Here is a 72,089-nt window from a genome sequence, read left to right as displayed (position 1 = left end):
TTAATAACAACAAAATTATAATAGATATTTTCAAAACAATTTATCAAATATATATTATAAAATACGCGAGATATGTCATTTAGAAAAACATATTATATATGATCTAGGTGGATGTTGGTGGCCACCCACCTATCCCACTTGGACCCCCACAACTATCTCTTTTAGTTTTTCAGTTTCTGTAATTGTAGCACAATTTACTATTTTAGCAGTTTTTCAGGTCCTGAACCTCCGAAGCTATTTTGAGGCCCTAAACAATGTTTTTTGGGATATCTGGGAGCAACATGGGTCCATGGACCGATGTTGCTCTTCCCAAAATTGTAGTGCTCGGATAGATCTTTCTAACAAGCTATTGTACGCGTCAAATGAAGATCGGGTGCCAAAGTTACGACCCCGAGAAGTTGATGTACCAACTTACCCAAAATGGGGCCCACAATTTGGCATTTCATCTTCTAGGGTTAGGTTTTGGGATGTTAATGGTTTTCCATTGTTTCTCAACAATAAATAGGTCTTCGAGCTTCATTTTAACACAGTTCAGAGGCATGTAGCCGCCACATCTCTTCTCAGTATTTTACATTAATGAAATGAAGTATTATTTCCACTGCATCTCTATGTTTATGGTTATCTATGTAATTTGTTGCGTTCCTATTTAAATCTGGATCAGTGGTATCAGAGCGGTTTGTTTTTTATTTGTAATTCTTTGCATGTCCCCAGCGAGGTCGGGATATAAGGAGTTAGGGCTTGAACTGGTCGAACCTTTGCAAGACCAGCCTCGCAAATCCTGACGACCTCCCATGGCGGATGAAAAGAAAGATGAGGGGGTAGGACATCCTATCAAAATCTTGCTCGAAGAAGCCCTCGAGCGACAAAGGAATGCGATGATGGACAGCTTTGCCCAGATCCTTCAGCGGCTACCCAGAGGCGACGCATAAGCTTCCAACAGCTACTCTGGAAACGCCACACCATTTAAGGTACAAGTTAATTTTGGAATACCCATATTCGAGGGTTAGATAGATGCATATGTCATAGATAAATGGTTAAATCTACTAGAAGGGTATTTTTCTATTCATGAATTTTCGATTCGTGAAAAGATTGTTTTCACTCTTCTCAAAGCAGCCCCCCACGTCAAGGACTAGTGGGAAACCTACTGCAAGCAGAAGGATGAAAGTACGGACTCACTGTTCTCAGCCACACCCACTTGGAATTCCTTCTGGGATGCCATCAAGGAGCAGTACTACCCTGTCAAAAGCTATGAGGACAAATACATAAAGTGGACCATGCTACGGCAGGGACGGGACCAAGATGTGCTGGAGTTCACAAACATTTTTCATACCCTTCACACACAGTTGGGTATCAAATATTCTGAGCTACATTTGGTACTCAAATACCGCGGCTGCCTACACAGATACATCCAGGAAGAGATGGAGTTCCTGAACATCTCCTCGCTCAGCACGACGTACCGATACACTGTCAAAATCAAGCAGAAGTTCAAACAAAAGAAGCGAGACTTTGGATCTGCGAATCCGAAGACCAAAGGACAAAGCCAAGGCAGGGTGACCCAAGACAACCCGTCGAAGCCGCAAGAAAAGAAAAACACCACGAAGTCAAAGAAGGACACAGGAAAGTGGTGCGAGTTCCATAAGAGCCCCACTCACAACACAAGTGAGTGTCAGACCAAGCAGTCGTTGGTGGCCGAGTTGAAGGCTTCTGAATCAGATGCATGTTCTGACCCTGAGTCAGAACCCAACAAGGGGAATGAAAAAGGGAAGTAGATCATTGACGCAGAGCCCATCGCGATTGTTGCCACCGCCAAGATCCAGAGGAATGAGCCCGAAGATCCAAAGGAGGGGGAACGTCTTTTCCACTCACAGATGTGGGTGAAGGGTTCGCTGTTACGATTCATTGTCAATAGTGGTAGCCAAAAGAACCTCATTTCAATAGAGGTCGTGAAGCGGTTGGGCCTACCGACTACACCACACCCGCAACCGTACAGTATCAGGTGGCTTCACCAAGGACGAGATCTTCGAGTTCACCAGCAGTGTTGCCTTCCCTGTAGCATCAAACCATTCACAGACGAGGTATTGTGTGATGTTACACCTCTGGATGTTTGTGAGGTATTATTAGGCTAGCTATACTTGTGGAGGCGACATGCTGTGTATGAGTCAAGGCCTCGCGTTGTTATTATTTCTTTGGCTAATTCATTATACAGGATACCAGAGGTAGCCCCACCTGTCGCCACCTCTTTGATCACTACTAAGAAAGGCAGCAAGCTCATCTCCCAGACTAGGAAATTCATTTTCTGTCTAGTTTGCTCCCAAAGTAAGGGGAAGATTGTCACCACATCCATGACCCCCGCAAAGGGTTCCTCCACGCAGCAGCAACAACAGCAGATGGATACGGTCATGAAAACAGATAGGAACATCTTCTCCTCACCCACAAGGGTACCACACAAGTTTCAGGTGGGAAACAAAGTCTAGTTGCATCTGCAGAAAGAAATGCCTTACAAGAGCCCATCAGAAGCTCCGACCACTCCGACATGGTCCTTACACTAGTGCCAAGGCTACGGGGAATAATGCTTTGGAGCACATCATTCCTCCATTCCTTCGTCTGCACCAAGTGTTCAATGTGTACTACCCTCGACCATGCTTCCCACCATTACTGGACATATCCAAGATTGCAGAACAACTCACCAGGGACCAAGTTCAGCGGATGGAGGAACTCAACGCAATGGAGACCATTGCTTCCTAGGGGGGAGGAATGATCCAAGTGGATGTTGGTGGCCACCCACCTATCCCACTTGGACCCCCACAACTTTCTCTTTCAGTTTTTCAGTTTCCGTAATTGTAGCACAATTTACTATTTTTAGCAGTTTTTCAGGTCCTGAACTTTCGAAGCCGTTTTGAGGCCTTAAACGACGTTTTTTGGGAAATCTGGGAGCAGCATGGGTCCATGGACCGATGTTGCTCTTCCCAAAGTTGTAGTGATTGGATAGATCTTTTTAACGAGCTATTGTACGCGTCAAACGAAGATTGGGTGCCAAAGTTACGACCCCGAGAAGTTGATGTACCAACTTACCCAAAACGGGGCCCACAATTTGGCGTTTCATCTTCTAGGGTTAGGTTTTGGGATGTTAAGGGTTTTCCATTGTTTCTCAACAATAAATAGGCCTTTGAGCCTCATTGTAACAGAGTTCAGAGGCATGTAGCCGCCACATCTCTTCTCAGAGATAATCTACCATCGCCCTAGCTGGTTTATTTCCATTGTTGTTTGTAAGCATATTTCATTATTTTACATTAATGAAATTAAGTATTATTTCCGCAGCATCTTTGTGTTTATGGTTATCTCTATAATTTGTTGCGTTCCTGTTTAAATTCGGATCAATATATTATCTAAACACTACATAAATATAAAATTCTTGAAAGAAAAAATAAACGTCATAGATCCACTTTAAACCATATCTATTAAGCATCAAGAGGGATCAAATTTCTTAATATCTATTTTTTTTTTATCATTTAATTCCATGTCATGTATTAATTTTGTCATATTAAAAAAATACATATTAGCAAATTTGATACCTCTCAATGCTTGAGAGATCAAGATTTCAGATAGCTTTAAGCTAGTTTATTTTTTTTATTTGATAGTGAAATCCATGTGCATGAGTGTATCCTTTGTTCCATAAATACGAGGGTCTAATATAAAATTTGGTGTCTAGAATGGCAATAACCACCTTATTATTATTATGCAATTATTTTTTTTTACTAATTTAATTTAGTGTTTTTAAAAATAAGCTCATATATATATATATATATATATATATATATATATATATATATATATATATATATATATATATAATGATATAATGTGACATTATTGTACCAAAAGGTGCTCTACAACCTAATATGATAGAAATGTTGTCAAATGACGATACATTTAAAACACTAAAATATTATTGACATTAACAAATTAAAAAAAAAATACTAATAACAAAAAAAAATCAATGTTGGTTATAATTAAAATACCCCAATTTCCACTTTATATTTACATCAAACTTTATATATAGAGAATGTAATTGAAAGTTAAAAAAATTAAAGAGATAAAATAATTGAAAGTAAAAAATTAATAATAATAATAATTTTTAATATGAGGGAGATATGTAACTTCTTCACTATTTAATATGGAGTTGGAAAATGACATGTATAAATACTATTATTGATACTACATGATGTGCAATTCTTTCTATGTTCACTTGACATGTAACATTTAAAACAAAACTATATTAATAATAATAAAAAATTACCATAATTTACAAATAACATAATTTTATATCAACTTTATATACAGAAAAATGAAATAGTTTAAATTTAAAAAATTCTTATATTTTTCACTTTCCATTGTTAATGAGATGTGTAATTTATTCTATTCTTCATATAGAGTTTATATATACTATTTAAAAATTATTAATAATAGAGATTTGTAATTCTTTCAACGTTTAACATAACTTTGGCATGTAATATTTTAAAAAGTATTAATAACAAGTCTAGTATGGAAAATATTGTGTAACGTTGTGTTATGTTATTTAAACAATTTGACTTGGCCAAATTATAGAAATTAAGTAAACCAACCTAGATCTATCTTAACTCCGGGGAGGGATTAAATTTCTTGAGGTGCAAACCTTTCCTCAAATTTTATACTCAAAAAAATGATTTACAACTTGAAAAATTTGATCCCTTTGAACTCTTAATAGACCTAGAGTTAAACATAAATCTAAATTGATATTATATTAATTTGAGACAACTTCTTCATAATTACCTCTAAATCTTATTATTCTCCATCCAATAATTTAATCTATATAATGTTTTCCTTTTCATGTATTACTTTAATTTATGGTTTTTTTTCATGTGTCATAAAGAAAATCTGATATGTTTAACAATTTTGTGCTTCTCACTCTGATATAATATATATATATATATATATATATATATATATATATATATATATTAAAATATTTAAAATCAATTTGTATTTAATAATAATTTAATTTTTAATATAGTATATTATAATTGGTTAAAGAGGAATTTTCTTTGAAATTTTAATAATTAATTTATAAAAAAAAAAGTAATATTTTATTCTATTTGTGTAGAAAAGTATACATTTTATTTATTAAATTAGTTGAAATATTACAAAATATAGATGATAGATTATTTTAGAAAATTGGGAAATTTTAGGGGTTAATATTCACAGGGGAATTAATTTTCCATAGTTTTTCCAACAACAACAAAAAAATCGCCATTTTCCATTTTTCTCAAAATGATTTGCCCAAATTTTATAGTATAAAATTATCTTTAAAAATCACAAACTTTTATATAGACTATATAAAATTATTAGAAAATTTGAATTTTTTTATAAAAATATCACCAAACATTTTATAGTTTGCATATTAGAGACTAGCAAGGTTTGCCAAGGTTTCTAAAATTTTAGATAAATTTCCATCCTTAAAATTTTCTCTAAATTTCTTAGATATAAATAGATAAATTTAGTTATTAATAAATGTGGGGCAATCCCCCATTAGGGCGACAAATTTAGAAAGCCTTGGGAATGGTGCAAGTGCTCGCCACCCCATCGACCCTCATGTTAACTAGAAGGGGTGGTGTGGCACCTTGCTACCATGCAGTCTTGGGTGGCATTGAAATCTCTTATGTGGTGGGTTGTTGTATTCATGGGAAGGCATCATGCTTGTGTTTATTATGTTGGTGAAGCACTTAGGGAGTATTGCACATGAGCTTCATGGTTTTGAAGGTGGTATGGGATGTGAGGTTAATTGAGGTAGGCATTTTTTCTCAAAGCAGAAGGCCAAGCTCTAGAAGGAATGTTCTATTGGGAGACTGGGAGCAGGGACACGAGGAGTTAGCTCTAGTGTCGAGGGTAAAAATTTTGGAGGAACATTAGTTTATTGGTTGCACATTTGGCGCCTTGGCATCATATGCTACAATTCATCTCACAAAGTTTGTGAGGTAGAATTGCACCTTGGTGCCTGGTGTATGTTGGTTTCCTACCATAATCATCATCAGCTTTTCTAGTTTAACGAAAGGTATGGAATTATAATTTATTAGCTTTGTTTCCTTACTCAGCTTCTAAAGTCTTTAGGTGGTTCCTCTATTTGTGGGGGTACTGGTTTTTAAAAGTTAATTATGGTGGCACTCTATTTTTGTATGGGTCAGTTTTTCGTGCCTTATATGTACTAGTGGCAGTTTGAGAATCTCATTTAGAGAAATCCAAGGCAATTTATTTCCTGGATCGGTCAAGTTAGAGGTGGGACATATCGAGTTAAAATTGTTGTGAATATCTGGCTGGGAGGGTTTCTTCATCTTTGGAAAGGTTTGGTGTTTGTTGGACTTGTTTGGCAATGTGTTAATGGGTCTAGGGTCGAATCTGGGGGTTTGAAGCTTGTAAATTAGTTTATATCTTAGGCTTACTTGGTTGATTGTGTGTTGTTATATTTTTGGAGTTGGAGGTACAATCGAGGGGGCGGGGTCTCGTTCCACCATACATTCTCATCATGCGAGCACCAGAACATAAGGGTTTGGGGCTTTCATGTAATTGTTACTCAATGGGCTGTAGGCAAAAGAGTTGTGAGCTGTGTTATTTGAGTTGTTGGTTAGGTAGATATGCCATGTTATCATGGTCAGGTGAGAAAGGGGGTCGGGGAGTGTAGCCAACATGAAAGTCACAGGATGAGGTGGTTGACCCCACAAACCCTAGCCACCTTGCAGTGAAGTTTAGGCCCCTTCTTTGGAGACTCTTGATAGTTATCTTTGTCATGTAATTCGTCTTTTGGAACAACTCAGCAGGGATAGACATGATGATCGAAATATGTTCATCAATTTCATGAATGATCTACGACATAATCAGTGGAAAATGCAAGATCACTTGGCTATCATTTAGAGAGGGCAGTGGCACATACAAGAGAAGTTGGACCACTTTGAATGAAGGATGGCCCATATGGAAAAACACGTTCACTATAACTTTAGACCTCCTCCATCTCCAGGCTCTGTTCCTAATCATCCCGCTTTATTCAACTCTAACGCTTAATGGTTGTCGGGTGTATTTTGATTTTGAACATCTTCTAGTATAATTTGGCCTTTCAAGTTTTGGTTTCTTATACTGTTTTGGCAATTAGCTATTTGTTTGGGGATCTACCTATTAGCCAATAAATCTGGTAAGAATGAGGCTAGTAGGTTTTTGAGAAAATGTAATCAGCATTGTTAATTTTCAGATTAATAGAAACATCTCGACTTACACAAATAATGTGATGGAACAACAAATTATATTATAATATTATTATATTTTAATTATCAAACTAATATTTTCTTATAGTCTTGAGGGTTAGCATAATTGGTCGAGTCCTTGTTGTAAAAGCAACTTTGCTATTGAGAGGTCACAAGTTCAATTCTCTCGACAATCTCAGAGTCAGACTCTATGATTAAGCCGACAACAAGTGATCCCTTTGGGTGGATTTGTCTAATTTGTCTAATACAATTATTTCGTAAACGTAATGGTCACCAATATCTAAATTTCGTACACCACATAGAAAAAAACTATTTTTTTCTTATTAAATAAAATAAATACAAAAACTACATTTTATTTATAATTAAGCCTTAACTAATAAAATACATGAGAATAACTATAACAAAATAACTTACACAAAATATAGATTCATAAAACTTTATAAAATATATTTTATAATAACATATCCCAATAGTCATGTTATATTGACCATCTCGTGCTATATTCAATGCTAATGATGAAGGAGAAGGAGCACAATAAACACTTATATTTAAATTGCACATTTCTTTCTTTTCTTTTCTTTTTTTTTTTTGGCGTCTGATTCACTTTTGAGGAAATATTTTTAACAAAAATTTGCAATTTTTTGTCTTTTTTTTGGCCTCTTTTGAGAAAATGTATTTTAATAAAATTTTGTAAAATATACTTTAAATTTTATAATATTAAATATAATAAAATTTTATAAAATATATAATATTTTATATTATATTAAGGGTGAAAGTAAAAGGAGTAAGTATATTTAAAATGAGTTGTGATGGTGCCATGTTCTTCTTGACTCGATATGTATGGCCTATCAGGTATTGGTACACAGGTTTACTTGATCACAATAATGGCTTGTCCATGGAGAATATTAAGAAGACTAGAAACGTGGGCAATAGAAGGCAGACAAGTTGGTAGAAAATGGTTGAAGGTAACAAAAGACAAAATACTTGGTTATAGTTTACCTATGCAGTTTCTATGGTGAGAGGGTGTGGCGGTCCCTGCAAGGGAGGTAGAGGTAGTGGCAAGTTTCCTCTCCCTCCCTAGCATAGCCAGGGAATTGGTCAATTCAATGATAGCATCCCCCGTCTCTATCGACACTTATTTGCAGACTTGGAGGCACATGAGTTGGGCATCACCGATGATAATGTGTGGGTTCTATGCAATTCGTTGGGTCGTGACTTCATAGACCAAGAAGATGCCACTATGGTGTTGGAGGGTCGTGTTCGAGACTTAGAATTTCACGTAAGTTGCACCCGGGCAATGCTACGAGCTATTGCTGGTACTATGGGGCTTGAAATCCAACATAATTCCTCGTCTGCGAACAAATCCTCTTCTTAGAGCCCTATGGATTCTACTTCCTCACAAGATACCAGACCCTATAAGTAGTCTACATGAAGCATTGAGAGCCAATCCTCATCTAGGCCTTGGCAAAAATGCAACACCATGGGAGAATATTCTTGAGGATCTTTGAATTTCTAGCAGCAAGGGAGCACAAACCAGAAGCCAAGGCGACCTCACTCATCCTTTGTCAGCAGTGCACCAACTGCTAGTTAGGGAACCCTTTACCAACAATGCAACATCCGCCAACCAGGAACCCTCCTCCAACTGAGCACCCTCTATTTGATGATGATAACTACTACAAACCAACACCAATGGAATGGGAAGATCCTCATGAGTTCAAGCATGGCGAGGAGAACCCCATCAAGTAGATCTTGGCATTTCTTAGGCTACCAATGAGACTCAGGTCGTTTTGACGCTTTTGTCATTATATTGTTTTCATGTTTTTTTAATGCTCTAAACTATCCAAGAGACCATATGATTTCCCTTACAGTTTTTTGATATCTAGCTTTTTTACTTCTAGCTCAATCTTGTAACTGATATCTAGCTTTTTTACTTCTAGCTCAATCTTGTAACTGACTAACTAAACCCCTCGAAACATTTAAACTCTGTAATTTTTTATAATACAAAGATTTCTAACTTACAAAATATATATATTTATTTATTTATTTTGAAAAATATACAATTACTCTTTTTTCTAACCTTAAAAATCAAAATAAAAATAATACATATTTAAAAATACTTATTTATTTTTTTCACTTTGATCAAAGTGAAATGAAAAAATAAAAATACATTTTTTAAGATACATACTTAGTTTTCCGTCCAACCACTTACCCGCCTTCTTTTATGTAAATTTATTATTGCACACATTTAAAAAAAAATACTTACTTACTTTCCTCCACTTACTTACTTACCTACCTTCTCTCATGTAAATTGACTCTCATATAAAAAAATTTAAAATACATATTTACTATCTTACTTCCATGGTCATTCCTTCAAATTTTTATTTTCTCTCATATATATATATATATATAATAAAAGTATTTTATGAGTCATTAAATATATTTTATCCATAATAATATTGATATTTAAATTTATGTTATAATTTTTTTTTCATAATTTTACTTATGATAATATTATAATTATAATTTATATATTTAATATTAAAAATAAAATAATAATACTTTTTAATTTATTTCTTTAATCAAAACCAAGTATATAAAATATATTTTCCTTACTTTCAAAATGGAATAATATTAATTTCTAAACATCAACTAAAACTTCCATATTCCTCTGGACACCTTCTCTTATGTACATTTATGCTCATATAAAATTTAGAGAATACATATTCTTTTCCCTACTTTCATTCTCATCTTTTCATTTTCTTTATTATAATATAAAGGAAATACTAATTATAAAATTATTTTTTATCAGTTATTTATTATATTTACGTTGTAAGTTGTTTTTTCTGAAATCAACTCCCCCAATTGTCTTTCTGTCCTAATCCTAACCGCCAGATCCATTGTTAGACAATTCAACAATGGTCTGTCATCCAATTTAATTAAAAAACATTAAAAAACTTTTAAAATAAAATTAGTTAATTAAAAATTTAATTAATTCTCGTTACCCTATCTAGCCTATCCGTTGTGCGCACGCAGATAGCCCCATTTGCTATAGAGGGCGAGGGGTGAATACCTTCTTCTTTGCGAGAGGAGGATGACGAGGGCCGCAAAGGGCATGGAGCGAATATCTTCTTCTTTGTTGCAGGATGAGGAGGGTCGTGGAGTGCAGGGAGCGAATACCTTCTCCTTTGATGCAGGAAGATGAGGAGGGCCGCATTTTCTACAGGGAGGACGAGGGCCAAGAGGATGAGAAGGGCCAGAAGGAGGATTAATCCATTTACAGCTTTCCCTGCATCCGAATTTGGCAACCTCTACATCAAAACCTGTTATAATGGTAGCTATTAGGTTATAGTATAAATTCTACATTCCAGGTTACTGTTTATATGTTCTCATCTCATATTAGTATTTTCCGTGAGGAGACCATTGAAAGAACAAGCTTGAATATCTTTCCATCAAATTTACGTTGTTCCATCAAATTTACGTTGCACATATTTAAGTTTCCAGCACAACGGCTTACCCTTGTACACATTGACTTTAAGGTATAGTCATATCGGGTGATTTTTACCTTGTAATTTTTATTCCTGGACTAAAAATTGATAGTGGAACAATGAATTTTTTTTCTTATATGCTATATATTTTCGCAAAATCTCTCATTGATGTTCTACGTTGGCAACAAAAACAGTGGAAAATTACATAACCTTAAGCTTTAAATTATTCATGTTCTTGAATTTGATGTTGACTATGATTCTCATCTATATATTTGGTACAGATCTATGGTCTTCTCGTGTGTGTGGATAGTGGGAATCATAAAGGCCATTTAATCATGAAGGGAACCATATGTCAGAGGTCTCCTGGTATAGATGGAATTCAAATGGAACATGATAATTTGTTGAATCAATATCAACCAATGTAGGTAATCTTCACTAGAGGTCAATAAGTGTTTTTTTTTCATTTTTGATCTCTGAGTTTGGAGATTGACATTTGACAGAGGATTGGATGCCTTTTCCCCTGTTGAATCTGTGATACAAAATTCTAGATAAAGCTCTTGCATAATGCCTTAAGACCAGTGAATATATTGGCTTTTAATAACCTAGGAGATTTTTTGGCATAGATCGAAGTCTTGAACAACCTGATTTTTGGTTTGAGAAGCAACATATTAGCCCAAAAATTTAGCCTAAAATTTGGGTAGGTATAGCTCTACTTGTATGATGAAATTAAGTGGGATTTTGTAGGTGCTCTGCTAGGGTCTATCGGTTATGGAGATATCTGGGTAGGTATAGCTCTGCTTGATTTTGAAAAGGTGTATGATGAAATTAAGTGGGATTTTGTAGGTTCTCTGCTAGGGTCTAGGGGTTATGGAGATAGATCTAGATTATAAAAAAAAAAATATTATTTATTCTTTGGAATGTGTTTTTAGCTAAATTCATGGGGAGCAAGTGAAAGCAGATTTGGCAATGTTATTAGGAGGCCCACTAATTTTGAATGGGACATCATTCTTTAGCTTTTATTCTTGTATGTTTCTTTCCAAATGAACACAAGTGAAAACCAATTACGGTCTCTTTTGAATTAAGATAATTTATCATTTAAGCTCAATTAAGCATTTTGAATAATAAGTCAGTGAGTTTCTTCTCAGAGAAAAAGTGAGGGATAGACCAGTAGCTCAAATTTTAATGAGAATGATGGATCATGTAGGGAACAATGGCAAGTAAAACCTTCATTAGTTTCTGTCTTGTTGGTGTTGCCGAAATACCATAATAAGTGGTTTTGTTGGCACCTAAATACATGCATGGAGAAGGTTCTTGTTGCGAAGAGTTATATTACATCTTTGTAATGACTAGACCTGTTTCAAAAGAACAAATATATTAAGTGTCTGGCTTTTGACTTAAGTTATCTTTAGACATATGGTTGTCTTGTTCTTCAACTTCTGTAGGTTCTTATTTGGTTTTTTCTTCACCGTAAAATTGTTGATTATATGTTAATCTTTGAATCAAAAGCTAATCAAATGTTTATCTCATCAAACTTTCTTATTTCTTGTCATTAAGCTGTAAAAACAAGGTGGCATCTATTTCTTTCTAATAGAAACCTGAAGTATCAATGGTTTGCTATATCCATGAATGAGGCCTCTCTAACTATTGAGCACTTCTTGTAGGTGATCAGTGAAGAAGATTCTGCAAAGAAATACACCTTCAATACTTGCACCTCCTAGCTCTTTGGGTGCCATTACGTAGTTTGAAACCTGTAATTAATAGCTATAGGGCTGAAGAATCCTCTTTAGCTATATAAAGTTGTTGCCCTTAACATGATGAACTATTCAGTCTAAAGGAAAAATCAATCCAATTGGTAATCTTAATGATCACGTTAAACAAACAGCATTGAAAAGACAATTGGATATAGAGTCATTAAACATCACTGTAAAAATTGTGTCATATGATATATCTGTTCCTTTCTAATAGAAATCTGGAATAGCCATATCTCATACCTCTAATTATCAAGAAATCTTGCACTTCCTTAGCAAAGAAGGTTTTCTGAATGATAATGCCACCAACATTGTACCTAATGGATATTCATATCTTTGTTTGCAAATGTTCCTAGTGTCTTTGGGTGCCATTACATGGTTTGATAGCTGTAATCATAAGTGATAGGGTTGAAGCATCCTCTTTGGCCATTTAAAATTGCAACACTTATCAGGGTGGGTGCCATTACATGGTTTGATAGTTGTAATCGTAAGTGATATTTAAAATTGCAACACTTATCAGGGTGGGTGCCATTACATGGTTTGATAGTTGTAATCGTAAGTGATATTTAAAATTGCAACACTTATTAGGGTGAACTGACTTGCGAAAGGAAAATCAATCCAAGTGTTAATTTTAATGACCTAGCTACCTATGAGCCCTGTCTTTTGTGGAGACTTCCAGTCATATATGTAGATAGATTGATAGATGTTAGTGTGAGAAACTACACTGCATTTTATTGAGTGAAGGAACAAATGCAGAGGATGTGATTACATGGTAGGCAGTGATTGTGCCTAGTATCTATAGACTTTCTAGATATAAACTTGATTTGCATATCAAATTTTTCAAACAAATGCACCTTTTTGGAATGAAATCTATAACTTTTCATCACGGAAGGAATAAGATTAGCTGAGCTTCATGGAGAGAGAGGTGTGCCCAGGACTATAGTTGTATTGTGTTTTCTAATGAAAATGGAATGAGAATATAGTATATCGGAGTAGGAGCATGACAAAAGGAAAAGATATAGCAGTAGAAGTGCCAGAAGGAAAAGATATAGCAGTCAAAGTGTGCTCAATGTTCTCCAAACAGTGAACTTACACTGCTATATCTTCTCCTCCTTGCAATTTTACCAACGATCGCCAATTCATAGAGCACTTGCCTGGTCTTCTGACTAAACATGTATTGGTCACTTGGTTTTTGATATCCTCCAACCACTTCTTTTATTGTGATCAAGAATGACATTCTTACATTGCTTTCTCTGGCTCAAATTGAAATCAAAATCTACACAATTGAGCGTGACAGATAGTCAAGGGAGCATGGCATAAGTAAAAGATATAGCAGTAAAAGTGCCAGAAGGAAAATATATATCAGGCAAAGTGTACTCATTGTTCTCCAAACAGTGAGCTTTTACTGTTATATATTTTCCTCCTTGCAATTTTACCAATGATCACCAATCCAAAGAACACTTGCCCAATCTTCTGATTAAACATGCATTGGTCACTTGATTTCTGATATCCTCCAACCGCTCATTTTATTGTGATCAAGGATGGCATTCTTACATTGCTCTTTCTACTGCTCAAGTTGAAATGCAAAATCTACACAATCGACCCTGACAGAAAGTGAAGGAAACCACCTCTGGGTCATTCCAGTGTGACTGGAGTGGGGCAGGTTGGAGCTGTTGTCACTCCACTCCATTTCTTCCCTGTTCTAATTTGTTCACGGGGCATTTGAGTTCACCCAAAGATATGGAGTGGGGTGACAACATCTCCAACTTCCCCATGTAAGAAGGACAGTACATGGACAAAGGGTATGGGTTGGATAGTTTGCAGAGGAGCTGAGGACAGTGCTGCCATAATCAAAATCAGGACATCTTCAAATGGCTTCTGGTAAGCATCGATATCTCAAGCTTTTATATGCCATTAAATTCTAGCATTTAATTATCTCAAACATTGAAATGAAGAAGAGAAAAGCATATAGAAAAATAAATAGAGAAAAACACATGCATTGTATGTTTTGATAAAAGCAACGTGAAATTTTGTAAGTTACAAGGAAACAATATTCCTACTCGCATTTCCATGTTTCCATAAATGCATTGAAAAATATATCCATATGTTTTGTATGTTATAATAATATGTTTTCCATGTTCAATATGAACAAAGAAACGCATGGTCATGTTTCGTGAACAAAATATTCCAATGGTGGAATCGTGCTCGTCCAGAAAAGCAGTGTCATGTATTTTTTGTATGTTCCATAAAAGCAGTGTCATGTATTTTTTTGTATGTTCCATAAAAACAAAGAAATGCATATTTATATTATGTGAACAAAATATTCTAAGGGATGGACCGTGCAGAGAAGTATAGTATATCATATGTTGTATGTTACATGGTAATCTATTTTTGCAGGTTATTTCAATGTAGAGAAGTTTTATTTTTCCTTTTGTTATTTTCTAGTTCCTTCATACAAATTTAAATTACAATTTTTTTTCTTTTTACTTTCTTTTTATTGTTGATATTATTATTATTTACAAAATAGTCATATTGAAAATACACATAACTAATAATTTCAAGTATAACTCACTATCATCCATTTTTGCTTTCAAATTTTTAATATTGTTATTATTTACAAAATAGTCATATTCAGAATACACATAACTAATAATTTCAAGTATAACTCATTATCATCCAACTTTGCTTTCAACAATGTCCATTCACATGTTGCTATTCTTCCGCACACTACTATTATTTACAAAATATTCATATTCAAAATACACACTACTATTATTTACAAAATATCCATATTCAAAATACATATAACTAATACTTTCAACTATAACTCATTATCATCCACCCTTGCTTTCAACAATGTCCATTCACATGTGATTATTTTTCCACACACTACTATTATTTACAAAATATCCATATTCAGAATAAACATAACTAACACTTTCAATTGTAACTCATTATCATCTACCCTTGTTTTCAACAATGTCCATTTCCATGTCGCTATTCTTCCCCACTCTATGCCTACGACGTTTCCTTTGCAACATCGGATGCAAATACTAATTACACAGTAACGTGTTTCCCTCTAAAAACAACTCCCCTAATTGCCACCGTGTACCAATCTATAACATTGAATAGAATGTTAGATGATTGAAAAATTTTAGACTATTAGATTAACAGTTAATAGTTAAGAAAAACACTAATAGTTAAACCTGTAATAGTCACTTTCAACAAATACTCAAACAACTATTTCTTAATACATTAGATTTTGTCACATCTTCTACAATTATATTATTAAAAACATCTACCCAATTGGTAAAGTTTTATCTAGGTGTTGCCGGAGGAAGACACTGAGAAACTGTTTTGTCCGCAGCAGAGGTTTACAATGTGGAAAAAGACTGATGGGAAATCCTTCCTCCCAATGACCCAACAACGAGCCTAGTATCGTGGAGTTTTTCTGGCAGAAAAATTCTTTGTATTCTGCTGCGAAGATGGAAAGAATGCAGAAATTTGTGATCCAAAGACCTGGGTGGATAATATGTGGAGGATCGAGCAAGTGCATAGTTGCTTCTGGGTACTTGTATACATCCACTGAGACAAAGTTGATGAAATATAATGCTGAAGAAAACAATTGGGTTATTCAAAGCATTTTTCCAATCACAGTACTGTGTGTAGGCAGCGCGGCCATATATTTGTGAGTAAACCCTATACCCGTTATCGTCAACAGTTTTATTATTTTTTGAATCCGTCCACCAGCGAGTTAATTGAATTTGGGCAACAACAAAAAATCACAGTACTGTGTGTAGGCAGCGCGGCCATATATTTGTGAGTAAACCCTATACCCGTTATCGTCAACAGTTTTATTAGGAGTTGTCTATAATGTGATTTTTTGGAGATTCCGGTGACGAAATCCCGCGGAAGAAATTGAGGTTAAATCTTGATTTCTTGCAGTTAAAATGGTTTTTTAACTGCATATTTGGATTCAGCACCCTCGAAAACCCCTGGGACGCTTTCATTGTGCAGAAACTAGCTATCAAACTTGCGATTCCAATAAATTCCTGCCGGATTTCAACCGGAAAAACCGGCCGGAAAAGCTTTCAAAAAGTCGCATTATAGACAACTGCGTTTTAACATTATTTTTTGAATCCGCCCACCAGCGAGTTAATTGAATTTAGGCATCCTTAAGTTGATGGCAGATTTTTGGAATATTCCGGGATCTGACGGACATAAACGTGGTCAAAAAATTGACCGTGTCCATGTCCATCAAATCTCAGAATATTCAACACTCTGCAATAGACTTAAGCTCACCTAATTCAAAGTACCTGAAAACTTTGTTGGTGCAACTATGTCGGCTGCAGCAGTGGAGATCTGGAGATCTAAAGAGTTTTTTGGGATAGTTGTATTTGTCAAATGATTTAATTCGTTTTTATTCCATTCATATTTGAAAAATGTGTTTCCAATTTGATTCAATTCATATTTGGAAAAAAACATTTTAGAAGTTTTGAAAAATAATTATAATGAAGAAAATTTAAATTAGTTTTAATAAAATATTTATTTAATAATTTTATAAATAAATAATAAACATTTTTTTTGTCTAGACATAAATTAAGTGTGTATGATAATTTGTTTTGCAATAGTCTAATTAATTTCTCAGAAAGTTATGGAAATTCTGGTTATATTTAGAAAAATTCTTGCAATGATTTTTGTAAATCCAAGTTATAGTTGTTAAACTTCAATGTCCTAATAGTTTTTGATGATGATGAATCCATTTCCACTATAAAAACACGATTCAAACACTGCTTTTACAAGATCTATTGAAATTTTTTTACCCAGATTCCGACCACTTTTGATTGTCCATAAAATTCCTTTGCCAAGATAAACGACTCCACTCCTCCACTCCCTTTGTTTTAAGTGAGCGTGGGGAGTGGGCACCGGCGGTTGGAAAGTCTGGAAAATGTGGGTCGGTTTTAGGCAAAAACATGGTTTGTGTTTCTGGTTGGATTGTGTGACACACGGAAACGTGAATTTTTTGGTAGCCTTCTTTCTTGCAGTGTCTGAATTAAGTACTGCATTGCATTTTAACGGTAAAGGCACTTGCTGGATTTGACAAATAATTTTTTTTAATGAATTTAATATTTTAATTTAAAGGTTAAACATATTATTAATTTAAAATTAAAAAAACAACAAATATATTATTAATCTTAAAAACATATCAACATACAAAATAAATAAAGATAAATAATTATTTTAATGTTATTTATAAATGAAAATAAAGATAAATAATTATTTTAATGTTATTTATAAATGAAAATTAGATAAGATGTCCAAGAATCAGATATTAAAAATAATTTGTGTGATTATTTAATAATTTTTTATAACAAGTATTATAATTATTTTGTAAGTTGTATAATTATTTAATTACTCAAATAAAAAATAATATAAAATTACAATAAATAATGAGTTTTATAATATTTTATTAGATTTAGTAATGAGTTTTATAACTATTTTATATTAGATTTTATATTTATACTTTTCTTTTATATAGATAATTGTAATGATTTGCTATATATAGTGATAGTCGTACCTTTTTCTTAATTTCATTATAAATGCTAATAAATTAAGAGATAGTTACAATTAATATGGAAATTAACCATTGCAACATTTTTCCTAAATAATTTCAACATCTACTTACCTAATAGACAACTTGATTAACAATTAATGCTCTAGATTAATCACTTTTACAGTTAGATTTTAATAATATCTAATCTAAATGTTATACTATGTCTCAATTTTTTATTAATATTTTTATAAGTTTTGAAAAATATGTCATAATTTAGTTAGAAGAAATATAATAAATACTCAAATATAATATGATTATGTAAATCTTGTCAAAAGATAATTACTTATAATTAAAACAAAAAAGATTTAAATTATATAAAAAGCAAGTTCATATGAATAATCATCAATTAAATTAGTAAACAAAATGTCATTCAAAACTAGAAGATAAAGAGAAATCACTTACATTATGCCAAATTGAGAGATTTTATAAGCTTTCCAACATAGATTATCTCTTAATCTTTGAAAATGGCCTCTTATGGTGTACAATGAATGTTGTTTTGGATCTTAATGGCTATAACACTGTAATCAGAATTTTATAGATTTATTGCAAGAATATTCTACTAATTGTAATCATAATTTTATAAATTTATTGCATAAATATTCTGCTCATTATTATAGAGTACTCTGAGATGTTTGATATTTTGGAAAGTGAAAATCACTTACTATATATAGTAATTGTTGTACCTTTTTATGAATTTCATTATAAATGCCAATCAACCAAGATATAGTTACACCCAATATAGAAATGAAGATTCCTATCCACAAAGTGATAAAAAACAGAATGATGCAAATGTTTGCTAGAGTTTGAATTGACGGAACAATGGAAATGGATTTGAATGAGAACCAAAAGAGCTATATCAATTGCAGGAAACCTTGAACCCCAAATAAAGTTGACATATTCAAAGAGGGTGTGGATAAATTCCAACCATTCAAGTAGGAAAATACTTCAAACACAAAGCTTACAAATGCAAATAGATATGCATATTTAACCAAAAGACCAAATCAAAGGCTTCCAATCAATAATTGTTAAGTATAGAAATATTTACTATCTCATTATGGAAGAATAACACTTTAATGCTACTCTTTCCTATGCTACCGTCTTATAGTGTTTCTTATACAACATCTAATACAATTACTAATTTATTTATAATAATATTAATATTATAATTTTATTTATAATAATACAACATTATGATTTTTTATAATTTATATATTTAATACTAGAAATAAAATAATAATACTTTTTAATTAATTTCTTTAACACAAAACCTATAAAATTTGTTTCCATTCCATCCAAAATGGAATAAGATTATGATAAAAAGTCGACAAAAATAGACTTAAAGCCCATCACTCTAAGACTAGAAATTGTCCCAAAAGGTACAAAGAGAGGCCGATAGGATTATTAAATTGGAATTATTGAATTTTTCTAGAAGAGTTAATTCGTTTGTGGAAAAACTCAGCGGTTACAATGAATTCTTACAGTAATGCTATATTATTAAATTGGAATTATTGAATTTTTCTAGAAGAGTTAATTCGTTTGTGAAAAAACTCAGCGGTTACAATGAATTCTTACAGTAATGCCACTGCATAGCAATTTGCAGTACAACTGTTTTTCATGCCACATAGGTAGTGGTAAGGCAACCTTACAAGTGGTAAAGAGGGACACACGAATCTGAACATTTGAGAATATCAAAGATGAGATCTACATGAACTTGCAGAAGGGCCTCCCCTGGTCTGCCGAGTGTTATAAGAGTTGCAATTTTGACACTTGTGTGCAACAATGTGAAAATTTACTTCAGAAGTTACTCACAGTCATTGCATAAGATCCAAACCTGGTCAAAAGACTGAAGAGAAAGTGGTGAGGTATTTTCGCTCACGCTACTAATGGGCTCTAAAATATGCCTCCAAATTATACCACATTAACATCAGACAACTTACCATTTTGTTCTTGTAAGCTTCAGGCATTGGAGTCAAAGCAACCTACATGACAAAAAAAAATATCAGAATCCACTCAAGAAACTTAAAAAATCAATTGCCATTGGATGAAAGAAAATTTCAAATATGAGAAATAAAAATTAGCAAAAACACATATAATAAGCTACTCTTTATACAACCCATTGCAAGTTGACTTCAAGATGTTCATCTTGTCGAAAATATCAAGTTTCTCCCACAATTTAGACATATCACAGACAGATTTGGTGCACACTGGACAAGCAAATCTGCAAGGAAAGAAACTCACTGATCATTACCTTTTTATAATAATCACCAAAACAAAACAAAGTAGCTTCTATTCAACTACTTGCAACAGCTATGGACATAACCTTCCAGAGAGTCCATTTTCAAATCTTAATGGATCCAATCGTATTAAAACAGTATTACATACTTCAGAGAAAACAGTGGGGAACATGCCCACTATTTCCAAAGCTTTAACACAAGCATCATCAACATCTGTTATTGATAAGGAACTTACTTGTTCTATATGCCTGTGTACTTAGAATATTCGTTTTTTTTACATTGTTATTTCAATGATTTATCTGTATTCTAACAACAGACAACAAAATCCGAAACTTCTACCTATAAATCTATGTGCAGATGTCGTTGTGGAGCCGAGGCAATTAGCGTGTAGCCACTTCTTTTGTTTGAAATGTGTGCCAAAGGTGAGATAAACAAATCACTCATTTGCATTATTAAATCAATATATTTTTGAAAGAACATATATAATTGATTCAGGCTGCCATTTCTGTGAATTCTGCTGGTGCAGGTAATTACATTGTCTGAGGAGTGCCCTATCTGTGTGCAACACAAGGGCAACCAGGTCTTTAAACTTTCTGGAAGGAGAGATTTATAATTTGATTATTACCCTTGGGAAAGAGAGCCAGTCCCACACCAAATGTGTGGTAGTTATACAAAATATACATCATGATACTCAGCTTGGTCCATTTCTCAGATGGCACCGGGTCTAATATATAAAACAATTTGAAAATGGTGCAAATGCAATCCTTTGTATCTATATGAAGATACAGATAATGTACACAGTGCCCTGGGATGCATCAAGCTTCTGCCCTGGGGCCTGATTTATATTTTGTTTTTTCGACTGAGATCTGCATCCCCACTGAATTGGGATTTTCAAACTGAGCAGGCAGCCAGGTAATTTGTCTACATATAACTATAGAAAATTCAGAAGATACCAAAAAAAGTATAGTTTACAGGAAAAGTGTTGGGTATTTTAACCTAGGGAATAATTATTACCTAGTCTAGTGAACTACTGCTTCTACTACTGGTATTACTTGCAGTTATAGAAAACAACTGTAGCCGTGATCAAGTTGTAATTCTTTAGTATAGAAAAATGTGTATAGAAAACAAAAAAGCATAGAAGAATTATGGGCGAGCTCCCTTTCATTGTGGCTCAAAGTATCATTTGTTATAAAAAGTCTTTGAATAGTACAATGAATGACGAGAAGATTTTTCACATTATGTGTATACAGCTTTCATACATTTGGTGCTGATGGTGATTTTTATGTGGATGAATCATATTTGGTGATAGGACACATATATATAGAAATTAGATTCTTCAATTCACAGACCAATTAACACACGTACAGTTATAACATGCTGGGTTGACCTGCAGGAGGCCCGCAGGCACCACAATTTGTAGTGCAAGAAAAAGACATTGTTCTGCACGGTTCTCTTTTGAAACTTTCTGTCGTTGGGTTTGCTGCAGAAACTGAATGCGTTAGTAGTTACAAGTATTGTCATGATATTTATGAACAAGTGAGTGTGTGGTGGAAAAGGCATAGTTGAGTTGAGACTTTAGACCTCCCCTCTGGCTGTCACAAAACACCCCATGACTAATGCACATTGAGCACCTTTGTTACATGGTTAAAACGATTGGTAAATTAACTGTCATCCACTTTTTGCAACCACTGAAGTGACAGAATGAATCTCAACGTCTCTTCTGCGTACCATCTGGCCCACCTTCCACAAAGCATTCTTACCTTGATGATACCGCACACTGGCACTTCTGATAGGGTGGCCAACTTTGTCCTTGATGATAGACAGGCCCACTCTGGACAAGCATCTTAATGAGGGACCAAGGAGTCGGATGGATGGAGAAAGAGATGCTTGGAAAATAGTTAATCAAGGCGCCAGTACTTTGTATTCATAAGTGTCACTCTGGTGAGGCGCTCACAGTGTTTTGACAAAAATATGCAACAAATAATTACACACCATTCTGGCAATCCTTTGCTGTAACTTGGTGTAACAAATCTTTTGGCTTTATCAATTCAATCAATTTTGGATTTCCTTTTTAGGCCATAAATTTGTTCAGAGAATTAAAAAACCCCAAGACAATTGAAATCGGCCGGCAGGGAAGGTTTCCAATGCGATTTATCGTCAGATTCGAGGAGATAAGTCGCTTTAAATGTGATAGAGAGAGTTCAATTGGTTGCATTTTTATCTAGTCCTTTTCAGTTTCTCGGTAATTAGAGCTGGGCATGGAAGGATAATGTGGACTTGGCTAGCCATGGTGAGAAATGTGTACCTTTCTGGCTCAGGCGTAACAAACTCTTGTGTTTCTGATCAATGCAGTAGGTTTTGGATTTTTTCCAAGTTACAGATCGCTTCAGATACTCTCAAAATCCAGTATAGTTGTGTGTGAACGGGGAATGTTTTCAATGTGGAATGGGAAATTTATGGCCTACAAATCGGTATATAATGAAATATTGTGGAGTAGGTAACATAAATTTTTGGCCACAGATTTAGTTTGCAGGTTGAACAGGACAAAAGATATCAACAGAGCTTCATTTCAGAACATATTTCATGGAAAAACAAACTAAAATGTCCACTACCTGGAGTTTCTGTTGGGGATTTTACTGGGGAAAAAGTAAACATGCATATATGGGATTTACATAGCCTTGCTTGTTATGAATTTTATGGTCAGTAGACATATCGACTGCTATAATTTTATGGTCAGTAGACATATCAACTGCCTCATAGAAAAAACAGTGTAAGCAAAAGAGATCTGGAAAGAGCCATTCAAGTTCTGTAGGGCTTTGATGATCATATGTAAATTGCTGTTACTATCTCTTGTGTAAATTGCTGTTACAAAGGAAAGAAAGTTGAAATCAAATTCTAGCAATCTTGTTGAACAATATGGAATTCTGCTCAATACCATATGTCTGCAGTTGCAGTACAATAGATTACAGACCAATAGGGGTTGAACAAAACTTCAAAGCACCCAGCCTACAAACGTTACTATTGCAAAGAATTTCAACAAAACAGAATCAAGTTAGATTTAACATAATCAGTTGATGCATGATAGAATAAACAAACACCAGTCTTTTTAATAAATACCCACAGAATTGGGGTCCTCTCTAAAAAAAGTTTGTCCCAATAAAATAAGATAATTTTATTAATGTCCAATGAATCACCATAAATAGGTCAATGGGATTTAAGGATACAACCAGTACGAATACAATGTGCGAGTGCAAACAGTGCAAAATCTAAATCTATAATAAAATGAAATGCAATTTAAAGAAGAATACAATAATTTGATAGCCTCATAAACGTATATATAACCGGATCATGTAGAAGGCTAAATGAATAAGTCCAGGGCTGGAGGTAGACGATGTCAAGAATGGCAGAGTCTGATAGCCGACAGCTAGGGGGGCAACAGTGGCACTGGCTCGCTATCACAGTCCCCTGGATCCAACAAGGACTCTGGCTGCATGATCCTGGGAGGGATGTAGAAGCGAGGGATACTCCTAACATCCGAGGCCAATCTAAAATCGATACCAATAACCAAACAAGGTAGTGACTTCACAAACAGTATGCTTGTAGATTGACCATGGAAGTATATTATTTGAAAATTCTCCTAGGCGGACCATTATTTTCTAGGTCTTTTAAGATCCAATCTACAAGTTATTGACTAAGTACTCACAACCTAACATTCAGAACCTAGTACTCACAACAATTACATGTTTACACCATCTCCCATATGTAGGCACTAGATAGAATCAACTTATGTTTTAGCAACACATCTGAAAAAAAAAAAAAAAAAAAAAAAAAAAAGAGGTCAATCATAAACTCAGTAACAGTCTTCAAACACAATATGTGAGTTTTGTAACTTTACTGAATTAGAAGCGGAAAAAAATGGTCAGAAACATTGAAACATAGATAACAAGATAAAGCAAATTTTTGAAACAACACTGGATCATATTTACTGCAACATAACTTGTGAGCAGTATGAGGCATAGAATACACCTCAGACACTGACTGGACACTAATTCAATTATTTTTCAGTTAAGCATACACGAATTTTATCATTTTTCAGTTTAGAGTGCCAAGCTAAGTCATTTTTTGAATGGAAGAGGGACAAATATCCAACATTGCAAGCCTCCGGGTCAGCTCGCTAACACCTCCAAAAGAGAGAAAAAGGCCCAAATAAGTAGTACCGCAAGTACACTAATCCATACCCCATTCAGTCAATGTGTATGGGATGACAGAACAATGGAGAGAGATGAACAATCTCACAGATTCAATTGGGCATAACCCACATTCTAGCCAGAGTCTAAAAAGAGAAGACAATGAAAATAAAAACTGACATTGATTCAGGTAGCTGCAATGGATTTTTCCTTTACAAGAACATCAGACATTTGGAATATGGTACCCGGTTAAATATGAAATCCACACCATAGATGATCTGTCCAAAAATTGTAGCCACCTAATCACTGAAGCCACATTGGCAAAAGGAGTCATCAAAAGACAGTTTGAAGGAAATGGGTCGAAAATTTCCGTCTTTGATTTTGATAATGTCTGTTCCCTGGAGGGAAGAGAGTGGGGACGAAGAGCAGATAAAGCTGCAGTCGCACAGAACTGCAGACACAGACGGAGCACTGAAACCTTGCTGCCAGTGGCAGAGAGCAAGGACTGTAAATCTGTGAAACACTCTATACCATCCCTCTCGATAAAGCAATCAACAATTTTTCACTTTACAATAGATGTTATTGTTCGTGCTTTGATTTGCTGCTCCTTATTTCTGGAGCATGGTATACTGAAAATTAAATAAATAAAAACGGACAGTTCCATGTTTCTGGGCTTCTTCATAAACCTGTTTGCCGTTTGAATGTTGTAATGTAATCTCCACTTACAGATTTATCAAAGCATCATATAATCGTGTTATTAGCTCAGATTTCTTGTTGTTAGAAACCCTCTATTAGCAGTAGCAAAGGTTTCCCCACTGTAGCTTTTGTTTGTCTAACAGATCAATACAATATCTGTATAGTATCATTTTATGCTTCACCTATAAATGAATAAAAAAGCACAAAATGCAATAAAAATAACAGTTGTGAACACATGAAACAAATCAAAATTGCAAATCTAGTGTTATGTAGCCTCTGTTCTAAAATACAGAACAAAACACGCGCATTGTTGCATAATGTAGGTTGAGGAGACTAAAAGAACCCACATTGCAGTACAAAAGCTTAGGCTTACGCTTACCTCCATCTCGTTACACATGGGAATCTGAACCAGAACCATCGGATAGTCTGCTGATGCACCTTTTTCCAAATCCGCTGCTGAACTTGGGAATTCGAATTGGGGCACCGGCTTAATCTTTTTGATGTGGATCCACAGGCACCCCATCGCCAACAGCAGTCTATCTACCGACTGGATAAGAAACAGCACAATACAGATGTTGGCCAATGTCTGAAGAGGAGGGGCAAGATAAGTGGCCCTAACAAATACCCATTCAGAATAAATGGAATGCAAAACACCCTGCAAGTCCAGCGACGGAGAAAAGTCGAAATGAGGGCGGCTAAAGTGCCAGCCTTTCATATAAGCCGCAATCTCAAACCCTAGCATCAAAATGGCAAATAACAGAAACCCTCTAATGACTCTGTACAGTTTACTTTTCCCTGGTTTGTCCTCCTCTGTCACACGATTTTGATTCTTGTTCAAAGTGACCCTTCTTTTTACGGCGGAGAGAGGCTCCATAGCCCCTGCGCGAGCCAGGTGACACAGCCCGCGGCGCGATGGGCTTTCAGCAGCCAAACCCAGGTAAGTTGCCTGGCATTTTTGCCCCGACCCTGCTTGATGAGGAGGAAGAGCACGCTCTAACCCTAGCCCTGCCGAAGAGGAAAGGATTCGAACCTGGTGCTGGGCATCATGGGCGCCACCATTATAGAGTAGCGTTCGCTGAGTCTACACACAGCCAGCGACCCGTTCCCCACAGTCAAATTAATCCAATCCAAACAACATACACAGAGCGAGTGAGAGCAGTTCAGTTGAGTTGGGAAGCTACCATATGCAATCTTTCTCCGAAAACACAATGCGCCATTACTACAATGCATAAGCTTCCGAAGAAAACGGAACGAATTTAGCAGCACAACCGCCTTCGTCCATGAATACACGACGCACGACGCCGCTCGCTTGCAGAACTCTGCGGTTATGCCCGCTCTTTTCCCGATACCACGTGTCAACGTGAAATTACAGAACTCTGCGGTTATGATCACTCTGTTCTCGACGCCACGTGTCAGCATGAGAAACAAAGGGACGACAGTGTAAGCAAAAGAGATCTGGAAAGAGCCATTCAAGTTCTGTAGGGCTTTGATGATCATATGTAAATTGCTGTTACTATCTCTTGTGTAAATTGTTGTTACAAAGGAAAGAAATTTGAAATCAAATTCTAGCAATCTTGTTGAACAATATGGAATTCTGCTCAATACCATATGTCTGCAGTTGCAGTACAATAGATTACAGACCAATAGGGGTTGAACAAAACTTCAAAGCACCCAGCCTACAAACGTTACTATTGTAAAGAATTTCAACAAAACAGAATCAAGTTAGATTTAACATAATCAATTGATGCATGATAGAATAAACAAACACCAGTCTTTTTAATAAATACCCACAGAATTGGGGTCCTCTCTAAAAAAAGTTTGTCCCAATAAAATAAGATAATTTTATTAATGTCCAATGAATCACCATAAATAGGTCAATGGGATTTAAGGATACAACCAGTACGAATACAATGTGCGAGTGCAAACAGTGCAAAATCTAAATCTATAATAAAATGAAATGCAATTTAAAGAAGAATACAATAATTGGATAGCCTCATAAACATATATATAACCGGATCATGTAGAAGGCTAAATGAATAAGTCCAGGGCTGGAGGTTGACGATGTCAAGAATGGCAGAGTCTGATAGCCGACAGCTAGGGGGGCAACAGTGGCACTGGCTCGCTATCACAGTCCCCTGGATCCAACAAGGACTCTGGCTGCATGATCCTGGGAGGGATGTAGAAGCGAGGGATACTCCTAACATCCGTGGCCAATCTAAAATCGATACCAATAACCAAACAAGGTAGTGACATCACAAACAGTATGCTTGTAGATTGACCATGGAAGTATATTATTTGAAAATTCTCCTAGGCGGACCATTATTTTCTAGGTCTTTTAAGATCCAATCTACAAGTTATTGACTAAGTCAATAAAAATCTATGTGGCTTTGTCACTAGAACCCCAAGTGCTATCAAAATCACACATTTAAAAGAAAAGATTACAGGATCTAAAGACAGTAAACCAAGTACCAACAACAACTAGACATCAGAAGAAGAATCACGGGATCTAAAGACCAGAACTTGGGAGTGACAAAAGGTATACATAATCAATTTTCCGTCCTCCCGCATCTGTAGATAGATTTAAGGAAGACCAGAACCAGTTTTAACAGGAAAAATACAATATCTAACATTCAGAACCTAGTACTCACAACAATTACATGTTTACACCATCTCCCATATGTAGACACTAGATAGAATCAACTTATGTTTTAGCAACACATCTGAAAAAAAAAAAAAAAAAAAAAAAAAAAAAAAAAGAGGTCAATCATAAACTCAGTAACAGTCTTCAAACACAATATGTGAGTTTTGTAACTTTACTGAATTAGAAGCGGAAAAAAATGGTCAGAAACATTGAAACATTGATAACAAGATAAAGCAAATTTTTGAAACAACACTGGATCATATTTACTGCAACATAACTTGTGAGCAGTATGAGGCATAGAATACACCTCAGACACTGACTGGACACTAATTCAATTATTTTTCAGTTAAGCATACACTAATTTTATCATTTTTCAGTTTAGAGTGCCAAGCTAAGTCATTTTTTGAATGGAAGAGGGACAAATATCCAACATTGCAAGCCTCCGGGTCAGCTCGCTAACACCTCCAAAAGAGAGAAAAAGGCCCAAATAAGTAGTACCGCAAGTACACTAATCCATACCCCATTCAGTCAATGTGTATGGGATGACAGAACAATGGAGAGAGATGAACAATCTCACAGATTCAATTGGGCATAACCCACATTCTAGCCAGAGTCTAAAAAGAGAAGACAATGAAAATAAAAACCGACATTGATTCAGGTAGCTGCAATGGATTTTTCCTTTACAAGAACATCAGACATTCGGAATATGGTACCCGGTTAAATATGTTGCCTATTCCAGCTTGGATGGAAAGAGAGCCATGCCTCGTACAGTACTTGACCTTTTTAATATGCTAGTATTTTTTCAGTAACAACCTAAAAAAATCCACACCATAGATGATCTGTCCAAAAATTGTAGCCACCTAATCACTGAAGCCACATTGGCAAAAGGAGTCATCAAAAGACAGTTTGAAGGAAATGGGTCGAAAATTTCCGTCTTTGATTTTGATAATGTCTGTTCCCTGGAGGGAAGAGAGTGGGGACGAAGAGCAGATAAAGCTGCAGTCGCACAAAACTGCAGACACAGACGGAGCACTGAAACCTTGCTGCCAGTGGCAGAGAGCAAGGACTGTAAATCTGTGAAACACTCTGTACCATCCCTCTCGATAAAGCAATCAACAATTTTTCACTTTACAATAGATGTTACTGTTCGTGCTTTGATTTGCTGCTCCTTATTTCTGGAGCATGGTATACTGAAAATTAAATAAATAAAAACGGACAGTTCCATGTTTCTGGGCTTCTTCATAAACCTGTTTGCCGTTTGAATGTTGTAATGTAATCTCCACTTACAGTTTTATCAAAGCATCATATAATCGTGTTATTAGCTCGGATTTCTTGTTGTTAGAAACCCTCTATTAGCAGTAGCAAAGGTTTCCCCACTGTAGCTTTTGTTTGTCTAACAGATCAATACAATATCTGTCTAGTATCATTTTATGCTTCACCTATAAATGAATAAAAAAGCACAAAATGCAATAAAAATAACAGTTGTGAACACATGAAACAAATCGAAATTGCAAATCTAGTGTTATGTAGCCTCTGTTCTAAAATACAGAACAAAACACGCGCATTGTTGCATAATGTAGGTTGAGGAGACTAAAAGAACCCACATTGCAGTACAAAAGCTTAGGCTTACGCTTACCTCCATCTCGTTACACATGGGAATCTGAACCAGAACCATCGGATAGTCTGCTGATGCACCTTTTTCCAAATCCGCTGCTGAACTTGGGAATTCGAATTGGGGCACCGGCTTAATCTTTTTGATGTGGATCCACAGGCACCCCATCGCCAACACCAGTCTATCTGCCGACTGGATAAGAAACAGCACAATACAGATGTTGGCCAATGTCTGAAGAGGAGGGGCAAGATAAGTGGCCCTAACAAATACCCATTCAGAATAAATGGAATGCAAAACGCCCTGCAAGTCCAGCGACGGAGAAAAGTCGAAATGAGGGCGGCTAAAGTGCCAGCCTTTCATATAAGCCGCAATCTCAAACCCTAGCATCAAAATGGCAAATAACAAAAACCCTCTAATGACTCTGTACAGTTTACTTTTCCCTGGTTTGTCCTCCTCTGTCACACGATTTTGATTCTTGTTCAAAGTGACCCTTCTTTTTACGGCGGAGAGAGGCTCCATAGCCCCTGCGCGAGCCAGGCAACACAGCCCGCGGCGCGATGGGCTTTCAGCAGCCAAACCCAGGTAAGTTGCCTGGCATTTTTGCCCCGGCCCTGCTTGATGAGGAGGAAGAGCACGCTCTAACCCTAGCCCTGCCGAAGAGGAAAGGATTCGAACCTGGTGCTGGGCATCATGGGCGCCACCATTATAGAGTAGCGTTCACTGAGTCTACACACAGCCAGCGACCCGTTCCCCACAGTCAAATTAATCCAATCCAAACAACATACACAGAGCGAGTGAGAGCAGTTCAGTTGAGTTGGGAAGCTACCATATGCAATCTTTCTCCGAAAACACAATGCGCCATTACTACAATGCATAAGCTTCCGAAGAAAACGGAACGAATTTAGCAGCACAACCGCCTTCGTCCATGAATACACGACGCATGACGCCGCTCGCTTGCAGAACGTTGCGGTTATGCCCGCTCTTTTCCCGATGCCACGTGTCAACGTGAAATTACAGAACTCTGCGGTTATGATCACTCTATTCTCGACGCCACGTGTCAGCATGAGAAACAAAGGGACGACAGTGTAAGCAAAAGAGATCTAGAAAGAGCCATTCAAGTTCTGTAGGGCTTTGATGATCATATGTAAATTGCTGTTACTATCTCTTGTGTAAATTGCTGTTACAAAGGAAAGAAAGTTGAAATCAAATTCTAGCAATCTTGTTGAACAATATGGAATTCTGCTCAATACCATATGTCTGCAGTTGCAGTACAATAGATTACAGACCAATAGGGGTTGAACAAAACTTCAAAGCACCCAGCCTACAAACGTTACTATTGCAAAGAATTTCAACAAAACAGAATCAAGTTAGATTTAACATAATCAGTTGATGCATGATAGAATAAACAAACACCAGTCTTTTTAATAAATACCCACAGAATTGGGGTCCTCTCTAAAAAAAGTTTGTCCCAATAAAATAAGATAATTTTATTAATGTCCAATGAATCACCATAAATAGGTCAATGGGATTTAAGGATACAACCAGTACGAATACAATGTGCGAGTGCAAACAGTGCAAAATCTAAATCTATAATAAAATGAAATGCAATTTAAAGAAGAATACAATAATTGGATAGCCTCATAAACGTATATATAACCGGATCATGTAGAAGGCTAAATGAATAAGTCCAGGGCTGGAGGTTGACGATGTCAAGAATGGCAGAGTCTGATAGCCGACAGCTAGGGGGGCAACAGTGGCACTGGCTCGCTATCACAGTCCCCTGGATCCAACAAGGACTCTGGCTGCATGATCCTGGGAGGGATGTAGAAGCGAGGGATACTCCTAACATCCGAGGCCAATCTAAAATCGATACCAATAACCAAACAAGGTAGTGACTTCACAAACAGTATGCTTGTAGATTGACCATGGAAGTATATTATTTGAAAATTCTCCTAGGCGGACCATTATTTTCTAGGTCTTTTAAGATCCAATCTACAAGTTATTGACTAAGTCAATAAAAATCTATGTGGCTTTGTCACTAGAACCCCAAGTGCTATCAAAATCACACATTTAAAAGAAAAGATTACAGGATCTAAAGACAGTAAACCAAGTACCAACAACAACTAGACATCAGAAGAAGAATCACGGGATCTAAAGACCAGAACTTGGGAGTGACAAAAGGTATACATAATCAATTTTCCGTCCTCCCGCATCTGTAGATAGATTTAAGGAAGACCAGAACCAGTTTTAACAGGAAAAATACAATATCTAACATTCAGAACCTAGTACTCACAACAATTACATGTTTACACCATCTCCCATATGTAGACACTAGATAGAATCAACTTATGTTTTAGCAACACATCTGAAAAAAAAAAAAAAAAAAAAAAAAGAGGTCAATCATAAACTCAGTAACAGTCTTCAAACACAATATGTGAGTTTTGTAACTTTACTGAATTAGAAGCGGAAAAAAATGGTCAGAAACATTGAAACATTGATAACAAGATAAAGCAAATTTTTGAAACAACACTGGATCATATTTACTGCAACATAACTTGTGAGCAGTATGAGGCATAGAATACACCTCAGACACTGACTGGACACTAATTCAATTATTTTTCAGTTAAGCATACACTAATTTTATCATTTTTCAGTTTAGAGTGCCAAGCTAAGTCATTTTTTGAATGGAAGAGGGACAAATATCCAACATTGCAAGCCTCCGGGTCAGCTCGCTAACACCTCCAAAAGAGAGAAAAAGGCCCAAATAAGTAGTACCGCAAGTACACTAATCCATACCCCATTCAGTCAATGTGTATGGGATGACAGAACAATGGAGAGAGATGAACAATCTCACAGATTCAATTGGGCATAACCCACATTCTAGCCAGAGTCTAAAAAGAGAAGACAATGAAAATAAAAACCGACATTGATTCAGGTAGCTGCAATGGATTTTTCCTTTACAAGAACATCAGACATTTGGAATATGGTACCCGGTTAAATATGTTGCCTATTCCAGCTTGGATGGAAAGAGAGCCATGCCTCGTACAGTACTTGACCCTTTTAATATGCTAGTATTTTTTCAGTAACAACCTAAAAAAATCCACACCATAGATGATCTGTCCAAAAATTGTAGCCACCTAATCACTGAAGCCACATTGGCAAAAGGAGTCATCAAAAGACAGTTTGAAGGAAATGGGTCGAAAATTTCCGTCTTTGATTTTGATAATGTCTGTTCCCTGGAGGGAAGAGAGTGGGGACGAAGAGCAGATAAAGCTGCAGTCGCACAGAACTGCAGACACAGACGGAGCACTGAAACCTTGCTGCCAGTGGCAGAGAGCAAGGACTGTAAATCTGTGAAACACTCTGTACCATCCCTCTCGATAAAGCAATCAACAATTTTTCACTTTACAATAGATGTTATTGTTCGTGCTTTGATTTGCTGCTCCTTATTTCTGGAGCATGGTATACTGAAAATTAAATAAATAAAAACGGACAGTTCCATGTTTTTGGGCTTCTTCATAAACCTGTTTGCCGTTTGAATGTTGTAATGTAATCTCCACTTACAGTTTTATCAAAGCATCATATAATCGTGTTATTAGCTCGGATTTCTTGTTGTTAGAAACCCTCTATTAGCAGTAGCAAAGGTTTCCCCACTATAGCTTTTGTTTGTCTAACAGATCAATACAATATCTGTCTAGTATCATTTTATGCTTCACCTATAAATGAATAAAAAAGCACAAAATGCAATAAAAATAACAGTTGTGAACACATGAAACAAATCGAAATTGCAAATCTAGTGTTATGTAGCCTCTGTTCTAAAATACAGAACAAAACACGCGCATTGTTGCATAATGTAGGTTGAGGAGACTAAAAGAACCCACATTGCAGTACAAAAGCTTAGGCTTACGCTTACCTCCATCTCGTTACACATGGGAATCTGAACCAGAACCATCGGATAGTCTGCTGATGCACCTTTTTCCAAATCCGCTGCTGAACTTGGGAATTCGAATTGGGGCACCGGCTTAATCTTTTTGATGTGGATCCACAGGCACCCCATCGCCAACACCAGTCTATCTGCCGACTGGATAAGAAACAGCACAATACAGATGTTGGCCAATGTCTGAAGAGGAGGGGCAAGATAAGTGGCCCTAACAAATACCCATTCAGAATAAATGGAATGCAAAACGCCCTGCAAGTCCAGCGACGGAGAAAAGTCGAAATGAGGGCGGCTAAAGTGCCAGCCTTTCATATAAGCCGCAATCTCAAACCCTAGCATCAAAATGGCAAATAACAAAAACCCTCTAATGACTCTGTACAGTTTACTTTTCCCTGGTTTGTCCTCCTCTGTCACACGATTTTGATTCTTGTTCAAAGTGACCCTTCTTTTTACGGCGGAGAGAGGCTCCATAGCCCCTGCGCGAGCCAGGCAACACAGCCCGCGGCGCGATGGGCTTTCAGCAGCCAAACCCAGGTAAGTTGCCTGGCATTTTTGCCCCGGCCCTGCTTGATGAGGAGGAAGAGCACGCTCTAACCCTAGCCCTGCCGAAGAGGAAAGGATTCGAACCTGGTGCTGGGCATCATGGGCGCCACCATTATAGAGTAGCGTTCGCTGAGTCTACACACAGCCAGCGACCCGTTCCCCACAGTCAAATTAATCCAATCCAAACAACATACACAGAGCGAGTGAGAGCAGTTCAGTTGAGTTGGGAAGCTACCATATGCAATCTTTCTCCGAAAACACAATGCGCCATTACTACAATGCATAAGCTTCCGAAGAAAACGGAACGAATTTAGCAGCACAACCGCCTTCGTCCATGAATACACGACGCACGACGCCGCTCGCTTGCAGAACGCTGCGGTTATGCCCGCTCTTTTCCCGATGCCACGTGTCAACGTGAAATTACAGAACTCTGCGGTTATGATCACTCTGTTCTCGACGCCACGTGTCAGCATGAGAAACAAAATGACGACGAAAGTCCCTTTCAAAGGAAGGCCTATCGGCCTAATTATAGACATTAATTTTTGAAGATCAACTAAAACTTCCATATTCCTGTCCCCATTAATAATTGGTTTCTGACTTCTTTGTCCTAAGTTCCTACACCATCCATTCTGTAACGAGTAATAAACCTCTCGTCAATGTGAGACTTTGAACAATTTGTAATGATTAATAAAATTTCTTGAAGTGTGAGATTTCCCCTGAATAGGTTCGGTGCATTGTTATTTTAAAAGCATGAAAAAATGTTTGAAGGTATTTTTTTTAGTTTTGAAGGTTTTTTTTTGGCGTTTCAGAGATGTTTTTAGTTAAATATGAAAAAGGTAATATTTTGTTTTATTTTGTAAACATTTTCACTCAATCAAATTATATAAAAATAAAAATAATAATTATAATTTGAATCAATCAAATTATATAAAAGTAAAATAATAATTATAATTATAATTATTGTCTCAAGGTGTATTTTAATTGGTGATCAAAGTAATGTAAAATTGTGAAAATTGAGAGATCTAAGGTTCAAATTCCTTTTGTTGTGATACAGTGCATAGAGAGGAGAATTATTCGTAGACTTCATGAGATTTACTAATAGTTACATTAGTCATAGACTTCATGAGATTTACTAATAGTTACATTAGTTGTAGACTTCATGAGATTTATTAATAGTTACATTAGAATTATTCGTAGACTTCATGAGATTTACTAATAGTTACATTAGTCGTAGACTTCATGAGATTTACTAATAGTTACATGTCATGAGAGATCTAAGGTTTAAATTCCCTCGGTTGTGACACGGTTTAAAAAGAGGAGAATAAGTCGTAGACTTCATGAGATTTACTAATAGTTACATGTCAAGCGAGTTGCTTCTAAAATACAAAAACAAAATAATTATAATTATTAATTTAAACATTATGACTCAATCAAATTACATTTTTAAAAACAAATAAAGTAAAATAAATTTGTTTTATAGTTATAATTAATAATTAAACAAGCCTAGATGCCCATGGGGCATAGAGCAAATGGTGACATGGTGTTCTATTAAGCCTCTCTGTGGTGAAAAGGTTATCAGGTGGAAACTTCGTGGGTGAAAATCTAGCCATGTTAAGGATTGGTATGGCCCAAGCAGTGAGTTGCTTTTAAAATACAAAAACAAAATAATTATAATTATTAATTTAAACATTATGACTCAATCAAATTACATTTTTAAATACAAATAAAGTAAAATAAATTTGTTTTATAATTATAATTAATAATTAAACAAGCCTAGATGCCCATGGGGCATAGAGCAAATGGTGACATGGTGTTCTATTAAGCCTCTCTGTGGTGAAAAGGTTATCGGGTGGAAACTTCGTGGGTGAAAATCTAGCCATGTTAAGGGTTGGTATGGCCCAAGCAGTGTGTGATCCCTAGGTGATTTTGACGGCTTAGATGCCCCTAGGTTGCGGATACTCAAGCCACATGTTAGGTGTTCCAGTCATCTCAGGACTCACATAACCTAGCCAAAAAAAATTAAACCAACTTAGATCCATCTCAAATCCAAATTTACCAAGTGTTGCGAGGGATCACCTTAGGATCACATCATTTGAGATGCAAACTTCTTTTAAAATGACAAAAATTAATTCCTCTCAACACTTGATAAATCCAAAATTAAAATAAATTAAAATTAATATAAATAATATAAACATTTAATTTTCCATATTACTTTTATCCTTTTACTATTATCAATTATAAATTTAAAGTAACCTAGAACATTACTACCTCCTTTCTTAAAAAAAATTAATTTACTAACAAACATTGAATAACTGTAATATGCCAACATCAACCTATGTTATATTATAATATCACCTAAATTATTATAATTTAGAAAAAAAAAAAAAAAAGTGAAAATATGTATAATTATATTTTGGGGTTATCTCATTTTGATTTTTTTATTTTATTTACCAAAATTCAATAATATACCATGTTTGAAGAGTGTTTGAGTTCTCTTCAATTGATAATTGATTTTTTAATAGTTGGGTTCAATTCAAATTCAAAACTTGGTAAAGTTTAAAGGGCATTGTTCCATAATTATAGAAATTTGAATTATATTAGAATTTTAGTAATATTTGAAAATTTTGTTATTTTTTATTAAAGAGATGATTATAAATAGAAGTAATTTATTAGAAGTGGTAGGAGTAAGTGAGGGGAAAGGTGATTATTTATTATGAGAATAATAAAGAATTTAAATTTGTTTGGGGATTGGAAGAAGCAATCGACAGTGTTATTGAAGTTTATGCTTTTTATCGGGGAATAAAATAAGTTTTGCAATTAAAAATTCAAAAAATCATTGGGATTGAGGATTCACTTTTCATTCTCTCCAAAAATTTAAATAGATCACTCTCCAATGATCTCAAGCTAGCTTAGATCATCAAATGAATCCTCAACTTACTCTGTTTCATCCCTAGAAATCAATGTTACCATGTCCCAAGGGTGAATAATTTGGTTGTAGACGAAATGGCTAATCTTGGCTCTACTCTCCCCAAAGGAGATCTAGTCTATCAAGGCCAAACCCAAAGGGTCCCTCTCCATTAATGTTTCATATGATTTGTCCTATGTGCATTTTTAATAATTCAAAAGATATTAGAGTGGAGGTCCCCCTCCTTAGGCTCCTCTAATATCACCACGAGGCATATATGTGCCCCCTTTTGCATCCATCACCTTCTAGATCCTTCGGTCCTGATGTGTGGTAGAAAAATGTGAATCAAAGGTAGCAGAGGCTCCTGCGAATTCAATTCCCCACTCCTAGATATGATGTACAAGAAATCAATGGTAGTGATGACTTCATGGTAGGATGTGAATAGGGGAAAACACCTAGATAAAGAAAAGAAGTGGGATGATACTCTATGGCAAAGAAATTCCCTTCTCATGATTTCATGTGAAGGGGAAGGTACAGATGAATTTGATGCATATGAGTGGATGTGAGGGATGAAAGACTTGCTTGGAAGAAAAGTATGAATTACAAAATCATCATCTGGGATCAACCTCTTCCTCACTATTCAGCAGTGAACCCTCCAATCCATGGTATGTTTCAATCTTCTCAGAGTGGTCATTATAGAGGTAAACCTTCCCCTCTAATCTGCCTGGTTTTTTTTCTCTTGGCTCACCTTTTTCTATATGACCCCAATCCCTCTTGCATTTTGAGGTTGTTAGTTGTGGTAATTGTTGCCTCTCAATCTATTTGGGCTTTCTTTTTAACTTCCTCTCTTCCCCTGGGTGGTTTGGTCTACAACTCTCTTAGTTCCTTGTTCAACTGATAGCGCACATTGGTGACTCTTCCCTCTCTACCAGTCACCCTTGCATCATTCACCAATCCCCTTCTCCTAAGACATTTTGTCTCTAGAGCTGATATGGCCTCTTTGATGATTTTTTGCTAATTTTTGCTTTTCTTCCTGATGGAGAGGTGATTTTGATGTTGTGTATGTTGAACCTTACCATTAACATTCATAGGGCTAAGACAATTTGGGATACTAGACTTTGTGTTTCCTCTACTTACTACCTTCAACTGTCAGTTGCTTCTGAGAATGTTATGGCCCCAAGGGGCAACATCAATGATACTCTTTTAAGTGAAATCCAATAGGAAATACCCCCAATTATGGAAGAAATGAAATTCTATCAATCCTGCATCTACATACTGAAGAATGAAGTGAGCATTTTGCACCCTCATCTAGATGAGATGAAAACTTAGCTCGAGAAGATCTACCAAGAAAAATATGAAGACAACAGTGCCTAAAAAGATCATCAACCACATAACTAGATACAACCATCTTGATGAGGCTCCTATAAGCAATGTAAGGAGATCAATAACATTGAATGTATAAACATGATGTACTTAGAAAGTAGATATTAGGTGAAAAAAAATAGTATCTCTAAGAAAAAATCTCTCTAAATAATTTACATGTACTATCTCTGAGTTTTATGCTTAGGTCTTATTTAATACAAAATTATCCTCAGTTCTTGATAAAACAAATAATTATATTAAAATTAACATACTCTAATATTTTTTACTTGTCTCACCTTTGATAATATAAAATAAAATTTGATTTAAATTTATAATTTTATTATTTCTCATAATCTTCTCACTTGCTTCGTCGATTGGGGTGTTGGAATCTGTGCCAAAGGGTTGGGGGAGCCTACCACCCCGCCACCTCCCATTAAATTTAAGAGGAGGGAATGACATCCCTATCCCACCCCATTTAGCCGCACATGTAAACCATCTTCACATCCTTGAGCATTAAGATGGCAACTCTCATTCCTATAATGAGCTCTTGGACCATCTGTCACATCTTCATGTTATTCTATAGTCTCAATGCTAACTCCTAGTCATAGACAGGATATTTCCCCCATGACATTGGCTTTGTGGAGGATTTGGAACATGGAGTTCCTAGTCCCCTCGAGGTTGGCCTTTATTGCACACCCATTGTGTTGGAAATTTAAGCTTGGAGTCAGGAGATAGTTACAAAGGAAGTAAATCTTGGGACTTCAGTAGTGGTTGCAGTGGTGATGAAAGCTAGAACAAGAGGTAGCTAGAGAAGAAACAAGTTTCCTCTGTAACATCTCAATGTTTAGTAGTTTAAAATTTGTGTGGTAATTTTTTCTATGTCCAATCTTTGAAGAATTCTCAGTATATTTATATTTGCATGGTGGAATCTAGTTTATGGCATGCATGACATCTCAATATTATGGAATTTAATTGGTGTGCCCTATGTTTTAGGGTTATTTGACCCTGCAAAGAGATACTCTCTACATGCCCATATTCTGTCACTACTAGCAGATTCCATTCCCAGGCCAATTTGGAAGCCATGTGTTAAGTTTTTTTTTTTTTTTTTTTTTTTTTTTTTTTTTTTTTTTTTTTTTTTTTTTATATATATATATATTTATTTTTTATCTTGTCTTAGTTTTTATCGACCCATCTTAATGATCTACCCCTCTATTGGGGGGGTGTCTTTCAACGAGCCTATTTTTTCTTTGAGCTTTGTCTCGTCAACGTATGCACTCTTGATGGGGTCTGGAGATTGAGGCCCTTAGGGCCGACCTTGAGCTCAAGCCCAAGCCCAGACAATTGCATCCATATACTATTCTTCAATCCCTCTAGAAATCCAAGAGAAAATATGTCAGCTAGAAACCTTAAACACAAATGACCACCAAGCCTAATCAAAATTTGAAATACAAACTACATTAACTAGTTGGGTTCCAGACCCTTGACATACTAGAGGATGAGAGAGGTATCAACTCCATCACCCTCCATTGGCAAATGAAGACGTTCTTGGGCAGGGTCCTTAAGGAAAATATGAGGAGCACAATGAAATTATAACATGCCTTAATGAAATTCAACAAGTCCAACACCACCACAACTCTTGCTTAGTTAGCCTTGATGCTCGCTTGGATCACATATAAGGCCATGTACAATGCAACCTTAAGTCTCCAACTCCAGTAGTTATAAGTGCCCAAGATTCAACCCAGACACCTCTTTGGATAATTGATGTTTAGCTCAACCTCTTGGCTTATGTCTTTTACTTTCAGTAAAGTAATTTCTTTTAGCGGATGTATAACCAACGATAACTAGAAATCAATATTTTGTATAACTAGCCTAGTGCATGTTAAAAATGTGAAAGCAAACCAGCTATATTTTAAGGTGGTTTTGGATGATAAACTCTGGATCTCACTGTCGACAGGTTTAGTTTTCTTTGCGGTAAACCTCGATAGTGTTCAAGTGAAACAATGAACTCCGGTTTTGTATAGAAGTTATTTTGAGGCAATAGAAATTTTAATCAACCAAAAAAACTTCTCCCTTACTTAAATCATAACCATCTTAATACTTTTAATTTTATAATATTCAAATTCTAAAATAATATTTATTTATTTTTTCAATAAATCTTATTAATTTTATGAATTTATATATCTCATCATGATTCTAATATATAGATTTTAATGATTTATTTCAAGTTGTTATATTCATAAATGTAAGGTAAAGATTTATTACTTTTATAAAAAATAATATTTACACATAAAATATAATTATATATATTACAAATAATAAATTATATAATTATTTTTTCTTATTATTACACAATATTGACAAGCTATAAACTATATTATTACTATTGCAACCATATAAATTAAATGGTTGATAAATGTTGATAGACTTTCATTCAAAATAAGTATCAAAATATTTATTGCATGATACATCTTACGTTGTTAAAAAAATAAAAAAATAAAAATCATAAAACTAACTAAAATATAATTTTATTTTAAATTATTATTATTATTATTAAATAGTAAAAATAATTTCCCCAATGGGGGTGGAAAGTGGTTGACCGAAGGCCCGGGACATGGGCTATAACTCACCTCCCACATGTCATAAATGATAGCAAGGCATGTTGGGAATGCTTCGTTTGGCGCTTGGCTAGTGAAGGTTCTAGAGAGACTCTTGTTTTTAATTGGCCTTGGCTTGGTCATAAAGCTCATTTGTAGGTTTTGAGCAATGAGGGATAAGACTATAGTGGGAGCAAATTCTCCAGGTGCAAAGGGTGGCTTACTATCCAAGTCATTCCTCGTTCCTGGCCTAAAGATGATTAAGCAGTGTTATGTGGGGGGGGGCAGTATGGTGCAGCGACAACTTCAGTGATGACTCAAAGCGCTATTTGGGGCCCTGGGACACGTTGTGTGACTATGCCAGAGGATAATTCATTGTGGTTTGGGTGGGAAGTGGATTCTACAGTGGGGAACATCCTTAGGTTGGTTGTTGGGTCAACCCACTTCGCTTCCTAGTAGGTACATTTTTATGGTCAATCCTTGAATGGGTTTTGTGTATGGTGTTGTGCATTGTCTAGTTTTGGCCCCTTCATATGCACTATTTTTGGCTTGGTGTTTGTTGCGTCTTGTGGCAAGCATCCTGTAGAATTGAGTAGAAAACTCAAGGTATTTTGTTCCTCGGGCTTCTGTGTAGTGGTTCGGTAAGCGACCTTCAGTGGGGGCTATGGGCCATTAGGTATCAACAATTCGCAGTGAGTAAGGTGGTAGCACAAGGATCATGCTTGGGGCTGGGGTGGCATTTTTGCCAATTGGAAGTTTTGTTTTGTTGGTCTTGGTGTCGATCACACAGGGCAGTTCTCAGTTGCGGACCTGTGTGGTGTGAGTCCCTATCAATTCGGGGTGAGTGGGGAGATAGGGGTGTGATGCAATGCCAAAGGGGACGTGTGCATAAGGGTGTTGGCTCTTGAGGGGAGAGAATGAGTTATCCAGTGGACCAACGAGATATTGGGGAGGAGGTTGACAAACAACATGCTTTAATATTCACTAGGAATAATTGACCTTCCCCTTCCACTTGACTCTATTGAAGCGCAGTTGCGTCAAGTCACATTGATGGTGGAGCAATTAGCTCGAGATTGCCATGATGATCACAACGAGTTCATATCCTTTATGAATGATTTACAACATAACCAGTGGCATATGATGGATAGGTTGGTCTCTCTTCGACATGGGCATAAGTGGATTTAGAAAAGATAGAATTGTCTAGAAGGAATGTTGGCACATTTGGAAGCACATGTACATGAGGCCTTTCATAAGCCTCACTAATGTTAGCACATGTACATGGATGCTCTTGGTCTAGGTAATGTTGCTGATTAGAGATGGTGGTTGGTTGTTTTTGGGTTTTGGGACTCTTTTGGCTAATGTGGGCAGCCTGCATGAAATCATTTATCTTTCTCTTAATGTTGCTTTTTTGTTTTTGCTATTATCTCCTAGCCGACTAGTCCAGTAAGAATGAGGTCGAGTGCATTTTGCTTGTTAGATTATCACGATGTAATCATTTGAAGAATTAATAAAAAAATTGACTTAAAAAAAATAGTAAAATAAAATAAAATACAAGTTAAACATATATCCATTGAAAATAACATGGAAAACATTCTTAATCATAAAGATTTACCCCCAACCATTGATTTGTATATATTATTATGAATAGAATATTTTGTAGAAGTTACATCCAGTTAATAATTATTGATAATTAAATTAAAATTATAGAAACCTTATTTCAAAATAAACACAACTATCAACTATATTTATATTTTCTATTTACCAACTTATTATTATAATAATTATATTTTATTATTTTTAATAAATTTAAAATCAATAATTAAAATATGTTTAAAAAATATATATGACAAAATTCAATTAATTTCAAATTCAAAATTTTCCCATATCTAAATTAATGTAAATTGTCTTTTTATGAGAAAAAGAATTTTGATGTGATATTTTCAAATCCATTACATTAAAAATTTGTAGTAGACTTTATTAACCAATTTTTAATAAACTTTCTAAGCCAACAAGTATGACTCATTGATGATGAATATCCAATGTCATAAGTCATACTTATTCACTCAAATTATAAACTAAAATCTTTATGTAATAGATTCTAAAATATTAAATCAAAATAATGTAAAATAACACAAACTTTTAAAACAAAATTCTACTATATACTAAATTTTAATCCTATTCTAATAATATGCCATTTAAAACACTTTTACAAATTTACTCAAATTCAACTCAGCCTAAGTTTATATAAAACAATAAGATACTTCTACTTTTTATTAAGCGAAAGCATATCCTTTACATTTAAAAACCTATTAATGTGTTGGGTCATTCAATCATTAACCTAATAACAATAACCTATTAATGTGTTAGGTTATTCAATCATTAACTGATGTTTCATTAATTTCCTATTTATTCCTAAAGAATCAAAGGACATTTTATTGAACTATTGCCATTTAAAATTCTCACGTGCAGGTTAAGTTTGAAGTCTAATGGTTCCATGGAATATATGTTACTTAAAGAGGGCGGTGGCAGTTGTTTTATTGTTAATTTTTTTTGAGTGAAGTTGCATAATTATGGCGGTGGTGGTTGTATCTTACCTCGATTCTTTTACGTAGATTTTGATGTTGATGAGTTGATTGGATAAGTTTTGTATTAAGTTAATAATTTAATTATAAATTTATAAAAAATATAGGTTGGGGAGTTTGGAAAAGAAAAATTTTGAGATATGAAAAAAATGAAATGTGATTAATTATATTTAATTTGAAAATTAAAATAAATTATTAGACAAAAACCATAAGATTTGGGTTTATAATATTTAAACTTGAGTATCACCTTAAAAGAGTAAAAAAAAAGATGAGTATATGATAACAATAAATTAAGTTTTATAAAAAAAAATTTGAAGTGTATAAATGAAAAAGATTCTGATTAAAATAATTATAAAATAAATTATAAAAAAATAAAAAAATAATAATTATGAATCCATTTACAAAGATGTAGTTATTTGAGTATGGTTGTGTTTGATTTGTGTGAATGCTTAATACAACATGTATCTATGTTAGTGGTATAATGAATTCAACTTCTACTCGTTCTAAGTTAAATATCTATAATAAGGATAAGTACACTTTAAAAAACTGTTTAAGAATAATATTACAATGGTTTTAATTAAGTAAATTTAATATTATAATGAGGATAAGTATAATAAAACTATTTAAGAATAATATTACGAGAAAAGTGAGTTTAATATTTATAATAAAAATATGTATAATAAAGACATTTATGAATAATATTATAATACTTTCCATTCTAAAAAATACATTAAAATGAATATATTATATTCTTAATATGTACAATAGATCAAATATTTCTTGGTATCATAGAAATTTTATTTTTAATTTAAAAAGTAGGTATGATAAAGACATTTAAAAATGTCATTTCAATATTTCTATTTAAAAAAAATAAATATATCTAGTATGTTTTTGAATAACATTATAATGATTTCAATTTTAAAAAATAAGATAAAATAAAGCAATTTTAAAAAATAAGATAAAATAAAGCTATTAGATTCTTAATATGTACAAACAATTAAACATTTCTTGGTCTCATAAAAAGAAACACTTTTAATTTAAAAGTGGGTATGATAAAGACATTTAAAAATGTCACTTCAATATTTTTATTTTGAAAAAATATCTAATACGTTTAAATGCTATTATTTTTTTTGTTATTATTTTTTTGGGTCAAGTGATTTCTGTTTATCCAGACTTGCCCGGTGGCTTGAGAAACCATGACCTAGGGGCATTTAAGCCGTCAAAATCACCCGGGGATCGCACCCGGCTTGGGCCACACCAGCCCTAAGTTGACTGGATTTTAGCATGTCTCCTCCTCCTAGCACAGGCACAACAACCTCCGTAAAGTTTGATCTTGGGTCACCTTGCTAATGATGAATTAAAAAACATAACATTTTCAGGGGCGACGGGAGGGGGAGGAATCCTTTGGAATCAATTGAGCAACATGAAATTAAGTACACTTGGGGTCTTGATAATGAATCTAACAACATGGAAAAGTTGTACATGCTCCTTCTAGTCTCCAGGTTGCCAAGGAAAGAGGAATTGCTAAGATTATAATTGTTTGGGACTCCCTCATTACAATTCAATTTTTGCAGGAGGGTACCACCTCCAACACTAATAAGCCAAATCTCCTCCTAAGAGTTATGAGTATCTTATTTGGAAGTTCGGATTAACCATAATTGTTTTATAGGAATGTCTACGTTTCGGGTCCATAAGTGGATCCATCATCAGACATAAATGCGTGAGGGACATAGTGTCGAGAGAAACATATAACAAAAAAGAGAAAAGAAGAATGTTGGCTATCAAAACCCTTAAATTTATTAAAAACTAAAGTAATGGTCTAGTATATTCAAAGATAGTACTAATAGTGTGATTAATTGGTAATGTATTATCATATTAATAATTAATACATCGTTGGATATTAAATGGTAATAATTATGAGTATCTTAGAATCCTTTCAGCATAAAAGTTTATTTCATATTCTTAGGATCCAAAACTCTTGAGGCGCACAAACAAACTAATCAAACATGCAATTTGGGAAAGGGACAGACATGGATCAATGGGAAACAAGTTTGGCAATCCATCCCCTGATTTAACAATGATAATGCTAAAGAGCCATGTAGTCTCTTGGGTGGAGGAATGGGGCCAACTAGCAAGAGATGCGCCTCCTTATAACATTAACCAAAGGAAGATTGCACGACGGTTTGTGGTTCATAAACTCCCATTGTGCACGTTTCAATCTCAAGCCTCATGAGTGGATAGATTCATTGCTCACATAGGTAGGAAGGATGACATTTGTGCGAGTAGTGCAAAGCTCAATATTCCCATTCATGGACGAAATTAACGATATGATCTAGTTTCTTATTTATTTAAGGGAGGTTGAGGTCTCTAGATTAGAATGAAGGTTTGGTTTCGTCTTTACAGTGATTGGGAAGTCCCATTGAGCCCATAAATTTGGGTGAGAGTTATGAGCAGAGGTTTGGCTTGACCGAGACTTAATTTTTAAAATTGTCTCTTGCATCCAAGCTTGCCATCAAAGCCCTGGAAAGCAAGGGAAGACTCATTTGTATGTGCGCACACTTTGGAAAATTTTAGAGGCCATTAAACGTAGGCGTGGTTATCTGAGTAAGGTTTCAAATAGTAGCTTGTTGCCTCACATGGTAATTGGCCCGCGTCGGTTTCCTTTGCTCTCGTGGGAGAATTTGGTAACTTTCTTTCTCTGTAGTGTTGTTCATTCAACCTTTGTTAGTCTTTGGCTTTATCCTACAACATTTTGTATTCAAGCATTGGTTGGTTTGCTATGCAATTGGGAATTTGGAATTTCTTTGGCTAGTGATACACTTTGGAATTGGGAGAGCCTAGTGATGGACAATACTAGTTGTGAAGGTGTAGGGGCGAGGTCTTCAAAGTTCCCCCTCTACCCTCACCTTCTTGTAAATGAAAATATATATTCTCACACCCTTCTCCTGTTGCTCCTCCAACTCTCCAGGATAGTAGTAGATCAATATGAAAGAATGCATGGCTTCCAACTTCAAATTAACCATCAAAATGATGACATAGATGCTCTTCATAGTCAATTGGAGAACCTCTTCGCAAGCCCAGCCTCACAATATTAGTCTTAGATGGAAATGAAGGCGTGAGTTAGGCAAAAGCTATGTCAGTTGTCTCCTCAGTTAGTGAATGCCAAAATTATGTAAATTTGTTTTACTCTGTAGGCAATTTTGCAAACTCTTTAGTTTCCACTATGCTAGCAAGATGTATGTAGTAAATAGTGGTAGTATTAGTGATGTAGAAACTCTCAACATAACTTCTTTTGTTGAAGAACCTCATCTTAGAACTTGATATAAACTCCCAATTTTTTGTTGTGTTTCGGGCATAGATTTTATAAAATCTCTACTCATCAATGTATAACCAAAGAAAAAAACAAATATAACATTTTCAAATTTTGAAATATAGATCTTATTACTTAAAGTCTATTAAAAAACTATACACATACAAAACTAACAAAATACTAGTTTACCAAATTCAAACCTTACACAAATTATTAATATTTCTTATTATAGATATTGCATATTATATATAAAATATTGTTAAAATTAAAATTTGAAAGATTTTAAAAATTAAAACATATAAATATGCTAGCTTTATCAATATATATATCACACAATTTTTTCTTCCCTATCTATAGCATAAATTTTTTAGATTGTGGAGAACTAGTTAATGTGGTTCATCTAGTTATCTTGATAAACCACATTAACTAGTTAGAAAAACTTTAGCAATCTAAAATATTTATATGATAGATCTCAAATATTTTAATTGTACTCATAAAAATCTCCACTCAGATATTAATATTCTGGTTTTATATGAAAAAATTAATAAACAAAAATTCAAAACTTATATAAATCGAAAATTATCAAACACAAAATACAATATAAATTGAAAATTATCAAACACAAAATATAATTTTATTAGTATGAATAAGATTTAATAATAATAGTTAACTAATTTATTTAAAAATTTAATCGCTTCTCTTTTTAATTTCAAATTCATCTAATAATATATTTTATAATTAAATAAATATAATTTTATTAATAAAATATTGAATAAAATTTAATAATAATAATTTATTTATTTATTTTAAAATTTAACCTCTTAACTCTTTTTAATTTCAAAATCATCTGCTAATATATTTTATATTTAAATAAATATAAAATCATTAATAAAATATTAAATAAGGCTTAATAATAATAATTTATTTATTTATTTAAAAAATTAATCTCTTAATTCCTTATTTATAATTTACATTACTCAACTATTTAAAGTATCATCCATCAAAATATGATGCTATCCCTGATTAGGTAGGAGATTTGGCCCTCCCTCCCCCAACCAATAGTCAGAGGTTATGCGCTTTAAAGAGTGAATCCTATGTGGGCGTTGGGCCACTTGCAGGCATTTTCTGCTACTTACTAGGGACGTATCCACGACCAGTGCTATTCGGTCCCTCCGAGGGCAAGGTCCTTTCAGGATGTGCAAGCAGGGTCGACCATAAGCCCCCCCACCCAATAAGTAAATTGAACCTTACGAATGGCCTTACCGTATCAAATAGGTCCCCCGCTTCAGAGAGTTCTTTTGATCCTGAGCATAACCAGTACCATGACAATATTTCCGTCCTCCTTTCACGAGCACCTGCTGGCTTTTTACCTGCACCAGGCAGGCTACTTGCTTCCCCCGGCTACCTACGTCGACAGAAGGCATTGTAAGGACTTTAAAGGAAGGAGGAGGGTAGACTATCAGAAAGCCAAACTCGAATCAGGAGCAAGGGGAACACGGGAACACGAAGAAGCAAGCTATCCTTCCTTGTCATTAGGCAAGTCAGAGATACGCACCTATAGGCCAGCTTACGCACCTATGAGTTGACTCGCTTATGCTAGGATGGCCCGTATTTCCTCCTGCCAAATAGAATGGGGAAGGGTCCCCGGTTCAAGGGGAAGGGGACTGGCCAATCAAAACTATACTAGGGTTCAGGGGACTGGCCATATCACATGCTAAGCCATCGAACTACCCAATCGTGAACGTCCCTTCTTTTTGTTACTATATGAATGAGATCTGCACTTACTTTTACACCTAAGATTCCATAATGACATATGCCCATATATGCATTGTCTGCTAAACCGTAATGACATATATAATGAATGAATGCATAATGACTATTTAAAGTATCATCCATCAAACTATGTTCAAATAAATACATATTATGTAAATTATTTATTATAATATAAATATATTTTTAATAAAATAAAATAAAAAAATAAACAAATTTGTTCAAATAGATTGATGTATTAATTAATTTATAATATTATTAAATTTCATATTAAAAAGTAAGACCAATAATTATAATTTATTAAAAAAAAACTACTTTTATAATTTCATGATTCTTATGAGAATTTAAGTTATTACGTAAGAGTATACATATGCTTGTTGGTTTCTTGTAAAAACATTTAAAAGAATCTTCATTAACAATAATTCATAATATTAAAAACACATTCCTTATGATATTATTTCTTCTTAATACTTAATTGTTATTCATTTATATCCATATAAACATATTTAATAAATTAAAATAATCATAGTACCTTTTCTTTCTGGCAAGCTCAAACAGCCTGCAGCTTCCAAGGAAATACAGTCTGCCATGGAGGCCCATTGCTCCAAAGAGCTGTCCCGAACGGGTACGCCATGCCAACTTCTTCATTTCCCCATTTTATTACACTGAATCTTTTCAGTGGTTTTTTCTTTAAGATCTCTCAGTTTTGTTTATGACTGAATTCTGAAGTTTGTGGATGAGATTGGAATGAACAGGCACACTTTGGACAGCAGTGGCTCATATCATCACAAGCCTCATAGGGGCAGGAGTGTTATCCTTGGCATGGAGTGTTGCCCAATTGGGATGGATTGCAGGGCCTCTGGCCATGGTTGTTTTCGCTCTTGTAACGTTGTATTCCACTTTCTTGATCTCCGATTGTTACAGATTCCCAGATCCAGTCTCTGGGCCCAACAGAAATTGTTGTTACAGAGACGCAGTACGAGTGAATTTAGGTGCTATATCTATACATTTTTAGATTGTTCCAGGTTTTTCTTGCATATATTTTCTACTTTCATGATGACTTTCAGCAAATTTCAATATAAATCATTTTAACATTACTGATTACATTTATTATCTAGACATCCCCAAAAAATTAAACACAGACCTAACATATCCATGAAATTAAGATGAATGTAATAAACCTCAACTGTAAATACACCTGTCAACTTTACATGCAATAATTACCTGTCTTGCTTTTCAGGTGCAAGAAGAGCATGGTTATGTGGACTAGTTCAATATGCCTCCTTCTATGGAATCTGTGTTGCTTACACCATCACTACTTCAATCAGTGTCAGGTCAGTTTCCATCACAAGAGATTTGAGACTGTATTAATGTCTGAATTAAACAAAGCAGTGAGTCTATTCTTACTTTCACTGCTCAATCCCTGCTGTGCCTAAAATTTCCTATACTGTGATTCTGTACATTATTTTTAAGGGTTTATGCTAATTTTTAAAATTGGACTTTCTCATCACTTGCCTTGGAAGGTTTTAGAGCTATCAGTGCTTATAGCTCTTGCTGATTAAAATTTATGAACAATACAGAGCAATTAGGCGATCAAATTGCTTTCACAAATATGGACATGACGCTTCATGCCATTTTCCAGATCTCACTTATACGATCCTCTTTGGAGTTATACAAGTTATCCTGTGCCAAATACCAAACTTTCATAAACTATGGGGCCTTTCAATAATTGCAGCAATAATGTCCTTTACCTACGCAACAATAGGATTTGGCCTTGGCATGGCTAAACTTATTGGTATTGTTTTTATCCTACTCTCATTTATTCTATTCGGGGCTTCAACCATTGCCCCGGTTGGTCTCTTACAGCTATGTATGGCCGGACTAGGGAATTTCAATATCTAATCTGATCCACCACAGTCCTGATTTCAATTATCGAAACTCATGGGTTCAAACCTCTGGGAAATGGCAGAAAATGGAGAGATTAAAGGCAATTTGGGTGGAATCAGCGCAAGCACGTCTCTTACACAGGCCCAAAAAGTTTGGAGGATGCTCCAAGGTCTTGCTGACATCGCATTTGCATTTCCATATACTTCCATTGTCCTTGAAATTCAGGTATAGCTCATTCTCTTCGTTCATTTCTATATTTGAATCTTTTGGACAACCTGAAACTATAAGCATAATTATGAGGTTTTCTCTAATTTATAACCATGCAGGATACTCTCAAGTCAACACCCCCAGAGAACTTAACTATGAAAAAAGCAAATTTATTGTCAGTGAGCATAACAACTACCTTCTATATGCTTTGTGCTTTTCTGGGTTATGCAGCTTTTGGGGAAAATGCACCTGGAAACCTATTGACGGGATTTGGATTCTATGAGCCTTATTGGCTTATTGACTTTGCCAATGCATGCATTGTGGTTCACCTGCTGGGAGCATACCAAGTAAGAAAGAATTTTCTCATCCTTTCTTTTAGTTCTGCTGGATTGAAACTCTAATATCCCTGTTACCCATAGAAACTTCATTGTAATATTTCATGCCACTGTTGCAGGTATATTGTCAGCCAATATTTGCTTGCGTTGAAGGATGGTTTTCCCATACTTGGCCTGACAATAGATTCATCAAGGAGGGAATTCCCATACGTATTCCTTTCTGTGGGTCGTGCAGAGTCAATTTCTTGAAACTGTGCTGGAGAACTGCATTTGTGGTGTCAACCACTGGCATTGCCATCATATTTCCATTATTCAATGATGTGCTGGGAATTTTGGGTGCTCTGACTTTCTGGCCATTGGTAGTCTACTTTCCAGTCGAGATGTACATTGCACAGAACAGAGTCCCAAGATGGACAGTCAAGTGGAGCATTTTCCAAATATTCAGCTTCATATCTCTTCTTATAACAGTCATAACCGCTGCTGGTTCCTTGGAAGGCCTTGTGAAAGACAAGGGGACACAGAGAGGCCTTTCTATATGGTATTTAACAATTCACAGATGCTATTATCTATAATACTCTTTTCCTGTTGCTCGGAAGGTATAAAAAGTTTGAAGTGAAAAAAAAACAGAGTACAATAAGAGGAAATCTTAGCTGCCAGCTAAGTGTTGGGAGTGAGCTGCATCATCCAACACAAGATAATTTTTAATAACTTCATAGTTATAATCATGGATACTTTACTGGAGTTGAATTATTGGAATTTATCTGCACATTAATAATAAAAAAATGTATCTTACTCACTGTAAATTTCAATACAGCCTTATTACATTTTGATTTCTCTGGATGGCAATTTAACCTTCCTTAATTTTAACTGATCCTCCCTAATTATCTATATCCAAACTTTCCGCCTAGATTCCAAGAAGGAAGAGCACACAGTGCGTAATGTTTGCCTCTGAAAATCCCCTAGCCATGATCTAATGTTTGCCACTGTGGATTCCCTCACCCAGATCTAAATCAGCCTGAGAGGAACAAACATATATGGATAGGCCCCCTTTTAAGAACGGTCTAAATTGATGAATAAGGATTCGATCTCAAACCCTCACCCGAGGCTGTCAGGTATGTATCAAACATCTTTTCTTAAATCACTGGAACAGTAGGGAACTGCAGGTTAGTAATGAGGCAACACAATTCGTTGTAGCCAGCTAAGGTTGGGCCAGAGGTTAATTAAATCGTTTGTTTACCATTTTCCATTACTGTTTTTGGCTTAAAAAGAGAAGCTTTCTTACTTGGGTTTCAAACTAAAAGTTGACACATTTATTGAATGACCTCCAATGGCTTTATGAGAAAATTCACAAGAAAATATCACTGGATTTATGTATACATATGAGTAGGAGGTAGATTGGTTCTCATCAACAATGTTCTCTAGTGAATTCTAGCCTACTAAATTTTGCTGTTAGGTATTTATAGTAATGATCCACACGATGGGAAAGTTACGTTTCATAATTTGTTGTCCGGGTAACAAGGCACTGGTTGGCAGGTTATTGGCTTAGTGAGAAAGGCTCTCTAAAGTCATAGGGCTGTTGGGTTTAGAAAATCTTTATCATTTCTCAAAGACCTAGTCGCAAGGGAAGGATGAAGGTTAATTTTAAAAGAAGAGTATAGTAGTATATTTTTTAGAGAAAATATATTAATTTATTTTCACTTATCAATAGATATATTTTTAACAAAGTAATTAGTGTTGTAAGTGTTAAGATATATATTATTTGATTTGAAGTAACTCTAGAACATTTATATCCTAGTTTATACAACATTAATTTCTTTGTTGTAGGGTGCAAATGTTTGCCTTTCTCTTATGGACCATGAAAAGCATGTCGGAGGTACCTTATTTTGGAAAGTCCTCACATCAGCCATCCACCTTATTGGGTATCACTTAAGCTAGGAAATGCGCAATGACAAATGATCAGTTCATTGTCATGGATATTTCACTAGAATAGTTCATCATAACAAATCTTGTATTATGCTAAAATATTTAATTATGTAGATTTACTTCCTTAGATCTTAGATTTATTATCAATAGCTTATTACTCAAATTTTTAAAAGATGATACATCTTGGAAAAAGATACATTATCCTAAAATTGTGGAGAGTACATGACCAAGTGATGATTAAGATGGGGCAACAATGAGATTTTGGTAGATCCTAAGGGGTCAGGCCAATAGGTACTATGACCATCGTGTAGGCTCAATGTAGTATCAATCAAGGCCAATATACCTCCTTAAACAAAAGCATCCACAAGTCTCCCATGTAAAGTATTAACATGAGGCTTAGGCATCATTGGTGAAGCTACCGACAACATGGAGATGACACCTTGGATGAATAGATGATTAAGGAGCTACCTCCTAGCTTTCATGATGAGGATTCATCTATAATTTTAGGGATCTTTACCTTCTATAGCTAAAATGGAATAGAGGCATGAAATTTGCAATTGAAACTACAAACTTAGTTGTGGTTAATGTCAAACAAACAAACCTAATGGCAATGTCACTACTAAGATAAAAATAACACGAGCCATTGGAGACACATTTTTTTGAGATGATATACAAATTAAAACAATGAAAGGAGAGGATAAAAAATTTCATGAATCAAGGCTCTTACTATAAAGTTTTCAAACACAATGTGAATGAATTTGTCCTTTACTTTCACAATTGTGAGGAACAAATTGTGCCACTTATCATTGAATTCTTAAGGAATATTCTCACAAGTAAGGATTTTGATGCCAATATCATCATGGTCAAATAACAATTAGAATGAGGAATTTCATAAGTGGTGAGAAAGATTCAAGACTTAGATGACATCATCGCATGGTAAGAGCAATACAATTTTATCCCAACTAATGTATAGTCCTTTCTACGAAGTGAAATATATTGGTTTTCCACCAATACTTGACATATTAAACCAAACCTATGAGATGCATTTGAAGACACTGAGTCGCTATGGAAAGAGAATGATGGGCACCTAGCTAAAGCTATGGAAATGATCAAGTTAGATAAAATACAATGTTCCAAAGAGACAACAAACTAATACCATTCTTTCATAGTTTGGACATGTTGCACGAGTGAACATGGAGATAAGAAGCAACAAGTAACTAAATTAACATCATATAAAAAATGATGAGGGAGTTCATTAATGTTCCCCTCACTATTAAATACTTTCTATTAGGCTTTCCTCATAAAATTAGACCAATATATAATGAACATAGGTACAACCCTGATTTTGTAAACTCATTAAATCATAAATGCCATATTTACAATGGACTCACATACAAGGATAAGAGAGTATGTAGAAATTAAAGAAGGAATATAAAAGGTCAATTTGTGTAACTCTGATTTTCGATCCCTCTTTCATGTGTGTTGTTGACAGTGTTGGACCTGCCAACATGTCAAGGGGATCTCCCCGGTAAGAAGTCCCAATTAGACCTTAGACTGTTTGGCGTAGGAGTCCCAGCAGTGGGTCGTAAGGTAATGCCTTGACCGCGATGTCGCATAAAGGCAAGTAAGATAACTCTGTCAGTAGCAAGGGTGTGATTGATGCAGTGAGTCAAGGAAGGCGTATGAGAGGTTCCAAAACTTCGAAAGGGGAAGGAGGTGAAGATGAGTTCTAGGTTGAAAGGGATCAGTCCCAAATCGACTAGGAACACACAACACAAAGGACATGCACAACTTCCGGCGAAGCAATCCACTTGGATGCAGCAGTCACATCATACAAGGTAAGATAACACATACAACACTCATGGATTGATCTGAAACAAGTGCAATAGTTGTTATAGCACGGTTCAAGTGAAAGGTCTATATGGTGTCCAGCAAAGCAGTCGACACGGACGGTGACAACATTAACAACATATGCAACACATTAACAACAAGATTCATATAATTTCATGTGAATCAGTTCATACACAAGTACGTAAGTTAAACAACATATAGCATTAAAGGAACCAGAGTAGTCCAACTACAATAACAACATATGCATGAAAATTTGTTGGCTCTTATTACATAAAGAAGTGTAAGTCACAATCATAAAATACATCCGCATACACCTGCTAGCCCCAACAGTGGAATGTTATAGCCACATCCACCTGCTCCTCCAAAGAGATGTACTAGCTCCATGCAGTGGAGAAGCCAAGGCGCGTTACGATACTGTCCAAGCCTTCTTCAAGATAGTCTTAGTAGAAACTTGGCTAACCAAAAGCCTATACAATGAGTTATGAGGGATTATTTATAACAAAGGGTGGGGTGGCCCTTGACATTCCCCTTTGTGACCAATCAACTACCCTCATGACTCTTCACCTACTCTATGACTGTTACATCCACTCTTGACACTCGAATTACACTTGACATGACTCAACATTACAATGCACATGTACCCATGTGAACAATGGCTTGGACAAGCCAAACTAGACACCATCCAGACTTAGACAACCATAGAAGTCCAACTACTCGACATCCTCATGCTGATCAACAGTGACATATTGATGGCAATATTGGTAGTCCTTAAGAGTGTCCGTGTGTTCTACTGTGACATCCGTCTGAAACCTGAACCTTGCCTCCATAACATCTAGGTATACTACTTGGGATCCTCTATCCAACTTGTCTATGAGAATGCACATCATTGTCTTCAGTGTGGCCATACCAACAACGTACTTGCGCATGATGTCTGCACTAATAAGCAAGTCCGGGCTGGTGGTGGTGCACATCAACTCGTCGAAGTACGAGTCAAGCTCCTGTCGGACCTGCTTCTTGGTCTTCACCTGGGTGAGAGTCCCAAGTGATGGGATCACATGAGTGTGCACTATAACATCCATGCTTTTGAATACTCGTGCATGGGAAGCCTGTATGCTAGTGATGAGTTGTGGTAGGTCTTCATAGTTCCGGATCTGACTCCGGATACATGCTTGCAACTCGACTGCATTGGCCTTCATCATCTTTGGCAAGTGAAGCGGGGCTCCCTTGTACTTCATTGTCCATGCTTGCATGTTATCAACAACAGTATGTATGTTCTTCAAGATGCGTGCTCTTCTCACACATCGCTGCTGCCATCCGTGGAGATGAATGACTGCTTGATGCACGTTACCAAACTTGGAGTACAATGCTTGCATAACTATGTCCAAGGACAATACTTCATCTAGTATTGCCTTCTTCAGTTCATCTCGGGCGGACATTGTCACCAAGTCTCCTCCTTTCTTGGCCACTTGTATTTCCTTCGCCATTCGCTCATTCTCAGCTATGAGAAAACAAACACTTGAGCTAGCGTCTTCGGCATACATCCTAGTTGCATCGACCAAATTAGTTGGATGCTTCTGCACATCAATCACGATCCCTTGCTCTTCAAATTGTGCAGGGGATGTTTGGTCCTACAGAGTCAGTACTCTCTGAGATTGCACAACTCCGTGATGAGATTCGCCAAAGGAGATGTTGTGCATCTTCTCTTCTGGCTGACCACCAAGGATCTCAGTGCCCCCTTGGTCATTTGAGACTTGCTCATCATAAGGATGCAATGAAGTGGGTGAGTCGACCTTTTTGTGATGAGGCATGAGGTCGGTATCATGTTCCAACTCCTGCTACTCCATGTCTGCATCCAACTGTTCAAGCGCTTGTTCTATCTCATGAGCAAAGTCTTTCCCCTATGATGGTTCACCCTATTCACCTGATGCCAGTTGTTCAAATGAATCAACTACTTGTACAGGCGCTACTTTGTCTGTCTGCACGTGATGCGCCCCCTCCTAAATTTGATGTTGCTGCGCTTCCTTCTTCTATTGGTGCGACTCTTGCTCTTTCCAGAGTTGCTCTCTCAGCCCATGCAACTCCTTTTTTGCTTCTTCCATTCTCTTCTTATCCCTCGACCTTCGCGTGATTCGCCAAAGGAGATGTTGTGCATCTCCGCTTTCGGCTGACCACCAAGGATTGCAGTGCCCCCTTGGTCATTTGAGACTTGCTCATCATCAGGATGCAATGAAGCAGGTGAGTCGACCTTTTTGTGATGAGGCATGAGGTCGGTATCCTGTTCCAACTCCTTCTACTCCATGTATGCATCCAACTGTTCAAGCACTTGTTCTATCTCATGAGCAAAGTCTTTCCCCTGCAATGGTTCACCCTGTTCGCCTGATGCTAGCTATTCAAATGAATCAACTACTTGTACAGGCTGCTACTTCGTTTGTCTGCACGTGATGCGCCCCCTCCTGAATCTGATGTTGATGCGCTTCCTTCTCCTGTTGGCGCAACTCTTGTTCTTTCCGGAGTTGCTCTCTCAGCCCATGCAACTCCTTCTCTACTTCTTCCATTCTCTTCTAATCCCTCTGCCTTCGGGTGATTCGCTTGTTGCGCTACTTCCTCTTTGCCTGAATAGACATAGCTTCTTGTTCTATAAGTGGATCTGCTCAAAACTTGCATCTTTGCTCCTCCTCCATGTAGTCGACGATCTTCTTCTTCCCTTTGTTGTGCATAGGTATGCTTGGCTCTGTTGTCTCTACTAATGTTGCTATTGTTGCTTATGTTGGTACTTTTCATGATGCTGCTTCATGCTACTTTGCTAACCATTCTACGACGACGCCGACCTATTCATTAGGTCCGGAGGAATTGTAGTAGTATCACCATGAGTCCTCCTCAGCCCAATTACATGCCCCATGGATCTAATTGAACTAAACTCTCGTGCAGTGATCCTTCACAGCGCAATGTGGGTCATATGGGTTGAAGCTTTGGAGGTCGAAAGGATACTTCCTCATCTACTATGCTTCGACATCCACTTGCTTGATACTCTGGATCTCATATAACCTAATCCACAATAGAAGAGCAAGCCAAGGTGCCTTCTTCTTCGCTGCAGTCTAGCTGTCAATCCTACCGAGATGTGGTATGCTACTTCCTTCATGACAAGCACGTCCAAGGCAAACTTTGGCAGGACATGTGGAGACTTCTTTGCACTGAACACTGGGATGAATGTTTCAGACGGTGAGGCATACCAATCTGCAATGCCTAGCAATTCCTTCATTGCCTCCTCTGACATGTACGGTGGATTTTGTTCGAATATCAACTTGTATACTGGGGTGACAAAATGGTCGGACAACTGTATGATCACTCCTTTGAAGCTGCATTCAGACAACAAATTGAAATATGTGTTCACAACAGTCTCCACTGATGACCATGCCCACTCCAAGCCCGGGAACTCATGTCGGATACAGACTGCATCTAGAATGTAAGCGGACATATAAATCTATGCATGCATACCATCAGGTGATTGTTGAGCCTTCGTGACTTGTTCCTCCAATTGATGAGCCAGTATGCCGGACCAATTGCATGGTCTTCCTTCTCTAGCCAGTTGGTCGAGCGCGATCACCCAACTTTGAGGGAAGGTCTCAGTGCTTGCTTGGCCACTCAGTCGGCATGCGAAGATGACCAAGTATTGGTATGCCTTCCTCAATATATTTGTCTTATAGATTTGGTTGGGTGCCATCCTGAAATGGGCTGGCTCCTTTACCCAATGCTTCAGAATGTCTCTGGAGTGAGCTCTACTGTTGGGCAAGCTGAATGGAGGAGTCGTGATAGTCATGGCCTCGATCATCAAATACATCTCGTCATAATCTCATGCCCAGAAGGTTGCAAGCTTCGTCCCACTGACATTGTTCAAGGTCATTATCTCGGGGTCAGTGTGAGAGACAATCGAGTGAATCATGTCCGTGCATGGGAACGCGGGGTATCTGCATGAAATCCGGTACAAGATGGACTTGTGAATATTCATGTACACTTGATGGTCTTCAAGGTATTCCCCAAAAGTTCCTGTAAATGCTTCATTAACCTTTTTCCACTTCAGTTTGATGTCCTTGTCTAGTTACAACTTCGTATCTTCATATATCGTTAGACTAGAGGACACTTGCTCAACTGCTACTCCAGCTGCAATACCATCAGTGTCCTAAGATCATGTTCTCTTGGAAGCCATTGAGATAGATGAACACCTAAAATATCTGGAAACAAACAGCATGCATGGCAAGAAATATGTCAGTGAAAACAAAGCAAATCCGAGGAAGGACACAACACATACCTGGGTAACTGATGAGCGAGATTGCGCAAATTTCACTGGGAGGTTTGGGTGACTGGTTGCCAGAACTACGAAAAATGCAGTCTGGGTTGTCTGGGAGGCTGGACTTGTTGTTGGCTCTGTGAAATGCACAATCCAATTAGGCAACTGGCTGTTGGGATTGCGCAATGCGCAATTCCAGCTGGGAAGGACTATTGGCCCAAGGACAAATTTGAGCAAATTTTTGGGCCAAGCAGCCATTGTCCTCCGGAAATGAGAAAAGCACTCATGGAGGCTAGTGCTGGTCAAGAATGCACAAATCTAGAGAGGAAGGTGAGCCTACCTTCCCCAGATTGCGTAATGTAGCCTTAGTGAAGGCAGAGCTCGGGCCAAGGTTGGCCCTTCTCGCCGATAGGAAACTGAAATCAAGTAAGACAATGAAATGCATGGCGACACTAAGTGATAGATGAAGGGATTGACAGTGCATGAAAAACATGAATGGAAGATTCAGCAAACAGATCAACATGCATGTGGGTGAGGCAGTTTTCTGTTTGGGCAAACGTCTGTGTAAAATAGTTTCATGCATGCAACATCAGTGAGATAGCAACGAAAATTGAAACAGAGCTAGGAAAAGCTAGAATACATGTAAACAATACCAGGCATTCAAAGAAATCAAGAAAACAACACTCACACAAGCGAATACACAAAAGCGACATAAATGCTGAAAAAGACAAGTTGAGGCCACTTACCTGTGAATCGCTGTTTTGGATGTGTCAAAGAGTCATGGATGTGCTGTGGGATGTCAAAGCTCCAAAATCGATGTGAATGAATGAGCTCTGATGCATCGAATAAATAACTTTGGTCTCATGACGTGCATGCCACAAATCTAGGAAAAAACGACACTTGGAGGGAAACTTATAAAATGACTTTGCATGTAACCCCTGACTGCTAAAAATAACTCCCTAAATAATGGGATGCCTTTTGCATATTGTCTCTTTGTATTCCAGGAATATCAAGTCATGCATGCATGCAAGTCAAGTTTCCTTGGTCTTGGGTGGAACTGGTTAACCGGATTGTCCATGCATACAAGTGCTCAACTGCTTCGAAAAAATGTGCATTCCTGGTTGGGAGCTGGGCTGACTGCCTAGGAGGTTTGTGCAATTTATAGGAAGAGCAACTGAGTGCTGCCTAGATTTGCGCAAATCCTCGGTTGAACATCCTGTTGCTGGGAAAATTTGCACAAATCCTGCTGGGAGGGTTGGATGGCGGGATTGCGCAATCTTGGAGCCTAGTAGGTTGTCAGAAAGGATTGCGCAATTCCTGAAGGGAAGTTTGGTTTCCCTCCAGAAATGCGCACTTTTCAAGGGGAAGCTGCTTAGCCTGCAGCTGGACCAAGTCCGGGTAAGCAGCCAATGAGGGGAATGGATCAACTGTGATCGACAGGCTTCCATTATGCGAGGAAAACCCTGAAGCTTGAGTACTTGACGAAGCAAGACAAAGTGTTGTGTAAGGTTGGTAGGAAGGCTCCAAAACAGGCTAAGGCAAAATTTTGGAGGGTGGTTGTAGCCGCTACAACACTTGGTGACACACTGGTAGAACTCCAATTCTCTGCATAGATCTTGTTCATGAAAAGCAAGTCTAACTCCTCCGAAAGTATTGTTTAGTTCTTAGCTCATTTTGGTTTCGCACTAACTCGATTGTAAGGTGTAGCATGTGCCAAGCCCTTGGTCGATTGAAACACATTCCAAGCCAAGACAACACAATTATTTCGATTGGGGTTGAGGGGTATATATAGGTGCATAAGTAGTATAGTTTTCAGAGTCTTAGTTTCATCTCTGGTGTTGCTCCATTGCCAGCAGGCCTGGACAGTACCCCGGTGGAGTCACATAGGAACACAAGCATGGCTTCACTACCAGCAAGCTTGGTTAGTACTCCGACGGAGTTACTTGCATCACCTCCCTGCATAGGAAGCCTTTCTCTGATTTCACCTTATTCATTTTTCATTTTGAATTTTTTGACTTTTCATTTTTTTCGTTTTCATTTTCACTGTGCATAACACTTATTTATTTTAGAGGCGGAAGAGGGATCCCGACTTATTGAGAGCAGAGGAGGTTTTTCCAGCTGAGAAGTAGTTTATTATATCTCTGATGTGCCTGTTAAGGTTTTCCCCCTCACCTTACTCTACTTGACTAAGCTAACAAGGGTTAACCTAAAAACAACTGACTAGAGAAGGTGACACTAGTTAGCACACAAGCATTGTGTTTTCACCAAGGTTCTCTTCGAACAATACATATTTTCCTTCGACGTATCATGGACTAAGAATAGCAAGCTCATCATACAAAGGCAAGATGATAGAAAACCAAGTAATGATAGTTGTACAAGCCCTCTTGCACTTTACCCAGCTCGCTTCAAGAGTCATACATGGTTTCATGCAAGACTAACCTACGGACGAAACAAACAAACTAACAAACATCAAAGAAAAGAAAAAGTAGAAGCGAAAGTGAAAGAAAAGCAAGTAAGCAAACAAGCAAGCAAACAAATCATATGAGCAAACAAGCATGCAAGCAAACAACTGAAAGCAAACACTACTCCTACTCCTACACTAATGGTGCATGGGCCTGATCACGTGAAGTGATACTTTAAATGCAGCCACCAACGCATTGGTAGGCCCATGTTGGTTAAGGCTTGGTCTGCGAGCAACCCAGTGGTGTGAACCATCAAGCAAGAAAGATACAATAATTAAGACAACCACACTTTGTGTTTCAAAGTGCCCACGGGACATGAGTGAGTGCATGTGCATGAAGAACGGTCCGTGGACTTATCATGGTGTCGTGTGACACTACGTGCAACTTTGAAGCATAAGCACACTCTTGACTGTGACATGCAAGAAAATGAAAGAAACAAAGATAACTTGCGTCGCAAATGAGTGCTTGCAATGTAAGACTCCTCCAATGCATGAGCAATGGGATCGTGCAGTTTGAGTGGAGGAAGTGTGATCTGTGAGTGAGATGGATCTTCAATGCATACATATGAGTGATGAGGAGCCTTGGGTGATTGAACAATTTCATGATCAGAAGTGAGACTAACCCCAAGAGAGTGAGGGCCTGACATAACCATCAGCTCGGGCTGAAGTGCCTCAACAGTCTTGGGTGTCTCAACTTCATCATTAGGTAGATCATCATACACCAGTGGATTCGAAAGATCAATTGCGATAGATTCACGATCATGATAAAAAATGGAAGCAAATGGATCATGATTTCCATGATCAGAAAAATCAATGAGTTCTTCGACATCCTCATGATCAGATGAATTGAACAGAGGGGTAGATGAAAAGCGAACAAACTCATCCTTTGTGTTTCCAGAAAAGACAGATGAAGGATCAAGTGGATTTTCAACGAGTAACTTATCCTCTCCATTGTCGAATGATGGATTAAAATCTGGTGAGTCTTGCAAGTGATCAACAATGGGTGAATCCATGGATGAAGATACGCATGAAAAATCATGGATGGTAGGTTCACCAAAAAGGTTAGGAAAGAATAAAGGGGGCTCAGACAGAAGGGAGTCATCCTTCACCGAGTGTTGATGTTCAAGCTCCCACTCATACTCTTCATGAATTACAGCGCATGTTGGATGTGAAACACCAACTTTGTTAGTGGGTTGTTCCTCGTTCACAACAAGTGAAGAGTCTGGAATGGATGAACCCAAGACAACATCATCCGAAGGAACACCTAAGTTCGAAGATGGAGGTCGAAGAAAAGAATGTATATGAGAACTTGAAAGACTCATAACCAAATCTACGTGAAATTGAGTGGAGTGATGTTGGGAGAGTGTGAAGGATGAACATGTGTGTGAGCATGATCCTCAACATCACTGGGCAGTGGTGGAGCTGTTGAATGAGAGGGAGGCGGACAATCAGTTGAGGCAGTGCTCGATCCCACATGAGATTGCATAGTTTCATAAATGAAGAATGTTGAGCGAGGCTTGATATCAAGCTTCTTCTTGGGATGGGAAGATTTCTTAAGGCAATACTTGAACTGGTCCCAAAGATAAGAAAAATTCATCTAGCTCCTTAGAGCTTGAAACTGTAAGTCACAGAAGCGCTACCAAAAATCAATAACAGATTCATGCGGAGCCATCCGTTGTTGTAATAGTTTCTGGTCAAGATGGTTTGGATCAAGATGATAGAACGTGTCTTCAATAAGATCACAAAAGTTCTCAAATGAGTGAATGGTGTTAGCTGGTAGGCTAAGCACCCAACGAAATGGAGATTCGCGAAGTGTGTATGCAAGCAGCAAACCGACCTGTTCGTCAAAAAAACTCATCTTCCTCATGAATCATGGAAAGAAAGTTATGTAAGTTCTCAGGCTAGGTCACTTCACATTCACCATTAGATGTGTGAGTGGACAAGAGATCGAAAATATTCCCTGAGATGGAGACATCTTCATGATTCGAAAAACACCTCAGGGGAAGCAGAGTGCAAGACTCCATGAAAGATATGCAAAGGTTCAAAACTGGATGAGAGGACACTGCTTGTCATTAGGCCCTCCTTCTAGTGACAAAAATGTTGATGGTGCTAGACCCGCCAACTTGTCAAGGGGATGTCCCTAGTAAGAAGTCCCAATTAGACCTCAAACCATTTGTCGTAGGATTCCCAATAGTGGGTCTTAAGGAAATGCCTTGACCACGATGTTGCACAGAGGCAAGTAAGATAACTCTGACAGTAGTAAGGGTGTGACTGATGCAGTGAGTCAAGGAAGGGGAATGAGAGGTTCCATCACTTTGAAAGGGGAAGGAGGTGAAGGTGAGTTCTAGGTTGAAAGGGATCGGTCCCAACTCGGCTAGGAACACACAACACAAAGAACATGCACAACTTCTGGCAAAGCATTCCACTCCGATGCGGCAGTCACATCATACAAGGTAAGATAACACGTACAACACTCATGGATTAGTCCGAGGTGAGTGCGACGATTGTTATAGCATGGTTCAAGTGAAACTTCTGTCTGGTATCCGAAAAAGTAGTCGACACAGACAGTGACAAAATTAACAACATATATAACACATTAAAAACAAGATTCATATAATTACATGTGAATTAGTTCATACACAAGTACGTAAGTTAAACAACATATATCATTAAAGCAATTGGAGCAGTCCAACTACAATAACAACATATGCATGAAAATGTGTTGGCTCTTATTACATAAAGAAGTTTAAGTCACAATCATACAATATATTCATGTACACCTACTAGCCCCAATAATGGAATGTTACAGCCACATCCGCCTACTCCTCCAAAGAGATGTACTAGCTCCGTGTAGTGGAGAAGCCAAGGTGCGTTACAATACTGTCCAAGCCTTCTTCAAGATAGTCTTAGTAGAAGCTTGGCTGAATAAAAGTCTATACAATGAGTTATGAGGAAATATTTATAGAAAAGGGTGGGGTGACCCTTAACATTCCCCTTTGTGACCATTCAACTACCCTCATGACTCTTGAACTACTCTATGACTGTTACGTCAACTCTTGACACTCGACTTACACTTGACATTGTTGAGATTGCAACAAGATGATGGAGCTTAGTTAAAAGAGTCGCCTTCACTAAGTGGGCCCGCAGGGAAATTATGGCGCAAGTTCTATTTTTGATCACAGTGTGGATGATCACAGTGTGGGTGACCACAGTGTGAGTGAAAACAATGTGGGTGACCAAAGTGTGGGTGACCACAGTGTGGGTGATCAAAGTCTATTTTTAGACTGGCTGTCAAAAATAGAAAAGTCAAATATTATTGTCTCATAATAATATTTGGACTATAAACTTGATCTTATTCTCTTGGAGCACTTCAGTTTGAGCTACAGATGTGGCCCATGCAGCTATCAGAAGGAAGTACGCTTTTCTTATGAGTCAGTTGAGTTGTTGCATGCATGACTTCAGTTAGAACTCAATCAGTTGAGTTTGGTGGAGTTGAATGTGGAGTTGATGGAGTTGTGTTCAATTTGACTTGGTTAAACTAGTTGTAGTTAGTCTAACTGCAAATAGACTAATGATGAGTTGTTAAACTAATTATTAACTCATAATACAACTATAGAATACATCAGTTAACTCAGTTGCATGTCAGTGCATGTTTAGTTCAGCAGGGACAGGTGTTAGAGAATTAGATTGCTATCAGTTGTGACTATAGTTGTGCATCAGATCTTGCACAATCAAGGGATTGAGTATGCCAATGAGTTTGCTCATGTATTTGCCCAGTTTCTAGCTTCTGCTCACGTTTTACACATTGTGAGTGATTCTTTGGAGGTGAAATACGAGTTTGGTAGACCATTCTCATTCATTCTTGAGTAGGTATTGAGCAGTGGAGGCGGGAAAGCAGTGGAATAGATTTGGAGATCAGATCTTAGCTGTATTGTGTGTAACAGGTGGAGCTGGTACTGGATTGCTTGTGATAAGCATTGTACTTTGTAATGTTACATGGTCTCAATCATTAATATACAGATAGTGTGGGGTTTTTAGCGAGATGCTTTCCCCGGGTTACATACTGTGTTAATGTGTGAATGCTCTTGATGTTTTATTGTTATTGATGCTGCTATATTGATAATCAACGTAGAGGAGCTTATGTATTGTGTATGTATTCCACAATAGTACATGATTAGGATAATCTCTGTTGAATATGTGTTAAATTATTCAAAATTTCTACATGGTATCGGAGCTGTTGATCATCAGATCTACTATTCAGGAAGTGTTTACATTCTATTTCTTCAGGAAGAGTCTGTAATCGGGCCAGGTAGCCTCTGGATTCATCCTTCCTTTGGAAGGTGATATATCCGGTGAATGCCCATACAGTCAATCTCTGTACGAGAAATATTATGTTCTCACGAATCTTAGATCCGAGGCAGTTGAGTTGGTTGCTGGTGGAATTCGAATTTGCAGCAGTGTTTTCTTGGTGACAACGCAGCAATGTCTTTCAACGGATTGCGATTGGAGTATGCTCTTGAGGGCAGCTCAAACTATATTGCATGGAAGGACAGGATGGAGGCAGTATTGGATGATAACGGGCTGAAGGAGTTCATAGATACGAATATCCCAAAGACTGCTGATGCCGCTGAGGCGGAAGTTTGGCAAAAGAAGACTGCAAAATGTCGAAGGATTCTGTTGGAGGGCATGAAGGATCACATTGTGTCCAACCTCCATGGAAAGGCTACTCCATATTTGATGTGGAAATCATTAACAAAATTATTCCAAAGCAAGAGCGATTAGAGGAAGCTGGCGCTCAAAGATAAACTCAAAAACATCAAATGCGAAAAGGGTGACAATATTCCCAAGTATCTCACGAAGTTCACTCAGTGTCGAGATGAGCTGGGAAGTGTGGGGGTTACTGTCGATGATGAGGACTTGGTGAGCTTGGATCTCCTTGGTCTTCCGAAGAGTTGGAATTCCTATCAGGACTCTGTCAATGGTCGGGAGAAATTGCCAGGATGGGAAAGACTATGGTCAGATCTTGTGCAGGAGGAGATCAGGCGGAGTACCAGGGACGGATCTTCGTCAAAGGGAGCTGATGAAGAGAATTGTGCTTTGGCTGCCAAAGCAAAGAAAGGGAAGAGCAAGAAAGCTTCTCAGTCTGGTGCGAAAGGCAAGAATCAGGATATGTCTAAGGTGAAGTGTTTTCACTGTCACCAGCACGGACACTATGCCACTAATTGTCCGCAGAAGAAGAAGAACAAGTAGGCTGCTGGATCTTCAGCAGGAGAGGCTCTAGCCTCACAGTTTGAGCTTGATTTTTCATTGATCGCATGCTTGGTTTCAAGTGTGATGGGATCAATGTGGTTCTTGGACAGTGGTGCGTCTTTTCACATGACGGGAGATAGAGATTTGTTCTCTGATCTGGAGGACAAAGATCTTGGAGTGCACATCGAGATGGGCGATGATGGTAGATATAGTGCGACTGGTATCGGTACCATTTCCTTTGAGAGGGAGTCTGGTAAACCCTTCGTATTGAAGGAAGTCATGCATGTTCCAGGATTGATGAAGAATCTCATCTCAGTGGCGATGTTAGAAGACAAGGGGTATGATGTTGTTTTCAGCGAGGGAAAGGCTTTCCTGCGCAGCAAGACAACTGGTGAGACCCGGAAGATAGGGGTTCGAGTGAGGAACCTTTATCAGTTGCATGTAGATGGATGCGCAGCAATGGTGGGCAAGGCAGAAGGATTGGTGAGCCAGGATGATGGCGAGTTGTGGCACAGGAGATTGGGTCACCTTCACCATGGAGCCTTGAAGATACTGTAGCAGATCACTACAGGGCTTCCTAAAGGCACACTTGCGCAGTCAAATCAGTGCAAGGGGTGTACTTTGGGGAAGTTTGTGAAAGCCACCTTTCATGAGAAGGATAGTCACGCCACGACGATCCTTGAGAGAATTCACACAGACGTGTGTGGACCTTTCTCAGTTGCTTCGACAGCAAAACACAGGTATTATGTGATTTTTGTTGATGATTTCTCTCGTACGTGCTGGATCTTCTTCATGCAGAAGAAGAGCGAGACATATTTAAAGTTCTGTGAATTCAAAGCACTGGTCGAGAAGGAGTCGGGGAAGAAGGTGAAGGCTCTTAGAAGCGATAATGGTGGTGAATACATCTCGGATGAGTTCAAGGATTTCTGCAAGGCAGAAGGGATTCATAGAGAGCTCATAGCTCCCCATAACCCACAGCAGAACGGGGTAGCTGAGCGGAAGAACATAACGATTGTGGGTGCTGCACGGGCAATGTTGCATGATCAAGGCCTACCCCTTCACTTGTGGGCGGAAGCATGCAATACAACAATTTATGTGCAGAACCGTTGTCCTCATAGGATACTTGGCATGAGTACACCTGAGGAGACTTATTCTGGTAAGAAGCCTGATCTTTCTCATTTGAGGATTTTTGGTGCTAACGTTTACATGCATGTGATGAAGGATGCCAGAAAGAAGTTGGAGCCGACCGCAGAGGTTGGGATATTTGTGGGGTACACTGATACGCCCCACAACTATCGTGTGTATTTGCCAGACAGTGGTAAAACTGTTGTGCGACGGGATATAAAATTTCAGGAGGAGAAAGCCATGAAGTGTTCGCTTGAGAGGGAGCTACACTTGCATGCAGATGAGGAGCTATTAGTTCCTAAGGATGAGCTTCAGGACGTGGATCAGCCACAGGACGAGGTTCATGGAGTGGAAGAGACCACTCATGCAGCGCCAACCATCAGAGGGCGAAAGTGCTTGACAGAAGCTGAGTGACTGGCTCAAGATGCAGAGAAATTTGTAGGACCACCTACAGCCCAACGCAGGCAGAGAAAGTCACCTGATCGGTACACTGGATACATGGCTCTGATGAGCAAGTGTGTTGTGACTGAGCCATCCTCTCTCGAGGAAGCTGTGGAGGATCCCACATGGGTAGACGCCATGGTGGAAGAGTATGATTCTATTGTCAGAAACAGTGCATGGGAGATTGTTCCTAGACCAGAAGGGAAATCAGTGGTGGGTTCGAGATGGATCTACAAGGTCAAGCAGGCAGCTGACGAGAGTGTGGAGAAGTACAAGGCAATATTTGTTGCCCGAGGCTTTTCACAGATAGAGGGGATCGATTATGAGGATACCTTTTCACCTGTCGCAAGGTATTATTCCATACGAACGATTCTTGCTCTCTCAGCGCAGATGGGATGGCACATTCATCAGATGGATGTGAAGACTGCGTTCCTCAATGGAGTCATTGAGGAGGAGGTGTACATTGAGCAGCCCGAAGGCTTTGAGGTCTTCAACAGCGAGTCGCATGTGTGCAGGCTCAAGAGAGCACTGTATGGGTTGAAGCAAGCACCACGTGCTTGGTACACACGGATAGACAGCTATTTCACAGGACTTGGATTCTCCAAGAGCGAGGCGGATCCTAACCTATACCAGATTGTGGTGGAGGGTAAGTTGCTTATCATTGTACTGTATGTTGATGATTTGATTCTAACGGGTGATGAGCTGTTGATACTGTCATGCAAGAAGGATCTTGCTACAGAGTTTGAGATGAAGGACTTGGGCCTCCTTCACTATTTCCTAGGATTGGAAATATGGTAGCGCAGTGGTGGACTATTTGTTTCTCAGGGCAAGTATGCTCGGGAGATACTGGAGAAGTTCAACATGCATGGCTACAAGCCTGTTGATACTCCTCTTCCTGGAGGTTGGAGGAAGGAGGATGCCACTTCGGGAGAAGAAGTGGATGCCACTGTTTATTGACAGTTGGTGGGGTCGCTGATGTATTTGGTCAATACACGACCTGATATATGCTATGCAGTTAACCAGCTTTCACAAGCTATGGTTAAGCCTACCAAGCTCTTCTGGAAGGCGGGCAAGCATGTATTGCGCTACTTGAGAGGCACATCGGGATATGGTTTGTGGTACAGACAGGAGGATGAGGTGAAGCTATGTGGCTTCACGGATGCAGATTGGGCAGGGAACCCAACAGACAGAAAGAGCACATTAGGAGGGGTCTTCAGTATTGGATCGACAACAGTTTCTTGGTACAGCAGGAAGCAGAGATTCGTGGCACTCAGTTCAGCGGAGGCCGAGTATATGGCAGCAAGTTTGGCTGCATGCGAGGCTATATGGATGAGGAAGATCCTGGTTGGTTTGTTCGGTTCTCATTTGGATCCTACTGTGATTTACTGTGATAACCAGAGTTGCATTAAACTCTCGGCTAATCCTGTATTTCATGATAGATCTAAGCATATTGACATCAGGTACCATCATATCAGAGATTGTGTGCAGCGGAGGATCATGTTGCTTTCATACATTCCAACGGAGGATCAGGATGCTGATATTCTGACGAAGGCTCTCACCAGGATCAAATTTGAGTACCACTGAGGCAGGATAGGGGTTGCTGATAATCCATATCTTGTCGAGAGGGAGTGTTGAGATTGCAACAAGATGATGGAGCTTAGTGAAAAGAGTCACCTTCACTAAGTGGGCCTGCAAGCATATTATGGCGCAAGTTCTATTTTTGATCACAATGTGGATGATCACAGTGTGGGTGACCACAGTGTGAGTGATCATAGTGTGAGTGTTCACAATGTGGGTGACCAAAGTGTGGGTGACCACAGTGTGGGTGATCAAAGTCTATTTTTAGATTGGCTGTCAAAAATAGAAAAGTCAAATATTATTGTCTCATAATAATACTTGGACTATAAACTTGATCTTATTCTCTTGGAGCACTTCAGTTTGAGCTACAGATGTGGCCCATGCAGCTGTTAGAAGGAAGTACGCTTTTCTTATGAGTCAGTTGAGTTGTTGCATGCATGACTTCAGTTAGAACTCAATCAGTTGAGTTTGGTGGAGTTGATTGTGGAGTTGATGGAGTTGTGTTCAGTTTGACTTGGTTAAACTAGTTGTAGTTAGTCTAACTGAAAATAGACTAATGATGAGTTGTTAAACTAATTATTAACTCATAATACAACTATAGAATACATCATTTAACTCAATTGCATATCAATGCATGTTCAGTTCAGCAGGGACAGGTGTTAGAGAATCAGATTGCTATCAGTTGTGACTATAGTTGTGCATCAGATCTTGCACAATCAAGGGATTGAGAATGCCAATGAGTTTGCTCATGTATTTTCCCAGTTTGTAGCTTCTGCTCATGTATTACACATTGTGAGTGATTCTTTGGAGGTGAAATACGAGTTTGGTAGACCATTCTCATTCATTCTTGAGCAGGTATTGAGCAGTGGAGGCAGACAAGCAGTGGAATAGATTTGGAGATCAGATCTTAGCTGTATTGTGTGTAACAGGTGGAGCTGGTACTAGATTGCTTGTGATAAGCATTGTACTTTGTAATGTTACATGGTCTCAATCATTAATATACAGATAGTGTGGGGTTTTTAGTGAGATGCTTTCCTCGGGTTACATACTGTGTTAATGTGTGAATGCTCTTGATGTTTTATTGTTATTGATGCTGCTATATTGATGATCAACGTAGAGGAGCTTATGTATTGTGTATGTATTCCGCAATAGTACATGATCAGGATAATCTCTGTTGAATATGTGTTAAATTATTCAAAATTTCTACAGGCATGACTCAACATTACAATGCACATGTATGCATGTGAAAAATGGCTTGGCCAAGCCAAACTAGACATCATTCGGACTTAGACAACCATAGAAGTCCAACTACTCGACATCCTCATGTTGATCAATAGTGACATATTGATGCCAAGATTGGTAGTCCTTGAGAGTGTCTGTGTGTTCTGCTATGACATGCGTCTGAAACCTGAAACTTGCCTCCATAGCATCTGGGTACACTGCTCGGGCTCCTCTATTCAACTCATCTGTGAGCATGCGCATCATTGTCTTCAGTGTGGCTAGACCAACAATGTACTTGTACATGATGTCTGCACTGATAGGCAAGTTCGGGTTGGTGGTGGTGTGCATCAAATTGTCGAAGTACGAGTCAATTTCCTGTCGGACTTGCTTCTTGGTCTTCGCCTAGGTGAGAGTCCCAAGTGATGGGATTGCATGAGTGTGCACTATAACATCCATGCTTTTGAATACTTGTGCATGGGAAGCCTATATACTAGTGATGAGTTGCGGTAGGTCTTCATAGTTCTGGATCTGACTTTAGATATGTGCTGGAAGATCGATAGCATTGGCCTTCATCATCTTTGGCAAGTGAAGCGGGGCTCCCTTGTATTTCATCGTCCATGCTTGCATGTTATCAACAACAATATGTATGTTCTTGAATATGCGTTCTCTTCTTGCACATCGTTGCTGCCTGTTGGGACTTAGAATTGACCTATTTTTGACCTTATCTTTTTGCCGTATTATTATCCTTTTGCAGTCATAGGTTGAAAGCTTTTGATTCTATAATGACATAATTACCCCAAGGTACAAAGTAACTTCCCGCATATCTATGTTTAATTGTTCATTACATATTCGTGAATATCTTTATATTTATCCTTGGAAAAGCTGACTAAACTGTCAAGTAATTGTCTTAAGCTTGCAGGAATTATAATGTATAGTTGTTGTAACACCAGAAACAGCAACTACGCGGTTGCTGTAACACCAGAAACAGCAACTACGCAGTTGCTGCAACACCAGAAGCA

General features: G+C 37.2%; 3 protein-coding genes across 7 annotated transcripts; 1 reads left to right on the top strand and 2 right to left on the bottom strand.

Annotated features, from left to right (window-relative positions):
* Positions 1 to 19,513: 19,513 nt before the first annotated feature.
* LOC149170161 (putative xyloglucan glycosyltransferase 6) lies at positions 19,514 to 29,663 on the bottom strand. Of its 4 annotated transcripts, none has more exons than XM_089428923.1 (5): positions 29,528 to 29,663; positions 26,432 to 26,643; positions 25,630 to 26,331; positions 20,071 to 20,112; positions 19,514 to 19,976 (listed from the first exon to the last, which is right to left on the bottom strand). In XM_089428923.1, the coding sequence occupies exons 2-5, from the start codon at positions 26,465 to 26,467 to the stop codon at positions 19,935 to 19,937; spliced, it is 822 nt and encodes a 273-aa protein (XP_089285049.1). In that variant the 5' UTR covers positions 26,468 to 26,643; positions 29,528 to 29,663; the 3' UTR covers positions 19,514 to 19,934. The 4 variants fall into 4 exon arrangements, 3 of the variants coding, with proteins under 3 accessions (XP_089285049.1, XP_089285047.1, XP_089285050.1); XR_016259850.1 differs by lacking the exon at positions 29,528 to 29,663 and adding an exon at positions 20,247 to 20,351 and having other exon boundaries at positions 19,516 to 19,976; positions 26,432 to 26,862; XM_089428921.1 differs by lacking the exon at positions 29,528 to 29,663 and having other exon boundaries at positions 26,432 to 26,885.
* A 567-nt stretch (positions 29,664 to 30,230) lies between these two features.
* On the bottom strand, positions 30,231 to 34,460 carry LOC149170160 (putative xyloglucan glycosyltransferase 6). Of its 2 annotated transcripts, none has more exons than XM_089428926.1 (3): positions 34,219 to 34,460; positions 33,417 to 34,118; positions 30,231 to 30,541 (listed from the first exon to the last, which is right to left on the bottom strand). In XM_089428926.1, the coding sequence occupies exons 1-3, from the start codon at positions 34,252 to 34,254 to the stop codon at positions 30,515 to 30,517; spliced, it is 765 nt and encodes a 254-aa protein (XP_089285052.1). In that variant the 5' UTR covers positions 34,255 to 34,460; the 3' UTR covers positions 30,231 to 30,514. The 2 variants fall into 2 exon arrangements, with proteins under 2 accessions (XP_089285052.1, XP_089285051.1); XM_089428925.1 differs by lacking the exon at positions 30,231 to 30,541 and adding an exon at positions 30,542 to 30,680.
* Positions 34,461 to 49,010: 14,550 nt separating this feature from the next.
* On the top strand, positions 49,011 to 51,687 carry LOC149170159 (amino acid permease 3-like). The gene is made up of 7 exons (XM_089427256.1): positions 49,011 to 49,131; positions 49,262 to 49,498; positions 49,747 to 49,840; positions 50,087 to 50,301; positions 50,476 to 50,618; positions 50,720 to 50,947; positions 51,055 to 51,687. Exons 1-7 carry the CDS (start codon positions 49,095 to 49,097, stop codon positions 51,505 to 51,507), a joined length of 1,407 nt encoding a protein of 468 aa, XP_089283382.1. The 5' UTR covers positions 49,011 to 49,094; the 3' UTR covers positions 51,508 to 51,687.
* Positions 51,688 to 72,089: the final 20,402 nt, after the last annotated feature.

This window comes from Pinus tabuliformis, chromosome 4_2, assembly GCF_031772625.1.
Source record: "Pinus tabuliformis cultivar Carrire ecotype Pingquan chromosome 4_2, CPIR1, whole genome shotgun sequence".
Classification (NCBI taxonomy): Eukaryota; Viridiplantae; Streptophyta; class Pinopsida; order Pinales; family Pinaceae; genus Pinus; species Pinus tabuliformis.
This window is presented reverse-complemented; position numbering and strand designations above follow the sequence as displayed.

Bases quoted from the DNA above. Each gene is read 5' to 3' on its own strand.
- LOC149170159 (XM_089427256.1), top strand. From the start codon at position 49,095: ATGGAGGCCCATTGCTCCAAAGAGCTGTCCCGAACGG. The intron at 50,302-50,475 runs GTATTGTTTTTA...GGGAAATGGCAG, and splicing joins TGGCATGGCTAAACTTATTG to AAAATGGAGAGATTAAAGGC. The intron at 50,619-50,719 runs GTATAGCTCATT...ATAACCATGCAG, and splicing joins CCATTGTCCTTGAAATTCAG to GATACTCTCAAGTCAACACC.
- LOC149170161 (XM_089428923.1), bottom strand. From the start codon at position 26,467: ATGGCGCATTGTGTTTTCGGAGAAAGATTGCATATG. The intron at 26,332-26,431 runs GTAGCTTCCCAA...GGCTGTGTGTAG, and splicing joins TCGGAGAAAGATTGCATATG to ACTCAGCGAACGCTACTCTA. The intron at 20,113-25,629 runs GTAAGCGTAAGC...TTTGTCATGTAG, and splicing joins CCATGTGTAACGAGATGGAG to GTTGCTTTGACTCCAATGCC.
- LOC149170160 (XM_089428925.1), bottom strand. From the start codon at position 34,254: ATGGCGCATTGTGTTTTCGGAGAAAGATTGCATATG. The intron at 34,119-34,218 runs GTAGCTTCCCAA...GGCTGTGTGTAG, and splicing joins TCGGAGAAAGATTGCATATG to ACTCAGCGAACGCTACTCTA. The intron at 30,681-33,416 runs GTAAGCGTAAGC...CCTTTGTAACAG, and splicing joins CCATGTGTAACGAGATGGAG to CAATTTACACAAGAGATAGT.